The 62,925-nt window shown below is 31.8% G+C and overlaps 4 protein-coding genes across 7 annotated transcripts; 2 read left to right on the forward strand and 2 right to left on the reverse strand.

Annotated features, from left to right (window-relative positions):
• Window positions 1-1,636: 1,636 nt before the first annotated feature.
• On the forward strand, window positions 1,637-5,456 carry LOC106769498 (3-hydroxy-3-methylglutaryl-coenzyme A reductase 1). Its single transcript, XM_014655138.2, has 4 exons — window positions 1,637-2,864; window positions 3,332-3,513; window positions 3,612-3,958; window positions 4,758-5,456. The coding sequence occupies exons 1-4, from the start codon at window positions 1,840-1,842 to the stop codon at window positions 4,998-5,000; spliced, it is 1,797 nt and encodes a 598-aa protein (XP_014510624.1). The 5' UTR covers window positions 1,637-1,839; the 3' UTR covers window positions 5,001-5,456.
• Window positions 5,457-9,412: 3,956 nt separating this feature from the next.
• LOC106767038 (thioredoxin reductase 2) lies at window positions 9,413-12,104 on the reverse strand. The gene is made up of 2 exons (XM_014651853.2): window positions 10,652-12,104; window positions 9,413-9,674 (listed from the first exon to the last, which is right to left on the reverse strand). The coding sequence occupies exons 1-2, from the start codon at window positions 11,805-11,807 to the stop codon at window positions 9,604-9,606; spliced, it is 1,227 nt and encodes a 408-aa protein (XP_014507339.1). The 5' UTR covers window positions 11,808-12,104; the 3' UTR covers window positions 9,413-9,603.
• Window positions 12,105-41,577: 29,473 nt separating this feature from the next.
• On the forward strand, window positions 41,578-47,573 carry LOC106765521 (serine/threonine-protein phosphatase 7). 2 transcript variants are annotated; one of them, XR_002668411.1, is made up of 5 exons: window positions 41,578-42,169; window positions 43,061-43,555; window positions 46,341-46,487; window positions 46,592-46,662; window positions 46,978-47,085. XR_002668411.1 is itself a non-coding variant. In XM_014650176.2 (5 exons), the coding sequence occupies exons 1-5, from the start codon at window positions 41,612-41,614 to the stop codon at window positions 47,323-47,325; spliced, it is 1,386 nt and encodes a 461-aa protein (XP_014505662.1). In that variant the 5' UTR covers window positions 41,579-41,611; the 3' UTR covers window positions 47,326-47,573. The 2 variants fall into 2 exon arrangements, 1 of the variants encoding a protein (XP_014505662.1); XM_014650176.2 differs by lacking the exon at window positions 46,592-46,662 and adding an exon at window positions 47,248-47,573 and having other exon boundaries at window positions 41,579-42,169.
• A 2,197-nt stretch (window positions 47,574-49,770) lies between these two features.
• LOC106769248 (AT-rich interactive domain-containing protein 6) lies at window positions 49,771-56,316 on the reverse strand (the record flags this gene model as incomplete). Of its 3 annotated transcripts, none has more annotated exon segments than XR_001376315.2 (10): window positions 49,771-50,166; window positions 50,452-50,544; window positions 52,094-52,140; window positions 52,223-52,289; window positions 52,473-52,551; window positions 52,639-52,690; window positions 52,779-52,898; window positions 54,323-54,415; window positions 55,775-55,820; window positions 56,282-56,316. XR_001376315.2 is itself a non-coding variant. In XM_014654783.2 (10 exon segments), coding segments are annotated over 10 exon segments (738 nt in total), but the record flags the coding sequence as incomplete, so codon positions are not given.
• Between the last annotated feature and the right edge of the window lie 6,609 nt (window positions 56,317-62,925).

Genomic DNA, 62,925 nt, shown 5'->3' on the forward strand with positions numbered 1-62,925 from the left:
TATATATATATATATATATATATATATATATATATATATATATATATATATATATATATATATATATATATATATATACATGGAGAGAAAATGGAGCATTAATGCATTATAGTAGAAACTAAAGTGACTATGTGCAAAAAGACGAAACCAAATTCAAAACTAACAAGACAAGAGAACTAGTTAAAACAAAATAAGTGAAAAAGTTTAGCAAGGAAGAGTATCCATAATAAGTTTAATAAATGTTTTCAGCCTTTATGCCTCATACACCTTGACTCAAGTGTGAGGGATTGTATACCGTCTTGGTCATCCAAGGTTCAACCATATTCAAAGATGGATAGAACATACAAAAGTCAATCCAAAATCTATAGATCTAGGAATTGGATCTAAGTCTTACAAAAAGTTTTAATTTATCTTACAAATCTTGTAATCTAGAAAATATTTTAGCAAAAAATAAATAAAATTATATTTTATTATTATCTAGAAATATTATCTTATTATTAACTTTAAATCAAATTATTCACTTTTTATATTTATTTATGTTTACAATTAGTTTTGTTCTAGAACATGTATGTATATTCAAAGTAATTTTTTAGATTTATTAGAGAAATTTAGCAAAAATATGTATAAAAGAAGCTATTTTTTAACACAAATCAATTCACTCCTTTTGGTTTTGTTTACGCTCTAATTATTCTGTTGCATGTTTTCTATAATAAATTCCAATTCACTTGGAAGCGGGTCATTACTTGACTAAAAAGAAGATAAATTTCAGTTTGGTTAGGAGTGGATAATTGCATGAATCAGTTTGGTTAGGAGCAGTAAAATAAATCAGGTCATAAATTATTATGCAGCTAGAAACAAATGCCGAATTTAGCAAGGGAGAAAGTTATTTAAAGATGAAGTGAGAGAAAGTAAAACATTATAGTAGAAACTAAAGTGACTATATGCAAAAGGACGATACCAAATTTAAAACAAACAAGATAAGAGAATTAATTAAAACAAAATAAGTGAAAAAATTTAGTAAAAAAGTATCCATAATGAATTTAATAAATGTTTTGAGCTTTTATGTCTCATACACTTTGAATCAAGTGTGAGAGACTCTATACCATCTTGATATTCAAAGATGGATAGAATGTTTAAAAGTTAATCCAAAATGTATAGATCTAGGAATTGGACCTAAGTCTTACAAAATGTTTTAATTTATCTTATATTTTAGCAAAAAATAAAAAAATTTACATTTTATTAATATATTTGTATTTTGTAATAGAAATAGTATCTTTTTATTATCTTATTATTAACTATAAATCAAATTATACACTTTTTATATTTATTTATTTTTCAATGAGTTTTGTACTAGAACGTGTATGTATATTAAACACTTCTAGCATACTTTTTTTTTTTTTATCAGCAAAACACGGCTATCACACAATAACATCTAACTCTATTTTGGAACATGCTAGCCATTTACCGTAAGATTTGGGACAGCCAAAAAAAGGTATAATTTAGATAATGAATATTGCATGAGGAAGAAGAGTATATTGTGAAAGATTTATTGGTAATTTTAAAATTGAGGGAAATTGGAACATGTGAAGATTGGAGAATAGATAAAAAAGAGAAAAAGTAGGAGAAGGAAGGGATGCACGCTGTCCGCGTGGGCAACGGTGGAGCGCGGCAAGCTCAGAGTTTCTATAAAAAACCTTCTAAAGTCTCGCTCTTCCTTTCAACTACAATTCCATTTCTAGCACTTTCGCTCTTACTCCTCCTCCTCCATCCATCCATTCAGCTTCTGGGTTTCACATTTCCCTCTGCATCTGCATTCCCTCCGTCACTTCCACTCGGGAAATGGACGTTCGTCGTCGATCGCTTCCCGCCTCCGGTGACAGCGTCAAAACCCAGAAGCTCAATAAAAACGATACCCTCACCGCCACACCCACTCACTCCCACGCCCCATCGCAAACGCTACTCCCTCTCTACCTTACCAACGCCCTTTTCTTCGCTTTATTCTTTTCCGTCGCATACTTCCTCCTCCACCGCTGGCGCGACAAGATCCGCACCTCCACTCCCCTCCATGCAGTCACTCCCTCCGAAACAGCCGCCATAGTCTCCCTCGTCGCCTCTGCTGTCTACCTCCTCGGCTTCTTCGGCTTCGCCTCCCGTGCCTCCCTCGACGAGCTCTCTGATGAGGAGACTATCCTCCGCGAAGACTCTCGCACCCCTGGCCCCTGCCCCGCCGCGCTCCTTGACTCCCCTGCCTCCAAGAAAAAACACAATCAAATCCCTCTCCCACGCTCCAAATCTGTCGACAAATCGGTGGAGTTATCAAATCCTCCACCTCTAAAACCTTCTAACGAGGCAGCACGAGCACCATCACCGATTTCGTTGTCTCCCGAGGACGACGAGGTCGTTGAGGCCGTGGTTTCGGGGTCGGTTCCGTCCTACGCCTTGGAGTCGCGTCTTGGGGATTGCGGTCGGGCAGCTACGATCCGGCGTGCGGCGGTGCAGAGGCTGACGGGTCGGTCGCTGGAGGGTTTACCCGTGCAGGGGTTCGACTACGATTCGATATTGGGGCAGTGCTGCGAGATGCCGATAGGGTTCGTGCAGATTCCCGTTGGAGTGGCGGGGCCGTTGTTGTTGGATGGGAAGGAATACACTGTGCCTATGGCCACCACTGAAGGATGTCTGGTTGCCAGCACCAACAGAGGGTGCAAAGCTATTTACGTCTCTGGTGGTGCTTCTTCCGTGCTTCTCAGGGATGGCATGACCAGAGCACCCGTTGTGAGGTTGCCCTCTGCTCAGCGCGCTGCGCAGTTGAAGTTCTTCTTGGAGGATCCTCTCAACTACGATTCCCTTGCTGTCGTTTTCAACAAGTATTCTCTTTTTCTATCTCTTTCTCCTTCGCTTTTTTCTTTCTTTTCCAAGTTTCTTTCCCCACATTTTTATGTTCCGATTGCGATGCTTTACGTTGCTATTTCCGAAACCACGGCGTAATGTCTCTTTCACGAATGCGTATGACCATATATGATTGCCGTCCGTGTGCTTCAGCATTTCTCTTAAACGTCATGCGATGTTAGTGTTTATAAATCTTATGCCTTTATATTTCATTTTTTTATAAATCTTATGCGACTGAAATCAAGCCGTGGAATTGGTAATTTTGGCTGGAGTATGTTACGGTTATCTTTTTATTTCTTTTTTTTATGTTGATCGATCAAAGTCTTAGGAATACCTATGTGGATCTGTCATCATCGCTTTTTGTCTTCTAGAACTATTGCAAGCCATAATTACTGCGGGTTTCTTCTAACGAATGATGAGTAATATGTAATTGATATATGCGCAGGTCGAGCAGATTTGCCAGGCTGCAGAGTATTCAGTGTGCTATTGCGGGCAAGAATCTGTACATGAGATTCCGATGCAGCACTGGTGATGCCATGGGAATGAACATGGTGTCTAAAGGTGTTCAAAATGTCCTTGATTTTCTTCAGACAGACTTCCCTGACATGGATGTTATTGGAATCTCTGGTAAACACGATCTTTTTTATGTGTTTTTACTGCACTTTCCTTTGCCATGTTTGAAGGCAGTAGCTGAAATTGTGGCATACCCTATTGCTTTGCTCCAGGAAATTTCTGTTCGGACAAGAAAGCAGCAGCTGTGAACTGGATTGAAGGACGTGGGAAGTCGGTGGTGTGTGAGGCTATAATTAAGGAGGAGGTGGTGAATAAGGTGTTGAAGACCAGCGTAGAGGCCCTAGTGGAGCTTAACATGCTAAAAAACCTTACCGGTTCAGCCATGGCTGGTGCTCTTGGTGGGTTCAATGCCCATGCCAGCAATATCGTGTCTGCTATCTACATTGCCACTGGTCAGGATCCTGCCCAGAATGTGGAGAGTTCCCACTGCATCACCATGATGGAAGCTGTCAATGGTGGCAAGGACCTTCACGTGTCTGTGACCATGCCCTCGATTGAGGTACAACGCTTCTCTCATCTTCTACTGCTTTTCTGTTCTTTTAGAGTCCCTTTGATTCTAAACATGGAAAAACGATAATTTAATTATGTAGAAAGAAATGAGTAAAAAATATAGTAAACGAAACCAACTAATCACAAAAAACAAGAAAAAAAAATTGCTTTAAAATTTTCGCATCTATAAGACAATTTCAAATGAAAGTTATATATATATATATATATATATATATATATATATATATATATATATCAATGGTTTTTATTCATATTAAATGTTTTAAGGTAAATAATTAAATTTAAGTCAAATTTGAATATTTTAAAGTAATTTATTTTAATATATTATTATTAACTTTTATTTAATTTTATAATAATGTTAATTTTCAAAAAATATTTTAACTTTAATTTACTTTTAAAAATATCATTGTTACATCAAAACATTAGGGGTGTCATTTTCGCTAAGTTAACGCAGGTGGACTCCGTGACCACCTCTAAGGTTTGTATATTTTACGAAAGAATACAGTCTGGTGTAGCTGGATATTAGTCTGTATTATAATATATGCATGTGGTGGTCCCATTACACATATTAGCATGCGATGCACGTTTTTTTATCCGTGCCTTGCTCTTTGACTCTAAAAAGAAGATATCATGAAAATCTAAGATTGAGTGCCCTTGTTTTACATTTTTCACTGCCATTGTTTTATGTTTGCCTTTTGTTTTAATCTCCTTGGACATGGTGTAATACTCATCCACCATGCGTAGATAGATATTTCTTTGTTTAATTCCTTTTTTGTTGTGGTTGTCAGGTTGGTACTGTAGGAGGAGGCACACAACTCGCATCTCAGTCTGCATGTCTTAATTTACTTGGTGTGAAGGGTGCAAGTACAGAATCTCCCGGTGCAAATTCTAGGCTACTGGCCACCATTGTAGCCGGTTCAGTGTTGGCGGGGGAGCTATCACTGATGTCAGCAATTGCAGCTGGACAACTTGTTAAGAGCCATATGAAATACAACAGATCTAACAGGGATATGTCTAAAATTGTCCCATAAGCTGTTCACATTACAATTCACTTGTCTTAAGAGACTAATAAGCAAACCATCACATAAAGACAAAAGTGATGGTTGGCATCTTCCACCAGTGAATCCAGCTCCCCAAAAGCGTCTATGGTTGGCATTCATTGAATATTTGGTTGGTGCGACTCTTACGGAGATTGTACAGAGGGAGTTGGATTAGAGGTTGGAGGAAAACAAGAGCATACTTTTGGGATTAGAGTTGTATTTGTTTTACAGAAAGAAATCATCTGTGTCGTGTGCTGTTATTCTCTTGTTTAAAGCTATCACTGCTTTAGATGATGATGATCATACTTTAGTCTGCAGTTTTTCTATGTCTTGTAAGATCCATATGGTTAATTTGTAATTTTAGCAAGAGCACAGATGATCTCCAAATGGGATGTAGAGATGTTTATAGTAATAGTCACTGGTTGTTCAAGGTTTATTATTGGTTCTCTTGTGTGAATCTTGTTCCCTTCCTCCCATTTTATAACCTATTTTCCTTCTGAAAACAATTACTTGATATTAAGTTTCAGATCCCTTAATTAGATGGGATATTTAATAATCAGAGTGTAATTTTTTATATTTAAGAATATAGTATTTTAAACATGACAATTAATTTCATTGAGATTTAATTCACTTAATCTTTATAACAAAATAATAGGTGCATCCTGCAACATGTTTTTGAGTTTTTGATTAAATAATAGACTCGCGATCCAACAATTCATAAATTTAAATATTTTCAATTAAATTTCTATTCATTGATTTTTATCTATTAAATATTTAAAAATTTTATGTTACTAAAATTGAATCCTAATTATTTAATTTTTCTCATTAAGTGACAGTAACAATCCTTTGATTGTTATAGGTAATCACTTTAATGCAGAGCCGCCGGAGCCGTCAAAATGGGTTATAACCCGTGAGTCAACTCGGCTCATCACGAATTCGGGTCAGGTTGAGTTTAAAAAAATTGAATTTTTTTATACGGATCAGATTTCAACTTGACTCATTTAAATCCGGTTCATGCGGGTTGAACCCGTGGTGGGTCGGGTTGGCCCACCAACCCACTTACCTAATTTTATTTTTTTAATTTATTATTTTATTTATGAAACCCTAAAAAATAAAATACTCTCTTCACTCACTATATATCAAAAAAGTAACCTCTGCTCTCATGGAACTTGCTCTCATTTACGGTGCTCTCATTCTCACTTATTCATTAAAATTCTTCAAGGAGCATATTTTTTTGCATGTTTTTTGTGTTTGTTTTTTTATGACATTTGGATTATATTGTACTTTTTATTATTATTTTGAATTATCTTCACTTTAACATCATTTTTTGGGAGTGAAATTTGTTTAAATTTGAATATAGAAAGTTTGTAATTTTTTTTATTTTAAAAAATTGTAATTAAATGGGCTAGTGAGCCAACCCGTTTACCCACCAACCCGTGGTGGGTCGAGTCGGGTTTAGATTTTTTTGGCTCGCTAGTAAATGAACCGGGTTAGATTGACTCACTAAGTGACCAACCCGTGGTGGACCGGACCAGATTACCCGTTTTGATAGCTCTACTTTAAAGTTATCAAGGAACACACCCTTTGGTTGTTATAGGTAACATGAAAGTTATCACACAGATTGTGATCACCTTAGTTAATCAATTTTCAATTAAAACAATAAAAATCAATTATCATTTTATATTATCCATAATATATTTTATATCAAAATTATCCATAATATATTTTATATTAATCATATGTTCTTTACCATATAGACTCATCAATCTAGGTCATTCGATCGGTCAGCTATATAGAAAGCCAACTATGAGAATCTCAAAACAATATTAGTCGAACGATTACCAATCAACTTGGTAATCATTCGGTACCATGCACATCAAAGATTTCACAATTCAATTAATAAGGTAAAAACATGCTTACATGACCTTGGGTCAACCGTAATCAAAAGCCTATGACATTTAAGATTTAACTATGATAACCTATCGATAACCAAAAACTAACTTGAGCGTCGGAATGTCTTTGAAACTCGGGCTTGGACTTTATAGGAGAAGATTTGACAAAATAGTGAAAGAAAAAAGATAAACTGAGATAAGTGACTGATTAAGAGTGTGAAGGTATAGTTCTCGAACCTACATAGTAAAACATATTTTCAAGGAAATTAACATCAAATATTCTATAAAAAAAATATGAAAATTTAAAGATTCAATAATTCAAAAATATTAGAATAAATCACATGGAAATAACAAAATTTATGAGAGACTTGAAATTTAATTAAGTCTCATATTTTTCTTCTAATTTTTATGTATTATTGTTAAATTTTAGTTTTTTTTTATCATTTTAAAAAAATAGTTTTGTTAAATTTTATTTTCATTTTCTCCTCTTAAAAAATATATTGTGAAATGATAGTATCAATAAATTTCTTAATTGTAAAAGTGTTTAAGTTGAAAAGAGTAAAAGTGAGTGATTATTACAAATGCAACTCACTTAAACACGAAGCACACTCATTTTTTATTTCAAAATTTAATCAGGTTATTTGAGATTTAAAGAATAAATTAGCCGTTTTAAAATGAGTTTTAAGCTTTTTGCATAGAGTTGGATTAGAAAACAAGAGTATAAAACTGTATTTTAGTTTCTTTGTTAAGATTAATTGCTTTTTTCATCCCGCTGTTAGAATGGGTTGAAAATGAACTCTAAACGGGTTTTATGCATATAAACTTTCTTTTCTCCATTTTTTATTTATGCAATTTTGAAGTTTATGAATATCCATAGTGGTTTTTATTAATATAAGACCAAAAATAAAATTGTTCATAAATTTAGATACTAAAAACATTTTGTTTTATGGATGGAAATAAGAAACAAAGAAAGATGATCTTTTTCAGTTAATGAAAATAGAATAAAAAGTATTTCTCAAAAGAATTTTAAACAAATTAAAAATACGGATGAACCAAAATATCACTTCTAGTCTATTCTTCATGCCAATTCAAGGCAAAATATATACAATTTTTTAGTAAATCCCACAATTTTTTTTTTCATTTTTCTATTCTACAAATAAATGATACAAAATTGCTATTTCAATCCCGTTTTCCTTATTTTTATACATATTTATTCGGTAATAATTTCTCTTATATTCCATGGAAATTTAACGAAAAAGTGCAATAAAATTTATTTCTCTTCTCAAGAAAAAAAAATAAAGAAATTTGATATTCCAATTCATTCTTTGTTAAAAAAACAAACCGTAACACCAAAAAATTCTAAAAAGAAAGAATTTTAATAGAGTTTTAAACTTGTTGCAAAACAGTGTTTAATTTTATTTTTGGGAATTAGACTTTCTTTGCTTAGACAATCTGTATCAATAATTAAACATTTAAGTTTATAAAACAATTTTTATAAAAAACTTTTGAAAAACAAAAACAACAAAAAGATACTAGTTTTTACATTAATTTTTTTTAAATATTTTTAAAAAATTTCACTAATTACAAATAATTACGAATTTAACCATTCTTAATTTATAACTAACCTACTAGTTAGAATAAGTGTGATCACTCCTAATATCAATTGGTCTAATTAACTAGACAATATAATTCTACTTAATTAACCTTACAAATGTTTTACTTCAAATCTGAAGAAGAAAACAATCAAGTGTTTTACAAAAATTACGAAAACATAATTTATAACTCTCTTGGGATTTGAAATTAATACGATATGATTATGAAAACTTGTAAAGAACATTTCTTTTCAAAAAACAAGTCTAAGAAACAAAACCTTAAAGAAAGAGCTAACATGAGCGTATTCAATAAAAGTAAATCTTTTTTTTTTCTTCATATAATCCTCTTTAAATACACTTCTTCAGAAAAGATTCATTACTTAGAACATTGACTATCTTCTAGGTGTGTAGCTTTTATGATACTGAGTTATAAATTATGTTGCGTCTTAAACATAACAATGGTTGTGTATATGGAAAGGAGGGACAAAAGGTATAAAAGAAACATTTCTTAAATATTATTCTCTTTTAAGTTATTCTGTTCCTGTGTAGCATTTTAGTAAAAGTAGAAGTCCACACAGAAAAAGAAAACACAATACAATCAACAAAGAAAAACTAGAACATACATTCTTTAAAGGATTAGACGATTTTAAGTGTTTATGCATATTTCGTGTACTATTGTTTAGACATACATCATTTAAAGTATATAACATTTAACAATTATCTAGACGGTTTAACCTTGTGTTAGATGCTCTTTAGATTAAAGAGCTATGTTAGAGTTCATTATAACATTTAGGATAGTTAAGTTGTAGCGTTTAACGCTTTTTATCCTAGACATTTCAAAACGTTTAGATACTATTTTGTTTAGGCATTCTGTTAAACTTCAAATCAGTATTTATTTAGATCATCTTGTTTTAACAAATAGAAGATAAAGCTTGCATTACATGCTTAAATTTTATTATACTTGTCATGAAGTCACAACAGAGACACAATAGCTTAGAAAATCATGTTAATCTGCTTGTCTCTGCAATCAATTGAATCATACGTACAGATAAAGATGTTAACTTATCTGGAGAAAGAAAAGCCTTCACTTTCTGAACTCCAGCTACAACGTTAAACTCTCTTACCATCCTGCAAACCTATCTCTTGCAAGTAATGTTCTGCATCCAACGCTGCCATACACCCTGCATCAATAATAACATTTCCATTATCCTTTTGCATAGTATAACTTTTGCTGCGTTATATCGGATTCTGATTGTGTTATGCGCATACTGTAATTGTGACACTTTTTACGTTCTATGACCAACAAACACAGTCAAAACCATAAACAGTGCAATCACTTTTAGGACACTTCTAATTCAAAAAAATCAAATATAAAGGTGAAATCATTAGCTGATTCCAAATTCTTACAATACGTCCCCTTCAGTTTTTTTCTATCAGAATAGATCAATGACTAATCCCAAATTGAGTTCAGAACCAAATATAAGTAAACGACTACTCAAATTTAAGCTTCAGTCCCTTTCTCCAAATAGTAAGCGTACTCTTTCTGTAACTTATTTAAACTCTGTATTTTGTCTTACATCAAGTACTAACTCCCAATTCAGAAATGGAAGAAAATAAAACAGAAGAATTCACTTACAATCACTATGACTTCTAAGCTCTAGCAGAACATTGTTGATAGAAATACTACTATTATCATATAGTCTACATAACTGAAGTGAAGGTGAGCATACTAAAGAATATAACGTACACCTAAACTCTCAGGCCTCTCTATTGGATCTCTCTAATAAATTACAAAAGGTGGGGAAACGAGGATTACAAGAAGGTGGGAACACTTAATAATCAGAAAGTATGTTGAAAAATTTTCAAAATGTGGTGATTCTACCAAACGCCATTTCCAAATAAAATTAGAAAATGTTGAGAACATGGAGAAAAGGTGAAATCCAAGACAGTTTCAAAACTAAGGAAAACATAAGCCTAATAATAACATAACCTGTTCATACTCTAATTTGCTTCAAAAAGATGTTTAATGGAACTGATAGAGAACACGGCCACCAAATCAAAAAAAGCCAGTTTCAAAACTAGGAATATGACAACACATTAATCCATATCTATCACAGAACAAAACAATCTAATATATTTGAAAATAAACAAGAATTACCTGTTCCAGCTGCAGTAATAGCTTGCCTATACTTCTTATCCTGCACATCACCAGCAGCAAAAACCCCATCAACACTGGTCTTTGTGGTGCCAGGTTTGGTCACAATGTACCCATCAGAGTCTAATTCAAGTTGACCATCCAAGAATTTCGTGGCAGGCTCATGCCCAATTGCAAAGAACAAACCAGAAACTTTCAAATCAGACACAACCCCAGTCACCACGTTCTTCACCTTAATCCCACCAAGAACCCTACCCTTATTATCCCCATAAGCCCCAACCACTATTGAATTCCATAACACCTCAACTTTGGGATTGTTCATCAGCTTCCCCTGCATGATCTTAGAAGCCTTAAACTTGTCCCTTCTATGAATTACATACACCTTGGAACCAAACTTGGTGAGGAAGCTAGCTTCCTCCATAGCAGAATCTCCGCCACCAATAACCGCCAGAGGTCTGGCACGGAATATCGGCGCGGCACCGTCACACACGGCGCACGCCGATATCCCACGGTTCCAGAACCCGTCGGGTCCGTCACCCGCGCCGTCGAAATTCAGCCGCTTAGCAACAGCGCCTGTGGCGACAATGACGGATTCAGCTTCCACGGTGGTGGAGTCGGTGAAAACCCTAAGCGGTCGTTCGGAGAAGTCCACTGTCGTCACGGTCTCCGTGACGATCTCGGTGCCGAAACGCTGCGACTGCTCGCGACAGCGGTCCATGAGCTCGGCGCCGAGGATGCCAGCCGGAAATCCCGGAAAGTTCTCAACGTCAGTGGTGGTGGTTAGCTGGCCGCCAGGAGCGACGCCGTTCGCCATCCATCCTTCGAAGAGAACCGGCTTCAGCTCCGCTCGAGCAGCGTAAATGGCGGCTGTGTGCGCCGCCGGCCCGCTTCCGATGATGCAAAGCTTCGTTTTCAGTATTTTCCGGGGGATGATTTCGCCATCGGAGGAAGAAGTATCGCCGGCATCGGACGAAGAGGTGGAAGAGGCGGTGGATGAAGGAGAAGAAGAAGAAGATGAAGTAAATGAAGAAGAGGACGAAGAAGAAGAAGACACGTTGGAATTGGAGGCCGCGATTGTGGCTGCGGCAGCGGTGGAAGCGAGCCCAAAGCCTATGATGTTGCGGGCTTTGGTTAAGAACGTGTTTGGGAAAATTCCCATTACTGTCCTTGATTGATTTTCGCGAATCGCGTTTTTCTCTTTTCCTCAGTGTAGAGAGGTCATTCCTGTATACTGATACGTTTCGAAATTTGAACAATGTGGCAACTCAAACAAAAGTAAGAGCCCGGAAAGGGTAACAAGTTACGTTGCTTTAGAAAATCTGTAACGATAACGAAAAGAATGTGTGTTGGTTTGGTTGTGCTTTGTTTGGCATTTCACGTATGTAGCCTTATTTGTTCTTTCTTTCTAGTTGGTTGGTTAAGCTATTCCGTTATTCCAAATGTCCACGATCCACAAAAGTTAAGCATAGGACAGCTTTCAACTTTGTTCAAAAGAAGCACTGCTTCCATGGTTTTCATTCTACACAAGCTGAATTGGGCCACAAAATATTTTGTTCTCAGTTGCTATTACTCATTGTATCCATTACAAATTCTATTTGCACCACCTTGTTTTATTACGACCCAAATCAGCACTCCCTCTTCCGTAGCTCATCCAATAAAGGTTAAAACTCTCTTTTGGTCTTCGTATTTGTTGGTGAATCTCAAGTGGGTTTTCGTTTTTCTGGGTCTCAATCGGGTCCATAAACTTATAAAATTGAGTCAATTAAGCCCTCACCATTAAGTTTTCATTGACGCCGTCTAATTGTGATGACGTGGTGCATTCTTAAAATGCTAATGTAATAGTATTATATTACGTGGAATTTTTTTAGGTAATAACATGACATGAAATTTAATTAAAAATGTTAGGGATTCAGAGTCTTCATCATTCTCTGCTCACAGGCTCGTCAACGGCTGTCGATGCCTCTTCCTCCACCTCACATCACACCTCAAATCAACTTCTTCTTTTGTCTCACCACTTTCTCTCTCTCATCTCTTCCAATGCTCAAAAGCTGCAATCTTTCTTTGTTTTTTCCTCTTCTACTTCATCTTCTAACTTTTCCCGCCCTTCTCCATTGTTTTCCATTCTACAATCACATCACACTGCAATAAAAACCATTATGATATCAAAACAACAAAAACCATTTTGATATCAAAACAACAAAAACCATTTTGATATCAAAACAACAAAACCCAATTAAAACCCAAAATTCACAAGACATAAAAAACATTGTTATCTTTGAAGGAACAACAAATCCAGTGGATACATCAAGTGAACGCAGCTCCTCCGCAGTGTGAGCGAAACCAAGCAAACCCTAAACGTCCAAATCGAACTCGTCGTTGTTGCGCAACCAGCAAAAACGTAAAAGGCCTCCCCTTCAACAGAGTCCTTGCCGCCTCGCCGCCTCGCCGCCTTGACCTCGCCGCCTCGACCCTGACGCCTCAACCTCACCCTGCCTTATCTTGGTTGCAGTGGTGGGAAATGTGCAATCCAAGCCAATGTAGGGTTGTTTTCATGAACGCAATCAGTTTCTGTGGGAGAGCCTTTTGAATCGTTGTTGGCTCTGAACCAGGAGAACTCCATGAGTGAAGATACAACTTTGATTCCTGAAAATGTCCAATCAAAAGGTAAGAAGATACAACTTTGATTCCTAAAAATCCCAACACAGTTTACGAAAATAGTAATAGAGACTAAGCTAAATCAGATGCAAGACAGTGAATCACTAATGTTGAGATTGTTGATAAGGGAAGCACTAGTCTAGCTAAACCTTAATCTCACATGCTCTGGTTTTTTATGATGACAACACATTATTAATAACACATGTATTGTTATGTGTTACATGTTTTATTCATTACTTTGATTGATATATAAATGAACATGTTTGTGTTGTTTCTGATATATGAATGCATATTCATTGATCTTATGGATGATACATCACTTATGATTGTATTACATATGTTTATGAAAAGAAAACCACATGCACTTTGATGAACTTATATTGTGTGGCATAACTGGAAGTTGTAAGTCGACTTCATTATGAAGTAAGTCGATTAAAACTCGCGACTATGCACAAATTTTCAAAAGTAGTGCTGCGTGTGATTTAGCATTGAAAAAATTTTCAAACCGAAATGAAGTGTCTAAGTCGACTACATGCGTAATGAATCCAACTTAGTTAGTTATTTTGTTTGAAATTCTGTTAACGCTTGTGTATTGTAACGACTATATTTTAATTTTCTATTAAAGCATTAAATGATAGTCAAGTGTATTAAATGCAAAATCAATTTGGTTGTTATGACTGCTGCTAATTTGCTTAACTATTATAAACTGTTTGATGACAATCGACTTCATTAGTAGCATAGTCGACTACAGGAATGTATGATTTATAGAAAACTATAAATAGACAAAACTTTGCTGATTACAGAAAGAAGAAAGACTTTGGTTGGACTGACATTTTAAATTTGTTGTTTCAGATTGAGATCCTGTGATTAAACGCTCCAAGAACTCATCAAGAAGACCGTTGAGATCTTTCTTTGAGGAGGTTTTGAAGGAGAAGATTTGTGTGTTTACTGGTTGATCATATTCTGCACATTGTGGTGTTCACCTGTTGATCAAGATTTCTATCAATCTTTGGAAAGATTGTTGTTGTCCTGTTGGGATTACAGGAGGTGAACTTGTGGAGTTCTGACACTTTGAGGATATTTCAATGTGGGTTGAAGATTGCAGAAGAGGGGATATCTTGCTGCAGATCTTTGTGTTGCTGCCTATATTTTGGTTAGAGGGTTAGAGAGGTGTTTTATATTTTGGACGTGGAGATCTCTATAAAAGCCTTGTTGTAAAAACCTTGTCCATTATAGTGCATTTGCTTTCGGATTGTGAAAGGACACTGAATGTAGGCATTAAGGTCGAACCAGTATAAAAACTCTATGTTTGATTTCTCTATCCTTACACTTTTACATTAAGTTGACTTAACTGTTTACGTAGTCAACTTTACATTTTCGCTGGACTTAAACTTTTCATTCCTTGCGATTTAAGAAACTTTGTAAAGGTTTATACTTTGCGAAAAAGATTTTGAAAAGACTTTGATTTTTAAACCTCACCAATTCAACCCCCCCTCCCCCCTTTTGGTGTTGAAACTGAGTCATCATGTTTCCAACAACTGATTCATTCATAATTGATTGTCTTCATCCAGAATTGTATGGTGATTTTAGAGTATGTCATTGTTTCTGCACTTGGTTGTTGGCTTTTAAGAAAATAGTTCTTCATCATGATGTTTTACTGGAATATGTGATAGAATTCAATTGAAAATATTGGATTGCATTTTTTACTTCTTAGATTTCTGGATTACCTGAATGCCTTTTCATTTTTTCAATTTTTTCTCTTGCAAACGAGCTTAAGCTCACATAAATTTTTTGTCTATTGTCACGAATTAATTAATACGTTATTTTTCAAAAGGAACATATGTAAAATGCAATATATTATTCAATCTTAGTATAGTCTGGACATGATATTGATATTTGTAGTAAAACGTGGTGAGGATGAGACAAGGTGTTGCGATGAAGGAGATGATGCACGAAGATGGTAGTGGTTTGCTTTATAGGAGGTCACATCAAAAGCTCTTAATTTAAAAAAAAATCACGTAATCAAATATTTTTACATCAGTGTACACCATGTCATCACAGGTAGACGACGTCAATGATAACTTAACGGAAATGGTTTAATTGACTCGTTTTTATAAATTTATGAACTGGATTGAGACAGAAAAAAAAAATAAAAACCTACTTAAAATTGACTAACAAACATGAATATCAAAAGAGGATTTTAACTTACAATAAACAATTAAATTTTATTTCAATGAATAGTTACTACAACAAAGAGATAAACTTTAATGTAGTTTAAGTTATAATTGAGAGAATTAATGATATTAAAACTGATATTAAAAGAGATAGGGATTGCATATCAAAATCAGACTTTATTAATTTTTGTCCATGTTATGCAATCACACAGGTTTAAAACCATTGTTTTGAAGCAGACACATGATGTTGGTACTATAAATAGGTCAAGCCTGACACGTGTTCCCTCCTCACAGACCACTTGGCCACCCTTGTTTTCTGGTGGAGGAACTAACATCAAATGACCCACCTGCCTCGTCGCAACCCATTGCTGTTCTCACCCACGCCTAAGTTAAATCTACAAAATTAATGGATTTTCTTTTAAGTTTAATAATATGTGTGAGAAATTTCGTATTCATTAAAAATTATATTAAGTTGTGACAAAAAATAACAACAAATTTTCCTTTATTAATCTAGTTTGAAAATTAATTAATTTTTTATAAATTTAATAATAAGAGATTTCACATTAACTAAAAATTATACTAAATAAAAGTAAATTTTACCTTATTAACCTAGTTTACTAGAATTGAACTAAACTTAAATTTTTTTATTTTAATATGATATTAGAATATATTATAATTGACTAGTTAAAACACATACGTAATTCATGTGCATGTGATTATAATTTTTATGATAATAAAAAATAATTTTTATAGGTTTATTATATATATGAATAATTTTTATAAATTTATTGTAAATATTTTTTATTTATTTTGTATGTAGTTTTATAATTAAAAAATGGTTAAATTTAAAAAAAATAGTAAAATTGAAAAAAAAGGGTTAAATTAAAAAAATAAAAGTTACTTAAAGGATAAAATTGATAAAGTGATTATTTTAGTTTAAATCTTTTAAAGGATAAAATTGCAAAACAAGATAAAAAAAATCTCTTTATAAAGAAATCCCTTTATAAAGAAATCCCTTTATATAAAGGTAGAAATATTTCAACCTAGGTTTAAGTATTTATTTGATATTTGATTATTGTGTTTGTCCCCAAACTATTTGTTGCTATAAATACTTAAAAATCCTTTATATAAAGGTATAAATATTTCAATTTATGTTTAATTTACTAAAAGTTTTACCATAGATTTTTAAAATTAATTAATTATTTAAAACTTGATAGTGTTTAGGATCTTGGTTGAGTTTAGAACCGGTGTTAAAAATCAATTTTTTTTTTTTGCAATTTAGTGTTTTGAATTCTTTTAACCAAAACAAAATGTGAATCTTTTTGTTTATGTGAAGTAAAAAATCCTCACTTTTTATCTTTTCTTAATACATATCAGTTTAGAAATTATTGTCAATTATTGAAAATAATTATTGTCTTATCTCTTTATTACACTACTGAATTAGCCTTTTAGTTTTTTAATTTGTGAAAAATGATGTAATTTGGTTATTTTCATTAGTACTATACAAAACAATGTTATTTTTTTTATAATTGTTGTCCTTTTCAAAAATTATTTCATAGTTTGACTTTGTTATAAATTTTAAAGTTAGTTAAAGGTATTTCATAAATATTTAATAAAAAATTAATTTTAGAAAAATATCATCATAAGATTTATAAAAAGAAAATAAGTTTTGTTACAACTTGATAAGAGACAATATTGTTAAATTCTAGCAAAAATTAGAATTAAATTAAATAAAAAACAAATATAGACAATAAATAGATATTTTGTCACATCACATTATTATTTTAAGTAACACTGATAATGTCACATGACATAACTTTGAAGTGTGAAAAAAAAAATTCAAAAAATTACAAATTGACATGTGATACTTACTTCAACACTTTGTACAATACTAAAAAAAATCAAATTGTATCACTTTTTTCTAAATAAAGACCAAATTGACAGAAAAAAATTGAAAAACTAATTTAACATTTTAGCTACATATAAGGCTAAATAAATAATTAGACCTTAAACTTATTAAATCATACACTATAGAAATTTCCATAATTAGATATCTTAAGAAGTGTGTTAAAAATTTCAAATCCACTAAAAATAAAATAAAATTATACTATATAAATTGCCGACCTGTCTTTCGAAGTGAAACTACCTCACTAATACAACTTATCTCCCATTTGATTATTAAAAATGCAAGATAATTACATTTGTAGTCTTCCATTATGAGACAAATATGATAGTCATTTCAATTTTATAGGATACAAGGTGAATTAAACTTTTAAAAAACAAATAAAATAAAAAAAATAAACACGTAACATAATTTTTTTTTTACAGTAAGAAATTTAAAAGTTTAATTGTAAATAAAAAACCTTCAAAAAAGTAAATAAGACAATCTTTATTATGCTTATAAAATCCACCTTTTAGTCCGAACTGTAAGTTCTCTTACTGCAATTAATCGTATTTGGATCTGAGATAAGAAGTTAAGAACATTAAAATCTCCTTATTCAAGGTTAATATTCAAGTTTCGTAAGATTTAGATGATTTTTTAAAGAATAAACCAACTTATATCTAATGCTAACTCAGTATTAGGGATCCATTTTATTTTTCGTGTGTCCTGATATACTGTGACGTCATGTCCACAGCGCCAACACAGCATAGAGAGATTTATTTTGATTAAGTTTTGTTATTCAATTTTAAAAAATTATGATATTTTAATAATATTTTTTGTGTCATTATTTTATTCATTTATTTAAATTTGTTTTTAAAAAAATATTTGAAACAAATCAATCATAAATTATTATATTGTCAAAAAATTGTTAAAAAAAATTATTAAAGAAATTTTTCCCTGTTAAAATATGAAAACTACTGGTGTGAAAGAAACAAAACTAGACGGTATAATTTATTTCCAATATTTATTTATATCGTAAAATATATGTTTTTTTTTTTCACAAAAACTGTAAAATATGTTAAAATTAAAATGTTTAATTGATAGTTCAGTTATTATTAAATTATATTGGATTTGCATCATAAACTATTAAATGAGAATTTTAGATTAAAGAACTAATTAATTTTTTGTATGGTTGAAACCATATACAATATTCATGAAAAATGTTTCTTTTTTCTACACGGCCGAGTGAGATTCGTATGTGGAGGATGTCTCATCAGTTTAGTATAATTAAAAAAGAAATTCATGCATAGAATAATAACAAGTGTTAAATATATTTTTAGTTTCTATATTTTGGGACGATTTTGATTTTAGTCCCTCTTTCAAATTAAGGTATAATTTAGTCCTTCAACTTTAGAAAACTCTGATTTAGTCTTTTTTACCAACTTTTTTTAACTTTATTTGCTGTTTCAAACACGTTTTTCTGTTAATATTGAAGCAAAAATGTGTCAAACAGTGTAAACAATCTAAATGCTATAATGAAACATGCTTGAAACAGCAAATAAAGTTAAAAAAATTTGGTAAAAAAGACTAAAACCAAAGTTTTCTAAAGTTGAAAGACTAAATTATACCTTAATTTGAAAGAGAGGCTAAAATCAAAATCACCACAAAATATAGAGACTAAAAACATATTTAACCCTTAATAACAATCAAACAAATTATAAATTCAAAGATATGATTATTCCCCTCTCCGATGTCAACAATACTTTCCCTTTAATTACTTTATGCTTAATTAGTCAAAAAATTAATGTCGTGTTAGGTAGTAATCCAAACGCAGGAATCTTCCCTGCAATTTGCCACCACAAAGAAGGAAATTCAACACGCTTGCATTCAACAAGGTTTCCAAATTAAACTACACATTAAACTTTCTGACATTAATTTCTCAAACATTTGTACAGAGAACGATCCATTTCCGATGCAAAACTAGAGATGAAATATTCACAGGGAGTGCAATGGCTCTATTTTTCATGATGCAAAAAAAAAAAAAAAAACAAACAAAGGAATGCATAAAAATCTCAATAAACACCAACAAATCAGGAAGCATAGCTGATAATTCTGCAGATGTGTACCAAAAAAGCAGTGATGAGTTTCTACTTTCTATCTTGAACATGGTTGTTCACAGGGTCTTGACTTTGGTCCATTGATGAAATAGATGTTCGTTTGATGAACTCCAAGCAATCTGCAATGGCTTCTGCATAGAAAGAATTGGATCCCATCCTACAGTCATTGAGTTTTTCCTCCCTGTTGTTTCTTTTGAAGCAACCTTTTCTGCAAGCCACTTTCTTCAGCAGCTGAATAACCTCACCATAAGACAGTTTGCAACTATCAAAGAGCCTGAGAAAGAAGTTGAACCTTTTGCGTAGTCTGAGAACGTAAAGCTTTCTGGGGTTGAATCGAAATCCTCGGCACCTGGATACCTTTCTGCCACTGCTAACTCTGTTGTAGCTCATGTGACCCATGTTTTTATTGTTGAAAAGCAGCTACAACAGATAAATACGATACATACAAGTATATAAGGTCGAAGGGTGCCTTTATGGAAATGGTGAAGTAATGATGGGTGTGGTGTGAAGACAAGAAGCAAATGGGATACCTAGGAATTTGAGGGTTTGGACTGTTATGGAACTTTGGAGGGTGTTGTGTGTTGCAAAGACAAAGTTTTTTTGGGGTGGCATGCATATATGACCGTGACTAAACTAGAGATAATTTGTAGGTATTCAGATATAGAAGGGGACGATGAAGATGACAGTGTTGAATCATTGATTGGTGTGGTAGGACCACAGGGGACAAGGGGAGCAAGAAAGGAGAAAATGTCACCGATTCTTTTTCAAAGTTGGTGACTAAAGAGCATAGTAGTGTTAAAATCCAAAACTGAGTTACTGTGAACTTGTATTTATAATTGTGACAGTTTTAGCTTTGTCAGTGTAGCAAAGTTTGACTTGTTAGGGTGGCTACTAGGTAGCTTTTTCGCACTAGGGATTCGTGAACTTCCAAGGCTTTCTCTCTGTATTCCATGGAAAACTTACTTAATAACGAACTTCACTCAGATGTTTGATAGCTTTAATATGTCCTGACAAAAGATGCACTAATCATTCTGAAGGGATAGCAGTGTCCCACACTTCTCATTCAAAATTTATCTCTTCAATTATCTCCCTCCTACCAACCTCAATAACTTTAGATTTAATGATATTTTAACATTTTTTTAATAATTTTTTTATAAAAGAACTTGTGTTACTGATTTATTATTATGTTTGAATTTATATATTGTTGAAAAGTTGTCAATAAAAAATTGTTAAAGATACTTTTTGCGGTTTAATAATATGGATAATGATACTTAGACAACATTTTTTTATGATAATATTTGAATATCATCTACGTGTTATTCTGTGATTGGTCTAAAATCACTCCAGAATGGTGTTTATGATTATTGTTATTGATTGTTGAGTGATTTTGGACCAATAACAGAATGACATGTAGATGATGTTCAAAACGTTGTCAAAAAATTATCCTAATAATATCTACCACAGCGTACTCATGACTGGAATTGTCTGCTCCAATCACATCTATTTGATTTTTTTTTTCTGATCATAACATTTTAGTTCTTAAAAGTAACAAAATTACTGAAAAGTTTCTTAGGGTAAAAAAAGTTACTTTGTTTTTGTTTTTTCTATTAAAAGATGTGTGTGTTTCTATGGTATATAGCTTCTCGGTGTCTATTTGGTAGCTGGAGTTGTAACATGTGACATTCTTAAGAAAAAGTTTATTTTCTTAAAAGAAACCATGACATTATAATACGTTATCGCAGTGTTATTTTCAATTTGGTTTATAAACTTTTGTATTTAGTGTCACTTTGATCCCTGGAAGTATTTTCAAATTTTCAATTAAATTCTTGCATGGTATGTAAATTATATATTAGTAATGAATATAACTATATTATTATTTCTCATATTTTTTGTTTTCCTTTCACATAATAATTATGATCTATCTTAATATTATTTCATCCATTTTTATATAAATTTATCTTTTAAAATTTAACCCTTACAACTTTAAAGTGTGTTAAGTCTTTTCTCAATTCTTAATATTGAATTAGAATTACTTTAGTACATGGTTTTTGTTTAAATTATTTAACCAGATATTGTTGAGCAAACTTATCTCGTTTGAGTGACTTTGTTCCCTTTAATAGATAAATTAAGAAACTTTATATCGTTTGAGCAAAACTAGCTTAAGAGAAGAGAAATTAATATATTCTCTCTCACACATACTCTTTTTCTTTACTAAGCAATCATCTTGTCTTGTGGTTTTATAGTGTCAAATAAACTCTTAAACAAGACGACTTGTTGTATAATCCAACGGGTTCTAAAAATATCATATATCATGATAATTTTTATTAGTATTGTTTTTATTATATTTATTTTTATCTTTTATCTTTTATTATTATTATTTCTTAAATAATTAAGGGTTTATTAATTTTTTTTTGAAAAAATAAGTATTAGAATTTTATTTGTGAAATATTGTGTAGATAAGTGAAAATTTAATAAGATTGAATAATACATCAAGGAATATTAGTTATAATGTATTTAAATACAAATTTTCAAGTCAAGTCAGTTCGAACCAATTCACTCAACAAGAAGGGTCAAGTCGCCAATGACTCCAACTTGCTCAACAACCTATGTATTACAAAAGTCATTAAATAGAACATGTCACAAATTAGAAAAAAAATCTTTTGGAGAATAGGAACTAACCCTAAGAAAAAGACGATAGATGCACATTCTAGAGACTAGAGTCATTCACCATCACCATTATTTTCATCATCTATCCCTTTTTTAGTGCTTAAAATGTCTAAGAATAAGTAATTTTCTTATTCATTGGGATTGGACGTAATATATCTTCACCTTTTTTTTTTACCATTCAATATACTTTTTTCCATTACTTTTTTGTTATGCTCTTGTTTTTAATTGCATAGTTATTGAAGGCTTATTTGTTGGTTTTTTATTATTGGAAAATTATTTAGAACCTTTATTGAGATAGAATATCTAATAGATTTTACTTTTATTGGCACATCAACTATATTAAGTTTAGAGAATATATAGAAAAAAAGTTGTATATATTTTTACAACTTGATTCTTTTTATTCATTAAAATAATTGATTCAAACTTCCAATTTCATTTAACATTAAAGAAGTGAATATGAGATTCATATTATTAAGTTCAATCGTTTCAACTATCTTCTAAATACACACTAACACAAAAAAAATAATTAACATGTGATATTTTAGGTTCTTTACTTTTGTTGTTGTAGGTCAGACGTAATTATGGAAGACATAAATTTACGTTTGTTGCATTTATAATAGACATAAATTTATGTATGTTACAAAAGCAACAAATGTAAATTCTTTTCATTTTATTTTGTCTGATTTGCACCAACTTTCTTATTCCTTCTTTTTTTTTATTCTTCTTCCTCCTTTTTCTCTTTCTTCTTTTTATTCTCATTCTTCTTTTTCTTCTTCTTCTCATAAATCTAAAATTACTTAAACATAAAACATCTAATATAAACCAAAATTTATGAGAAAAATGCATAACGGAAGTGCAAAAACCAAGCTTTTTGTAGCGAAATGGAGAAACACCATCTCACTTCGCCTCAATCTTACAGTTGGGTAAAAACACCATCATGGTTCACGTTGCCTTCACTACTGTTTGGTGGAAGTACCACCATGGTTAGTGTCACCACTATAATTGGGAGGAAACACCTTCGTCGTCGTTGCTCTTAGTTATCGCTGATCTTCGTCATCGTTGTAGGGTGTGGGTTTTGTTAAAAATAGCTCATGCCTTTATAAAACTCAATATTTATATATGTTGCCTTAGTGACAAACATTGATATCAAAGTTTACGTTATGAGGAGTGAAGCACTTTTTCTAAGGTTTTAGAAAACTCAATATTTATATATGTTGTCTTAGTGAGAAACATTAATAGCAAAATTTATGTTTGTTATTAGGACAACAGATGTAAATATTGAACAATTAATTACAAGTATGACACTGGTCACTTTTTATGTTTGTTTCTTATGGCTCAAACATAAATAAACAAACATGATAGATCAATTTTTTTGTTAGTGACATTTTTTATCCTTATCATAAAGTTTACCCAAATAAAGATGAAATTAAAAAAAAAATACATAAAAAATTCAAATAAAAGAATATTTATCATACATATTGAAGACTCATATATCAATATCTTATATAGTATTTAATTTCTTTTTCTATTAATTAAGATTAATAAATATCCTTTAATGTTTATTATAAATATAAATATAAATAATTCACTACGTTAGAAAGGACTTATAGTGACAATTAAAACATACTTTTATCGATGATTATACAATTGATGTCAATTCAATCGTTGTTGTAAGTTAGAATAATCAATAACTGTCATCATATGTTAAACAAATAAATGATCGTTATGGTTGAGAACTGTCATTATATGTTGAAAAACACAATGATAGTTATAAATACAAAGACGATTATGGCCTTAACCATTGTTAAAACTGATGTTCTTTTAAGAAAAAATAAATGTTCTCAATTTGTACATAATCCACAATATCGCACAAATTTTCAAATGATGGATACATTTTGCAACTTTAAACAGTTCAATAAATATAAAACAAAATGCTAATGGTCTAAACAAAGTATAACACTTATATGAATTGTCTCACTTTCACTCTTCTATATTTCTGATTTTTGTTCATTAGACTAAAAGGCTGACGTTTTATACTTGTTTTCAGCAACCTAATGGTTTAGATGGTTCTAATCAAAGAGGAACCAAACTCTATAATTTTCATTCCTTGTCTCTGCAACTACTTTCAATTTTTGTGTATGTTTTGTTTCATTTCCTTGCAGCATATAAGTTTTGTTGTATGAAGCCAAATTATCACATACACTAGGGTGGAAAGGAAAAGGAGAAGATTATGTGTTGGGAAATAGAGAAAATTAGACGTCGTGAATGATGAGAATGAGAAAGCTACAACATTCACAACCACAAAATCTGAATTATTGATATTTACGTGACAATGACATCTTTCCTAATCCAATGCTATTAATCCAATAATAATCATAATAGAGGTTTTTAATTCTCATGATCGTATATGCACCAAGCTTAATTCACTAATTAAATTTTTTTAATTAAAAGGATTAAAATACTAAATATTTTAAAAGAAAACACGTCCAAGACAATTACAACCTTTATTAGTTGTAATTAATTTCTTAAAATTTGCTAATGAAATTTTTATTAAACTTACTGTCCACTATCATTGTAAAAGTTACCATTATTCAATAACTAAAGATATAGCTTCTACCAAGAAAATTCCAAAATTTCGTACGCATGGCTTTTTATTTATTATTAAAATATATATTTATAATAAACTTTAATTTAAACTTTAAATTAGTAACTACGATGCAATTATCAAGCCCAAGCAGACCTTGGTCTCTCTCCCGCTCTGTTAGTTGGACCTCGTATGTTTAGCCTTGTCAGGCTCTAATGGCTTGGCTCTCGTTCGAGCCTCAACTAGGCACATCAATCCTTATTTAGCGTATCCCGAGCAGTGTCTATCCATATTGTCACGGTCAACCTCCTCATCTCTTTTATAAGTCACAAGGCATTAATCATTAATTTGACTGTGACACATCCTAATATGGATTTCTCATTTTTGGCCTTCAAACTTCAACCGAAGACCGAACAGTCTCACTTGCTTGACCATTCGGCCTTATAACCTAAGCTAGCTTGATATTAACTATCTAACCTCGTAAATGAATTGGCTTGATTGACTACACTTATTTTTACCGTTCAAATTGGAATTGCTCCATTTTTTCGATGCAAGTGACAAGACCTTGCATACAAACCACTCCGCTAATTTCGAGCACTTCACAGGTAATCAGGGAACGTTTTTCAACTCCTGAATTACCTTCAACTGACCTGCAGAGAACCTTTTTCAAACTCCTATCGAGCCCTTCATAAGTGGTCAGGAACGTTTTTCAACTCCTGACTTACCTTCAACCACTCAGTATGTAGGGAATGTTTTTCAACTCCTGTTAAGCCATCCACAGGCAGTCAGATAACGCTTTTTAACTATGATCTTACTTACAACGAGTAGTTGATAAAACTAAAGTCTTAGTCAATGTATAATAATACACAAAGACAAGTGTCAAAGGTAAAACTAATCAGTAGCAAAAGTATTTGTATTGGTATAAAAATATGATACTTGTGAGAAATCTATAAGAAAAACTTTATTTAAGGAAAATGTCTTAAACCTATAATATACTTCCTTTGTTTCACATTAATAATTGTTTAGTGTGACATCACAATAATATACGGCATGCATATATAGTCTAGACACCATCAATTGTAATAAAGGAAAGCAGTAAGAGATGTAACTTAAAGTAATTAAGATTACAGTCATCCTTGGAATAGCTAAAATTTAAAACTTAAAGTGCTAGAGAGTATCCCAAAATAACTTAAGCTGAAAGTATTTCAAAATAACTTAAAAGAGCTAAGAGGGTTCTAGAGAATCTGGTAGTTGCATCTTCATTTTCCTCCAAGACATGCTCCAGTGAAACCTCATTCTCCTCTACTCACATCCAAGTGGATGATCATTGCAAAAGGAAAGCACACACAACATGGCACAACATAACAAGCAAGCAAGGGTGAGCTAATTATATAAAAAGCATGCATCATGTCAAGCATAGAATATACAAGAGTTAATATCAAATCAAACAGATTAAGGCATATATCCTAACATGTTAAACACTAGACTTGACTCGTCCAGACTTTAGAATGAGAGTCGAGCTGTGGCGGGTCATGCACCTGTGGTGGCTTATGAAACTTGGGTTCCTCACCTTGCCACACTCACGAGCTTAGCCTGTTCCGCACCTTGGAGCATACTGGAAGCCTCCAAGACTAAGGCCTCCTGCTACTCCTAACCACATGATCCAATCCTCTCTACGTGAGAAGAAAGGCCATTTGAGTGTCAGGAAGACCCCCAAGACTGAGCTCCTACTTTCATTCTAAAACACTAAAAATCTCGCCGAGAGATTCTACACATTTGGTACTTGGTTTACAACTTGAATCATACTTGTATCACTTCATGCTCATGTACATTTCGCCACAAACCATACACCTCTGTTACCACAATAACCATTCATAACATTGTAAAGCATACTCCCAAACATGTTTCACAAACCAAACAAGTTCAACTTAAACAACCAAAGCAACCCCAAAAGAAGCACATCAGGAACAACTTTTTCGCAAAGCGCACAACGAATCCAGGCTGATTCGCATGGTGCACACACACATCTCGCCTTGCGAATTAACCTGACAGAGATCCCAGACCTATGTCTCTTGCATAGCGCACCAGTTCGCATAGTGAGAGACCCCAAACAGAGAGCACTCTTCTGGAGCGACTCGCTATGCGAGACAATCCACATAGTGAGTCTGCATGATCTGTAGAATGCCAATTATGCAGAATCATGCAACTCATGCCCCTCTAACCATTTTTAACCATCCAACCTAACTTCTAACACCTTAAACACATGATATAGACCTATTTAAACTTGCCTAACTGGTTTTACACATTCTTATAGTGATCTTAAAGTGATTTAGGCTTGCATCTAACTCTAATTTACCAATTTCCATGACTTAGGGACTCTATTTCAAATCTACCAATTCTAGCAGGTTTTGGTTCAGTTTTATATGCTTAACAAGTCTATATAGACTTACCTAAACTGCCTAAACAGACCAAGTGCACCCAATACCCCAATTGCACAAAATCCCCTACTCACTTCCTTTCAAACCACTCAAAATGCTTCCTTAATTGTTAGAATACCTTCTAAATTACTTAACGCCACATGATGCTTGTTCCCAACCTCACCTCATTACCCAATTGGTCATCGGAGAGGGTTCAGATGTCTGAACGCATTAGACTCACCTTCGGTGCTAGCACATATGACTAGTCACAATTGACTGAACCAGGCTAGGGTTGCTCTATGATCAGGGATGTGCCAACTCAGGTTTTTAAGACCCCTTTATCCTACCAACAAAATGCTCTCCACAGGTTCTAATTGATCTTTTACACTGACTCTACCCTCTAAACATACTCCTAACCACAGTTTCTTAAAACCACTACCCTACTTCCCTTAAACTAGTCTAAAACTCAGCCAAGCAATTTATATCCCCTTAAGACTTATTTTAACAGTGCCCACATGTATCACTACTCCAAACAGCGAGTCTTTCCAGCAAATCCATTCCATCATAAACAGTTCACTAACATCACAATTTGCATATATAATCACAGTATCATAACACATACCACTCAAGCACAAAATATAACATTTAGGTCAAACAACATAATATTTCAGAAATCAACGTACATACACATCAAACAATTTATTTAAAGTATATAATCAGCTCACCTTACTTGGAAAGCTTAACAGTAACTTGTCAAGAATGTCCTAGGACCTTAGCCACACTGCGTTGAACCTACAGAACCTACAAATCACCAAATTGGTGATAGAACATAGCTCTCAAAGCTTGAATGGGCAAGGAATGGAAGGAAAAACGTACAAAGCACATGAACCCAACAAAGTTGCATGCCCTAGCTCAATAACAATGAAGAGAAAAGGGGAAATGACTCACTAGTCGAAATGGAGAAATGTTCGGTTTGAACAGAAGCTCTCTACACCAGGAGTGATTTGGCAACACCCAATCAAGATTTGAACGGTTCAAAGTTCTGAAATTTTAGAGAGAAGTCAGAGAAAATATTAGGGCAATGATTTTAGAGAGAGAAAGGAAATTAGCAGAAAATAGGAATCTGACCTCTGGAAGAGAAAGGCCTCCCTCTAAGGCTAAGACACTCTAAACTGATGGGCTTGACTACCCCAATTCATAAGGCCCAATGGCCCTAAACTTATTTTTTTTAAATCCTAACATTTAGCACAAAATATATATATATATATATATATATAATCTTTCAATGTGTTATTTTATATAAATTATATATATACCGATTTTATAACTTATTTATCTTACTTAATATATTTTATTTTTCTGTAAAAAAAAAATTAAACTTCATTTCTCAAGTAGAAACTAAAAGCATCTCAATGTTGAAGTTGCTATTAGTTTTGTCTAAGGGGTGATAAACTTAATGTGTACTTTACATTACTAACATTATTGTATTTATGAAATGCTGGGGATGGATTTTATCATTAGCTTCTTTTTATACTATTCGAGACTAAAGTGAGTTTTGTGTACCTTGATGAACTGAAATGGTTTTATGAAATTGTTTAGGCTAAGGCAATTGCTTCTTGCACCCTATATTTTTTTTCCTGCATTCTATCTTTTTTATTTAATTTTGTTTTTGCTTCTGAGTGTTTTATTTGAAGCGTTTGGGAAGATGCAGTGATGCGGTACAGATAAGAAAGAAAATGACGGGTGCAAGAAGCAACACCTAATGCTTCAACTAGCGAGTAACCACTGGATCGGGGCTAAGGCAATTCGTTTTAGATGATTGGGTCATGAGATCAGGCCCAAAAGAATAGATCCGAAAGAGACTTTTACCATTATTTTAGGTAATTGTTTAATGCAATCCACAATTACTAAATGCATCCCCACAATACTTGGAAAGACTCAAATACTCCTAATCAAGTTATCATAGTACACACCACACCATCACCGCCCTACCACACGAGAAGAAAAATAGAGGGAAATTGTTACATAGGAAGAAGAGAGAAAATGCAAAAAAAAAAAAGTTTTATTCCAAAATATTTTTTCTAAAATGTATTTTATGTGATTTAGAAAAAAAAATTATAACATATTTTATGTATGGGTTTAGAAAAATGCAGTTGAAATCATTGTATAACTTCTGTGCCAAAATATTATTCCAAAATACATTTCAAATGTTCTAAAAATTTGTTTCAAAAACTACATTTTGAAAATATTGTTTTGAAAATTATAAAACTTATTTCAAAAGGTTTTCAAAATATGTATTTTGAACTATTTTTAATTGAGCAAAGGGTTATTTTCAAAAGGTTTAATACCTATTTTGGTCCCTCCTTTGGGAGGGTTTGTTCAAAGTGGTCCCTCCTTTTTTCAAAAGTTCACTTAAGTTCTAGCTTTTGCAAAAACTGTTCAAAGTGGTCATTTTTGGTAACGGCGTTAAGTTCACTAACGGCAGAGCTGCCAGGTGTATAACATGTGCTGATTTGGCATTGTTAAATGTTTAAAAAAAAAAAATTATTGTGATGTGTAAATGTATGTTGTTAGGGTTAAATTAAAAAGTCAATTAGGGTTATATTAGATAATGAATTAGGGATTTGCGTTGCGGATTGGGAAAATCCGCAGCGCGTTGATGGTAGAAGAACCCAAAATCCGGTGGGTTGGTTGACTATGATTATGATGAGGATGATGAAGACTACCGCCCACCACCAAGGAATAATCCAGAAGCATATGAAGAGTATGAAGGAACAATGGAGTCTCTCAGGCTGAAAAGAAAATTGACAAAGGTCGAGATTTTACAGATGCCGAAGTTGTCTAAAACTTCAAAATCTAAAGATCATGTTTTTGTTTCCTTATGTTCAACTTTGAGCCAGGCTGTGCTACCTCGTAAGAAACCTTTAGTCAACTTTATTACTGTTCCTTGTATAGAGGACAATCAAGAAAAGGAGCAACATGTTTCTGGAAGCTGCTGTGAGAATAGTAGTGTATCGGCTGAGCTAAACCATTTAGAGAAAGAAACTGCTGCGTCTTGAAATTCTTCTGATAGGTTGTACGACACATCTAACAATGGACAGTTGGATGGTGAGGAACACACTATGGTTTCACCAAAATCCCCGCCAGAGATGGTTGTTACTGGATCTTAAGATTTTCATACCAGAGTCGGGCATATTGTTTGTGGCCAATGGATTTGCTGGTGTAAAGTGGTTGATGTGCTAATGTGAGGATTGCATTCTACCGAAATGGTAAGCTCTGATTATTCATTCTAGGGATGAATTGTGGAAATGTTGTACAGTGCAAGATATTATACAGCAACTTCGATCTGCTCCTATGTAGAAGAACCCAAAATCTGTAGCGCGCTGATGGACGAAGAGAATGGATTGAAGGTATCAACCCTAAGTTCCCCAGATTTTCCCAATTCGCAACGTAAATTTTACCCCAGAGATTTTTCTGATAAAATTTTTTCTTACCCAATTTTACCCCAAATTTTCCCAATCCGCAACACAAATCCCTAATTCATTATCTAATATAACCCTAATTGACTTTTTAATTTAACCCTAACAACATACATTTACACGTCACAATAATTTTTTTTTAAAACATTTAACAATGCCAAATCAGCACATGTTAGACACCTGGCAGCTCTGTCGTTAGTGAACTTAACGTCGTTACCAAAAAGGACCACTTTGAACAGTTTTTGCAAAAGCTAGGACTTAAGTGAACTTTTGAAAAAAGGAGGGACCACTTGGAACAAATCCTCCCAAAGGAGGGACCAAAATAGGTATTAAACCTTTTCAAAAAATGTGGCGTGCAAATAAATTGTGGAAGCGCAGGAAATGAAAGTTTTGTTTTTATTATCTTCAGTTTTTTCATGTTTTTAAGAAGGAAAATGTTTTGTAATAACTTTTTTTTACAATTGATCTGTTTTAAATATACGGATCAATAAAGTAGTGATACATAGTTTATTATCAAAAAATTGTTAAAAATAATTGTTAACATATCATAATCCTTATAAAAATTTGGTTTAATAGGTTCGGAGGTCTCTATTTCTGCGGGTTCATTATAATTGGGTCTTCCTATTTTGGAACTGATCAATTGGGTTCCTAATTTGATAAATTTGATTCAACAATAGCCTTTCCGTTAAATGCAGTTGACGACGTTAACTTTTTAAACAGGTGACATGCTGAGACATCCAGGTGGCATAGTTTGAGCTGTATAGGTGGATTTTTAACATTTTAAATTGTTAAATAAATTAAAAGCGGAATTAATAAATGAATTTCTGAAATATAATTAGAAATTATTAAACCTATTAAACCAATGTTTCCTATTTTGGGATCGGATAGTTCATGTCTGCGAAATTGGGGAAATTAGAGAAATTAGGATTTGTTGCTGGGTTCGTCCTTGTATGTGAAGGTCAAAATCCCTAAATTAAAAGGGTGTGTTAGGAGGTCGAGCTTGTAGTTCTGCGACGTGGGTGGGTGTAGTGCTATTGGAGCTTGTGGTTGTTGTTGTTCGAAGACAATATCGAAGGAGCACTCTTGTTATTCATCGAGTTGCAATGCTAGGTGGAAGGAAAATGGTACGTCTTTATTGATCTGCTACTGTGGTCAGAGTTGTATGGTGAGAATTGCCAAAACTACAAAGAATCGGGGCAAACAATTTTGGGGATGGTCCAAGTATAAGGTATGTTAGATTCAACCTAATTAAGTTGTGGTACTATTTGTGAGAAGAAGGTGGTACTCCCTAATTAAGTTGAATGTTGTCTTTACATAATGGTGATGAAGACCGTAGTTGAAACTTCTTCAAATGGTGCAATGATATTGGTGGTGACGAAAGGGGTAGCTTCTTCAACAGTGAAGGAAACAAAGAAACTCTGGTGAACAGTGAAGACATGGATAGTACTAGAAAAATGATAGTGAATTTACAAAAATTAGTGTTCATTGTTCAAAAGTGGTTAAAGGTGCTGATGTTGTTGGTGTCTGTTTTATGTGTAATACAGATAGTTTTAGTTTCAATGTTGATGAGGAAGGGTTGATTTCTTGTAACTTTGTTGTAGGTTTGCTCTCTTGTAATGAAATTAATGAAATGAATGAAACAGAAGAGTTGTTTCGTAATTAATGGAGTTGTTCTTATAGAATCTGATATATGTTCATCTGTAAGCATGGGATGATTGTAATTTGATTATAATATAAAGACAAATACTCCATTGATAATGTTGACATCATTCATGAAAAAAATGGGAAGATATTTTACCTCCCAAGGTATTCTGGCAAATGCCTATGACTCATCCATTGCTCAACATTACCGCGTGTAAGTTGCAAATCTAGCCTCCTATAAAATAGAAGCATGGTACAACACCAAACACATTGGCACTTGACCATCAAAGTTTTCTCAAAACTTGAAGTATTTGGACCTTGACAGATGACTTGATATTGAGTTAGTAAATCATTTTTATACATTTATGATTTCTACATTGAGTTATTGAGTTGGTGTAGAGCATCAAATTTTTCATCAGTATCATTTGATCTAGTCCATATACTGTGGACAAAATTACTGCTAAGAGTTACAACATTGTTATAAATCCCATAAGAAAAAGAACCGCTGGAAGAGGAACTCTAACATGCAAAGATAACATTCCATAACTGGTATGAATCATTCCATAAAAGCAAAGATAACATTCCATAAAAGAAAATATACATTAAACAGAATTGGATACAACACTGAGATAAACATTAAACTTGGTTAAAAAAAGATATGCTGAATATGTTCAACATTATAATTGTTTACATCATTACAAGGTACAAAAAAGATGTACTGAAATTGTGACATCAGATCTGGTTCAACATGAGAATTGTTTACATCATTAAAAGGTAAAAAAAAGGTGTGATGCAATTGTGTCGGTAAACATCAGAATTGGTTACAGCTTGGTTGCTTAAGGCTCATTTGATGATGATATGTTTTGTTCATTTGCTGGGTTGCTTTGTTGTGTTTGGTCAGGGTTCACATCACCATCTTGGGTTAATTTTTGGCAAGAAGTGCTGTTGTGAGCCAGCTCCCTACAAATGCCACATCTTTTATGTATATCACCATTCCTCTTTCTTGTTTCGTCCCTGACTAACTCCCATTCCTGCAACCTTCTTTTCTTCTTCAGCCTTCCTGGCAATATTCTCCTTTTTGGAGGGAGCACATCATTATATGGGGTAATCTGCCACATATTCTCACCATTAATTGGATACACAATGGAAGAGTACATTTCTTCATATGTTGACTTCCTAAAACAAACATGGATGAAGTCCTCTGCATCTAAATTCAGAAACTTCGTAGCAATCAACGCATGACAACATGGAATGCCCCGAGATAGCCCATTTCCTGCATGTGCTTTCATATTTGTCTATATCAACTACAAACTTGTCCCCAGCTTGGGACACATGATGAACTTCAAACAGCTTCAGTGTTGACCAGCTGGAAAAACAAAATTAAAATTCAGAAACCTCACATTTGATAAAGTGGTGAAGACATGATAAATGTTAATATATTAAGGTTACCTAGTAATCCAAAATTTGGTTAGCTGGGACTCCTTATTAAGTCTACTCTTGATTTTAGGACAAATCAACCCAGACAATGATTCACTTTTTGTTCGATTTGTTGCCCTTCTGTTCATCAAGTAAAGGCGGATCTCCTCCAACATGGTTATGATTGGCTTTGACCTTGTATGCACCAATACACTGTTGAATGCCTCTGACATGTTGTTTACCAAAGTATCACAAAGTATCACACTTAGCAGTGGTGGTAAACCTTGATCATGACCAGTATCTACATTTCAAGAGATTAGGAAATATGACTATCACATTCTGCCACTTCCACAACTATGAATTGAATCACATTTTAAGAGATTAGGAAATATGACCATACTTGGGAGGAATTTTTATAAGGTATTTGAAGGCCTCAAGGTTCACTTCCTTTAATTTTGTCATTTCCGTTTCCCAGGCTTGTGGATGAGTTGTTGTAGCTGCCTTCCACATCATCCGCTTTAGCTGCTTTATAGGGAATTTCTTCCTGAAATTTGCGCAAAAGTGCCTAACACAAAAGCGTTGATCAACTCTAGGGAGCACTTCTTCAAAAGCTTGCATTAAGCCCTGTAATTTGAAATTGGCAGTGTTGTCAAAGGTCTCATATCAATAATAATGAAAATGAACATACGTTTTTAGGAAAAAAGAGCATGTGAATAACCTTTTGTTCATCTGATATGAATGTCAATGATGCATGTACTGCCTCCCCACCAATGTCTTCAACCAAAAGTTCCAGAAACCATTTTCATGTTTCCTTATTCTCTACTTCCACAATGGCATATGCTAGAGGTAGCATCTGGTCATTTGCGTTTCTTGCAATAGTAGTTAGCAATTCACCACCATATTTAACTTTTAAAAAAGCACCATCCAGCCCTATAATTGGCCTGCAAGACACAAAACTTTCCTTGCAGACCTTAAGACAAACATAGAACCTCTTGAAAATATGGCCACCAACATTCTCTTCCACTTCCACCTTCACAGTGGATCCAGGATTACGAGCTAGGAGCTCATTCGCATAATCATAGACCCTTTTTATGTTGTTCTTTGAAACACCCATCTACATGGTCTGAAGCAAAGGACTTTGCTCTATAAGCCATGGATCTAGATACACCTACATTGCACTTTCTACTTATCTTGTCACGAATTTCCATTACCTTGACTTTGGGATTTTCTCTCACAGTTTTCTCCAACCTCTTACTTAGCCAATTTGAATTAAGTAATTTGACTTTGTGCTCTCTAATACAACTGTGGTTGTCAACAATAGTCCTTAAATGCCACGTTCGTACTGCATTCATATAACCACAGTATGTCATCCAGGGGCAGTTTCCTTTAGCACCCATACACTTCACTCTAATTCTCTTCTTATCATTTTTAACATATGTTAGATTTCTCACATTTTCTACTGCATATGTTTTTATGACATCCAAAATATCTTGCTTGTTAGCAAAATAAGTGCCCAAATCCAACTTGTAATCCACCATTGTTTTAGGCATACTAAATGTTACAAAATTTCCATAACTCTCTTCCTCATCATCTTCTCCATCACTTTCTCCTCCACTAAGCAATTCTTCTGATTCCCAATTATCATCAGACAAACCTCTATCATTGTCAGTATTTATACCATCATCAACATCACTATCGGAAATGCGAGTCCATGATGGTCCATCATCTTGCACATCAACTTCAATTTCAGCAAACCAATTCTCAACTCCATGTCCTACCTCTTCTTGGATGTCACAGTCAACTAGGTCATGCATACTAGGAACATCCACATTGCAATCAACATTGACATCCTCACCACTAGAACTCCAACTACGAACATCAGCATCATCTCCTTCAGACTCACCCACATCACATTCAACTTCCATTTCACCTTCTACAACATCATCTTCTTCAGACTCACTCACATGACATTCAGCTTCAATTTGACCTTCTACAACATCGTCTCTTTCAGACTTACCCACATCACATTCAGCTTCAATTTGACCTTCTACAACATCATCTCCTTTAGTTTTTTCTTCTAAAACAGGAACTTCACACTACCATCACATACCTCCTGACACTCACCATGACCTTGTTCACACTCACCATCATCACTATCATGCATCACAGGTTGAACTTCTTCTTCACCTATATTATGTGGAACATTTTCTAACAAGTGTACAATCTCAGGTTCAAACACTGTGTGAACAATAAATAAATTAACTTGACCATTTAGCCTAGCTAAGTTCATCGTGTGCATGGCTCCTCTATCATCAGACAAAGACTCTAACCTATTATCTAACACAGAACCCCCTACACAATACCACAACTCCTTAAACCCATCATACCCAAGTCCTTTTACTACACTGACTATAATGAAGTAACTCCACACGTCTGGGTCAAAAGACAGAGTTGTACTTTCCTCCTCATACTTAAGTGGCCCATCATTTATGAACTGACCTTCATGGTGGAAAACAACTTCAAAATGATCCTCCATGTACTACACTATAACAATATATATCTTATAAAATAATAAGAGGGCAACAACAACAAAAATTATATAAAATTAGAACCAAGACAAGGAAACACGAGGACCAACTACAACATAACTTAAACAAAAGAAAAAACACAAGAAACAAACATGGGGGACCATATTGCAACACTAATATAAAGCACAACAACAATTAGGATCTACTACGACACTTTAAACATGGGGAACCACTTTGCAACAACAATTTGAAGAACAACATAAATAACACACTACCATACCACTTCGAACATGGGGGACCACGAATGACCATGCATCATTGTCAAAAATATACAAAGAAGTAAACACTTACTAACTTGGACAAGTGCTACACCTCCAACGACCTTCGCGAAACTCTTCCACGTGATTCACCACCAATAGTAAGCTGCTTCCACTCAAAACCACCGATAGATTACTACAATTTTATACAACGAAGGGTATGTATAACTAATTTCTCATGCAAAAGCAATGTTCCCCAAATGCCAGCACAAGGACGAGCCCACCCACGAACCCTAAGTTCCTTAATTTCCCCAAATTCGCACACACTCCCTATCTGACCCCAAAATAGGAACATTGGTTTGGTTTAATGAATTATAATTATATTTCGACAATTCATTTATTCATTCTACTTTTATTTTATTTTCCAATAATTTAAAAATGTTAAAAATCCACCTATACAGCTCAAATTGTGCTACCTGGATGCCTCAGCATGCCACCTGTTTAAAAAGTTAACGTCGTCATCTGCATTTAACGGAAAAGCTACTATTGAATCAAATTTTGTCAAATTAAGGACCCAATTGATCAGTTTCCAAATAGGAGGACCTAATTGGAAAGAACCCGCAGAAATAGGGACCTCCAAACCTATTATACCTAAAAATTTTATATAATAGTGTACCTTTATGTCTATATAAATGTGTAGATGATAATATTAACATAGTAACATATAATTATGTATAACAGAGAGTCTACAATTATTTATTTCACATAATAAAATTATTTTACTTTAGTAAAGAAAAATAGTCTTACTACTATAAACACCGACCAAAATTAGTTTTAAAAGACACAAGTTTTATTAAGAAAATCAATTCATCATTTTCTTAGTTTTGTGAACATTTTATCGTATAATTTTAACATAATTACGTTACACATTAGTCTTTAATATTTGTTTAAGTGTTAAGTTACGAGTGACTAAACACCATATTATTAGATGTTAATGCAATTGTCTAATTCAAATACTTTTTTAACAAGATTGATTAATCTAGTTTATTGTTTTTTTTTATATTCTTAATGTATGTTGGAACTCATCAACTGAATTACAATTTCTTAGTTATAAACGTGACAGGGAAATCCTATTTTAAATTAGGATCTAGGTGAAAACACTAGTATTTCTTATTCTTAAGGATGGAAGTTAGACATGTTAATCAATTTTTAAGTTTTTAGCTGGTTGATTGACATATTATACTAAAATAATTTAGTATCTTTCTTTAAGTAATCTCATATTTATCCATTAAGGAATTAAAGTTAAATTAAGTTTATAAATCATTGAACTGAATGAATTGAGTAATTGAAATTGTTGGATGAAGATGGAAATATTAGTGAGTTATGTAAGAAAAGTTAGTGAATAACTCCAACATCTCTACATATCTGAATTATTATATATCTCTTTATTAATATTTTTATTTAAGTTTATTGAATTATTGTCTTTATCTTTATTCTCTAATTCTAAAAAATTATAATTTATTTTCTGGTTGATTATCTAAGGTTTAATATATTATTTGGTCCCTCCTTTTGGGTGTTTAGTTCAAAATGATCCTATTTTTTAAAAAAGTTCAGTAAGGTTCCATATTTTGTTAAAAAATGTTGAATCCGGTCCTTTTTGTTAACTTTGTTAGAAACTTAACAGTGCAAATGCCACATTGACTAAAACTGAGTAAGCTTGATGAATACGTGGCACATTTAAAGGTTTCACTGTATAAATATTTTGAAAAAATTAAAATGACTCCCCAGACCCAAGCTTATCTCACTGCCATGGCGTCGCCACTACACCACCACCTCTCCTCCACCGACAGGCTCTCTACCAAATGGCATGCCACCTGCTCGCGACACATCCTAACCTCATGCCCTTTATCGCTGCCACGCTTTCCAAGCTGTCGAAGGTCGTGCATTCTTCCTCCATAGATTTCCACTGCATATTTACAAAAAACAAAAGCGCATAACTTAATTGAAAAAAATTTCCTTCCCTGGCATATAATCAAAGACACAAATAAAAAAATAAAGAAGGCAAAAGGAAATATATAAACAAAAACACACCTTGATTTCTGGGGTGGTAACAGGCATAACAATCACCACACTGCAATTCAATCTTTAGGCAGAAAATGCAACTCCTTGAGCATGATTCCCAACAGACGAACAGATAACTCCCTTTTCCAACAACTCGCAATAAGCTCCATGAATCTTGAATGAGAAAACTTACACCCCAATGTCAAATACTTATTCAATAACACGAACAAATCTGGCTTAACTTACCTAAAAAAATACTAACAACTAACATTTGTCCATTAAAAAAAAGAACAGGCTTGTATATTGTCCACTCATCTTTCACTAAACCATATAGCATATCTTAATGTTCTATTTGTTTCAAAATCCAAGAAATGCCTTAAGCCCTTCATTACTAAAACTTAAAACCAAGAACTTAGGTAAAAAAAAAAATTATAATTGAACCCAGTTCCTTCCATCTCAAGCAAAAATTATAGCCAATTACATCACTGAGATATTTTATTAATAATAATACTTTTTTCCTTAAAACTGCCAACACATGTTGGCATGTATAGTAAGGTATTGTAACGATATTTTCAAAATAGTGAACTTAGAAATTATATCTTCACTTTTAATAAAAGATAGATGATATCCAGTGAGTTCGGAAGTTAAAACTGTAACTTTTTTTAACAATATTAGGCAGGTAATGAAGCATTTAAACACCCATTGCACATTAAATTCAAAAATTGATATCAACTAGATGAAATAAAGGTGGTGGGAACTTATAGGTTGCAAATGCTCTCTCTTGGGCCAAACCTTAACCCCAAATTTTCCAAGAAGCTTTGGCGCCAATTGCAAAGGGGACTCAACTGCTACGTCGTAGACTTTCGATGTGAAAATATTCGTCAAATAACTCAACAAATTCATCATGCCCTCGCCACCACCGTCGTACCGTGACTAGTGGGGAATCGCACCAGTATATCCCAGTGGATACTAGAGGAAATTTGGCGAGACCCAGGGGTGCGGGGGAGCCACTAGCTAGGTATCCTCAACGACGACGACAACGGGGGAGGAAGAACGCACAGTGCCATGGCAGTAAGGTAGGCTTTGGTCTACGAAGTCATTTTAATTTTTTTAAAACATTTACACAATGCAACTTTCAAACATGACACGTATTCACCTAACTGTACAGCTCATTCAGATTTGGCCATGGTGGCATTTCCACTGTTAAGTTTTTAATAGTGTTAACAAAAAGGACCAGATTAAATATTTTTTAACGAAATATGGGGTCTTAGTGAACTTTTTTAAAAGATAGGATCATTTTGAATCATACGCCCAAAAGTAGGGACCAAATGATGTATTAAACCATTATCTAATTATATAATAAGTATATGTAAATACAAATACTTAGATTTCTATTCATCAACTACTTTACTTATGACAATTTGGTAGTATCCTTTTTAAACATATATCATTATGTTATTTTCATGAATGGATGGCATTGGATTAAAAGATTACTATTAGAGAAAAAAAGAATTCGTTTTGAAGAATTATTCAAAGATGTTAAGTGTCATTTTAGTTCATCTCTCAACAACATCATATTTAAATTTAAAAATCTTCCCTTATGAATCTTTATTAAAAATATGTCCCAGATCAATTACATATTTCAGGACTTAACTATTATCATACATTAAATTTTTTATTTATAGGATAAAATTTGTTTCATCTAGATTTTAACTAAGTTATTATTTTCTTTGTGAGCACATGATGTTAACATATTCCAATATTAAATAAATAATCATAAATTATAATAATTATATATTGCAATCCAACCATTATCAAATTGCTATTATTTCTTGTAACATTAAAAATGGTACCTGGGATTTCCTCTTAAACATAACTTATTGGATATTATCAAGTTTCATTAATGATTTAATTGAGAAAATAAGAAGTTTAAGATTTTTTTTTTAATGTACACCCTTTATTTCAAGAATAAAAATCTGTTCTAAGGCGTGTTAAAGTGTAACGACAAAATAAATATTTTTTCTTTTACCGATTTAAATATTTTTGCATGGACAAGAATGAAAAATATAAAAACAAAAATGAAATTGATTAACTTATGTATATAACTTGTCGAAGTTAATTAATTTATAATTTATTTGCATTTTTATTTTTGATTTATATAAAAATACTTTTAATTCATGAAAAAAATGATCTTTTTTTTATATATTTTTTCTATCCTAAATTGTATATAGAAGTTAGTCTTAACATAACATATAATTTGTGATGGAGTCATTTCTCTAGTTTTTATAATGTACAACACCCTTGAAACATTAATGATATATATTTTTTTTCAATGTTTGAATTCCTTTTAGTATGATCTTTTGCTGAACTTATTTGTGTAAATATGTTGGAAAACTTAGTTTTTGAAACTACAAAGATCTGAATTTAAGATCTAATGCATGAAAATATTTTTAGGATTCAATAGTTTTTATTTTATTTATTTTTTTACTGATCTTTATATTTTAAAAAAATTCAATATTTTAAAGACTTTTAAAGATAATAATAAGTTGACATTTATGCATTACCCACTCTTATTATAAGTTTATTGTTGAATCCTAGAAGTAAAATAAAATAAATAACATTAATATTGATTTAATACAAAAGATAAAGTTGAACCTTTTTAAAAAGTATAAAGACTACATTACAAAAGTATTGTTACTACAAATACAAATGCTAACAATGTTATTTAACTAAAGGAATTATTACAATAATAAACTTATTTTCTAACACTCTTGAATACTTTCTTCGATAATAATTGACAAAGAATGTTATATTTCCTTTCATTTTCTTTCAAGAGAAAGTAACTCTACAAAAGTCATTCTCATAAGCTTACATATAAAAGACAATTTATTATATATTTTATACTTATTTTGATATTTATAAATAAAGAATGAAACAATTTAGATTAATAAATAGTCTAGGTAACAAGTAATAAAAATTGATAGATTTTAAAAAATCTATAAAATAATTTTTTTTTAGTACAAAAATAAGGTGTATATATAACCCAAGCCGTGGTTTAAAATCTCTGCAACTCCGTTCATCTACCATGACCCTGCAAGCTGATTCAGCAGGAGCAGCACCATCACCTGATTCCGCAAACGGCATCGTCCCCAACTTAGAAGAAACCCCACAGTCCCAGCCACAGCCACAGTCTCCGCCTAGTCCGCAACCGTCCCTTTCCAGGCCACCGCCAGAACTGTGTATACCAATATGGTGGCCGGAAGATGGAAATCTCAGCATGGATTGGGTGGAGAACCTGATGCTGTGCTTCGATTGGTCTTCGCGGAATCTTCCTCCGTCGGAGTTACCTTCCGTTCTCCCCGTCAAAGTCTTCGACTCTCTCATCCTCATCGCCTCCAAGATGCTTCACAAGGAACCCAATTGCGTCACTATAGACCCCTTTCGCCCTAGCCCCAACGATAACTCTCCATCCGCCGCCTCTGTCGTTGTCGTGGGCGATGTTCATGGACAACTCCATGATCTTCTTTTCCTTCTCAAAGATGCTGGTTTCCCCTCCCGAGATCGAATCTTTGTCTTTAACGGGGATTACGTGGATCGAGGAGCATGGGGCCTCGAAACCTTCTTGATGTTGTTGGCTTGGAAGGTAAATCTGTTTGGCAAGAAAGTTTTTGTTCTCACCTGATTTATGTAGTTTAAAAACACTTCGTGCATGGTGGAGTTTATGCTGCTAATATACTGTATCAATTCGGATTATCAAATGTATGTAGTTAGTTTTCCAGTTTGTAGATATAGAAGATGTTTCTTAATACTTTAAAAGATTAGTCTTTGCTCTTGGGCTGAGAATATTTTCACCAAAAATACTTTGATACTCTTAATCTTATTTTGCTGAAGCAGAAGATTTATTTATTTTTATTGAATTTGATTTAAATGCACTAATAGTGTGAAGGTTTTGTAAGCTATCATTTAATTACACATAGGTATCTGAAGTAAGTTTGTTAACTTTTATAATAATGAGACCTCAAGGATGATTTCACATTGGTTGACTCTTTCCACAAAATGGGTGGAAGTATCAATGTCATTCTCTATGAATGAATGGATTGGAAGTTTTCAAACTTTTAAATAATATTCTCAAATTTGAAGTTTCACTTTTGGATGTTGTGCTTTCTGTTTTTACCCCTTTCCATGAATAGTCTGGCATGACTCGGTTGAAAAGCTTTTTATGTATCTGTATTTTGTGGGATCAACATAGCAGTTAAAATGATTAATGTGCAGTGTTTAAGTTGATGTAAATTATGCTCTACATTTTATTTTACAGTTTAGACAAATAGATGCTAATATTTTTTGTGTTGATGGTCTTAATTGTTTACTGTAATTTGTTGAACTGATATATCTAACTTCATTTAATGGGATGAGTCTCTTGCTGTTGAAAGATTTAACTATGTGAAATAGGGTTATTTCGTTATGATCATTGAGGAATGGGGTAATTTCTGTCTATACTTTTGTGATATTTATGGCACTATAACTATTGTGTCAGGTATTCATGCCACATAACATATATCTGCTACGAGGGAATCATGAATCAAAATACTGTACCTCGGTTTATGGTTTTGAGAAAGAAGTAATGGTAAAGTATGGTGATAAAGGTAAGCATGTGTACCGGAAATGTTTGGGGTGCTTTGAAGGTCTTCCTTTGGCTTCTATTATAGCAGGGTGTGTATACACTGCTCATGGAGGACTTTTCCGCAGTGTAACTGTGATGCCGTCAAAGAGGTTTAAAGGAAAGAAGAACCGTAAGATTAATGTCAATCATGACAGCAAAACTCTGTCTCTTGGTTCCTTGGAAGAATTGTCTAAGGCTCGACGATCAGTTCTTGATCCTCCTTGGGAAGGTCCAAATTTGATTCCTGGTGATGTTTTGTGGTCTGATCCATCAAAAAATCCAGGTCTTGCTCCAAATAAAGAAAGAGGCATTGGCTTGTTGTGGGGTCCTGATTGTACTGAAGAATTTTTGAAGAAGTACCAACTAAAGGTAACAGATTAAGTTACTTTTTTATTGTTAAGATGATGTGTTTGATTGTCTTTGTGGATTATATCAAATCATTATATTAATTCCTTAAGAAGTTATTTCTAGTAAATTTTATCAGATCATATTTTCTGAGGAAATAATTATTTGTTGGACATTGATATTTTGAGCACGCATCATCATTTACCAACTTCAGAGTTTTGTTTGATTTATAACATGATTGTATTGTTTATCTAGGGAAAAAGGTAAGAAAATTCAATTCGTTAGACATTGATTGCTATTGTTTCAGAAAACTTTCGACAAGTGGGGAGATAAAAGGAGCAAAACCCAAAAATTAAAAGCAAGTTGTTAGATCAGGATTTGGGACCTTGGTTGGCTAGTCAATTTGCTTTAATTTGCGGTACTAGCCAACTGTGATACTATTACTGATCGAAACCTATGTTTAACATATGGTATTTGATGCGGTCCAGGAATTTAATTTGGTTTAGATTACATGGAAAGTTAGAAATTATGAAAAAAGCTAGGTAGGTAGAAGTTCATAGTTAAAATTGTGTTCTGACTCATAAAATTGCACGAGCTTATGCATTTAGCTGTTCAATTGCAATCAAACTTGTTTCTGAGCTAAGGTAAATTTGAGTAGGCGAGGGTGGAAAAATTTAGTCCAAGACAATGCAGTGTAGGGTCATTTTGAGTCTCATTCTTTTACAGAACAGAGTTTTAGGGACTGTGGCCTTGTCTGATATTAGGGATAGTCTCATTCTTTTAGTCTCATTCTGGTCATTAATATCAGATATGACCAGAACGAATTATAATCTTAATGTGTGCAAAAAAGGAAATCTATTCATTGGGGGAAGAACAACAAAAGATATTCTTTCAACATATTAGTTCTCTCTACTGATATTTTCATTCTGTTCAAGTAACATAGAAATTTTTTATCTATACATAAAATATGTAACTAAAACAGGCTGGATCATTAAATGGCTTAGAACTTGTTGGATGAGTTTTCAATAACTTCTACACGAGTTAAAATTAGCTTTTTGGTGAAGCTAAACATTATCCAATTTATCCACAAAGTTGATTTGAACTTATGCAACTTATTTCATTTTTCCTTCATATTTGCTTTTTCTATCAGTGTTTATGAAGAAGTTTATCGAAACAGGGTCTTAGTTAATAACTTCTCTAATTGATTCTGAACTTTCTATAACTGTTTGCCTATCCCACTATTTGCAAGATTGCACTTTCCTAGGCTAAGGTGACTTATAACATCTATAGAATAATTAGTCAAGTAGCTAAATGTCTAGCACTCAACCGATACAAATTTAAGACTCATCTACATCAATAATGCACCTTTATTCTCCATCGGTTTTACTTGAAATGATGTAAACAATTGGACACATAAGTATGTTATGGTTACCAAGCGTTTATGTGTTTTGTTATTGACTTGTTACTAAAGCCAAGTAGACCATGGTGGAAAAGTGCTTTGAAGCACTACACTGAAGAAAGCAAATTATGTTTATCTTACATGTATTGCTTTCACTGGTATTGAAACTAACTTTGAACAGAAATTTTCAGATTAAATTACTAGATAGTTTGCATCAATTGTACACTTTATAAGCATAATGTTAGGACTTAAGCACAGGAGGAGGGTCCACCACAAAAGACTAGTCCATTAGGTGAGAGACTTTAAGCCTCAGGTGCCACATCAAGTAGTTCATCCTTATAAATATGGAACTCCTAACATTTTTACGCCCTTTAAGGGTCAACGTTCATGACATCTAGAGGTGGCAAAACAATCGACCTGGTCTGGTAGGACAAATCACCTAATAAATTTGGGCCGACCCTTGTATAATTGGATTGCATTTTTTAGGTTTAGCTCGGTCCTAGCCAGTAGACCATTTTGGCCGCTTTAGAAAAAAAGTTAAAAATAAGTATTATTGTAAAATTTAAGTCATATCAATGAAATTAATTTTAATTTTAGATATTATGATTTGATATATAAATTGTAATACATGTATATGTTTCAATGAAATATTTTTTTAATATTTTCATAGTAACAGTTCTTTTTTTTTAAATATAGCTACTACTTTATAAAATTGGTGAGTCGAAGCCTATAGTCTCGCCCAATCGGCTGCAGGCTAAACGTTCCAGCCCAAAGACAACCGATCAAATTTAAGCCACAATTGTATTGTTCGGATTTGTTTTTCGGACTTTCATAGCTAGTCCATTCGGCAAACTCATTTTGACAGCTCTGACATTAGCTTTCACTCTATCAACATTGATCCAGTGGTTGCTCTTCTCTCTTTGAAACGGTTTTCACGTTTTGCACTTTAAATCCAGCTTATAGGTAGTCCTTTCTGTCGGTTCAGTGGAAGAACCTCAAGGCTTAAGTATCACACGATGTATCTCATCCTACGCAGTATGGGACCCTAACACACCAATATATATTTGTGTTTGCGTATATGTCGATTATTTTATACTTCTATACATAACTTATTTTATTAATATATAATTATTTGCCCATATTTATTTAGATTTTTATCGTGTTCCATGTCTACATATTTGCTTCAAATTTAAGCTTTATTCAATGCCTCGCTAAATAATGATTTAGGCTGCTTGTTTATATGAGCAATCAGGTGTATGTTACTCTGAACCTTAATGTTTAATAAACTTTAAAATAACTAAATGCTGACTGCTTCGCCTACTGTTTTATCGTGGTTCTGTACTGCTTTTTGTTTTATTGTTTATAATTATTGCTGATATATGGATGGTCGCTCATATTATTAATTTTCAGTTGATCATCAGATCACATGAAGGCCCTGATGCTAGGGAGAAAAGGGATGGTCTAGATGGAATGGATGAAGGTTACACCATTGACCATACTGTAGATTCGGGAAAGCTGGTCACTGTGTTTAGTGCACCAGATTACCCACAGTTTCAGGTTGGTTATGAATTATCTTGGCTCAGGAATACTCCAAAATGTTTTCCTTAAATAGCAGAGCATTTTAAATTGTACACTGAAAATCTTTGTTTTGGGCATGGGAGTGTGTATGTGTCAAAGGATAGCATCATTCGTGTATCAAGTGGATGAGCATATAAAGTAACATACGTCACTGGTCAGTTTCCGTTCTGCTTTTTGAATGCTGACTGTGTTTGTAAGATATAGATAAGTAGGGAAAACAACTTGTCTAGAATTCAATTGATAGTTGTGAGTGGGCCTTGATACAATAGTGAGTGTTCACTAGTTTTGGAAAAAACCTTCTTGTCTGTGGGATAAGGCTGCATTCAATTAAGGATCTCTATCTGTCATGAGCTATGATAATCTCTTGTACTTTCCTGTTTTAATTCTGTCAAGCAATAAGTAATAACTAAATTAAATTTCTTTGTTAAATTTTGGAGTTTCTTTATCGTGAGAATTATCTTTCCTTCAGGCAACAGAGAAGAGGTATAACAACAAAGGTTCCTATGTTGTCCTTGAACCACCGAATTTTGACAATCCTATATTTCATGGATTTTCAGCAGTTACTCCCAGGCCGAAGGTAAAGAAATCTTAAATCCTCACAATATCATTGAATATATGATCATCCTGATGCCTAGTGATCTTAATTCTTGGATTAATGAGTTAAAATTGCATTATAACTCCAGATTGTAATATAAAATTTGTGCAAAGTTAATAATCGTATCCTTGATCTGTGGGGCAGGTAAATGCCTATTACGATTACGAAGAGGTGATAGACTCGGATGAAGAATTGGACTTGGCATCCATGGTAACTTCCTGAGGATTTTTTCTGCTATGAATGTCAAAAAGTTTTCAATTTGTAAAATTTGTATGGTTATTTTTTGAGATTATCAGGCTTTATCATTAACTTATATAATTGTTTATTATATATCCAATTTTATTATGTTTTGTGAAATCAATTGCCCCCAACAGTAGTTACTGGACAGTTCAGTGTGACCACTGTAAATTGTCAAAGAAACTCTTCTGGTTCTCAATCCAATGCATGTTTTCAGTTAGTTTTCTTCTGTACCAGTTCTTGTAGAAACTTAGAAGAGTTTGCCTTCTTTGGTTGTTTATAGCCATATTGTTTTTACTAATAGTAGTTTAAGGCTATGTTTGACAGAAACTGCCTAAAAGTTGAAACACTAACTAAAACTTGATAATTGAAAATTTTTAAACTAGTTTATAATATCAGTAGTAATTGATGAATTTTATTTGCAAACCAGCTGTTATTGATTAAAATTTTAAACCTTTGTAATTTTTTATTTGCAGAGAAATGGTTATTGATTAAATTCAATTAAATATATTTTCTCTTTTCTAAAATGATTGCAATTTTAGCTTTTAAAAGAATTTCAAATGCTTACTTACTGTTTCTAATTTTCAATAAAATAACAATTTTATTCCTAATTAGTTTCTAATTTAAACTACATTAATGTTTGCAGTAACATATGAGTGTAATGTTTTTTAAAATTTTTAAAAAGGGGACAATTATTAATGTAAGAAAACCATTCTAAAAGTAATTATTTTGGTGCAAGAATAGTAATAAATCTAGTTGTACTCAACAAGAATTAAATTGCGTATATAAATTTATAATAAAATTTATGCTTATTATTTAAATTAGTTACGCTAAAATTTATTCACAAATAATAAATAAAAGCAAACAAAAGATTATAAATATAAATATTGAATTTAAAATAATTATAATATTTTATTTTATTTAATGATTGAGGAAAGAATGTAAATAAATAAAATAAGTAATATTGTTCAATAAAATTTTAAAGTGAATTGAGATTACAAAATATTACATTTAGTCATTCATTAAGAATGTGGAGAGTTTTTATTGCAATTTTAAACATTATGTCGACTTGATAGATTCTAAAAATAAAAATTCATGTTATATATCACCATGAATTTTAACATTACAGTTATAATAATATTTCAAAGTTTATTAACTATTTGTTATTATATAAAAATTTATTGAAAAGAAATAAAATAAAATAAAAGAATACAAAGAGTGAAGCACTATACTAAACTTATGATTTTCTTCACCAAAAAATGTATTGATGTCATCTTCTAAAACTTTAAAAAATTACTAGTTAATCAAAAAATCATGAAAAACTAAAAAAAATTACTCTCTAACCAAAGTTTTAAAACTTTCTTATAGATATGCTCTAAAACATAAATGTCTCTTATAAATCTAAAATAAATAAAAGTTTCATCTCTAACACATACAATTAAACTAAAACAATTCTTAGATTAACTACTAATATTCACCTAAATCAGTTGATAAATGAAATATCCATAAATAAAACTACACTACCTCCCGTTTGAATGAAATTTGACTTACATAATCTATTTACATCTCATGTTGATATAATTTTAAAGCATATTAATAAATTTAAATATTATTTTGTACGTAAATTTGTTACTGCTAATAAACATTGTTGTATATTATCAAAATTTAAAATATGTATTATGGTATATTTAACTTATATTTTTAAGCTTATTTTGAATGTAAAAGATCAATGTTTTACATTCATTTTTTAAAGTTAAAATATCATATTTCTTTAGTAATATTGTATACATTATTTAATTATTTTTATTATATCATTATTTTAATAGTTAAGGTTTGAATTACATATTTTTATATAATTTACTTTTGACATTATTACCTATCTAAAAAATATCATATATAAGTTAATTAAGTTTTTAACGACTAGTTTAAAATTCATATGACAGTGTAAAATTCTATAACAGACAATAAAAAAAAAATAAACTATTTGATAATATATTTTTTAATAATACATTTTTAGAATATTATTTTTATCTTGATAATATAATTAAAATTGGATTTATTAAAAATATTTCGTTTCATTCAATCATTTTGTTGAAATTAGAAACAACAAATGGTAGAAACAACAAAATCTTATGCTTCAAAGAGATATTTTATAATACATTTTTCTATTTTAATGACTATTAATTTTATGTAAAATTAACTAAATTCAAATATATTTGAATTAGGTTAATCTTTTTATTTCTATTTTTTAGAAGTTAATAAATGAGATATATAACCCAAAAATATATTTAATAAATTATTTCACTAAGCTATAATATTTAACAGTAACTTTTTTAAATCACAACCTAGAAAATTCTTTACGATTAATTATTTAAAGTACATTATAATTGATAAAATATACTTCTTAATGCATATTTACAGGGAAACGAGTTCGTTTTGGTAGCAAGAAGTTTCAATAATGAAGCAAATTTAGCTGAGTTTGGTTGACATCCAATGCTGCTACTGCATATTATGGTTTGATTTTTCAACAGCTAGGAAACCTTACCAAACTGATATTAACACAGTTAAAATTATAAATCTCAACTTGAGAAAATCGGTGGAAAAATATAAATAAAAAAATATTGACAAAATTCATAGTAGAACTTCACATGAATACATACATATTCAGGTCAACTATCCTATAAATCATGGTACCTTGGTTCCTTAGGAATCTATAAATCATCTTTATTCGGATTGCTCAAATGGAACTCGAACAAACAATTGTCCATGCAAAGTCACCACAGCAGAAGTCTGATGAGTATCAATTCTTGAAGGCAAACTCACAACCTGAGTTAATTAAAATATCTGGATTAGAAGAATAGAAAAGGCTGAATTAAATGTGCCAACATAGCTGTTTAAATATGGAAAGCACACAAGCTACTTATTTTCAATAAGTGCTGACAGCTTGTTATAAAAGGACAACTTCACAACTTTTGCAGGCAGAAAAAAATAGCAGAAAGTATAATCCATGGACACAAAGACACTGTTGGCAAATTAAGTTTGAAATCAAAGATTGAAAAACAATTTTTGAAAATAAATAAATCCTTCGTATCATAGCAAAAGATAATATACCTTCTTGAAAGGTTTGACCCCCCATGGATTGTCAGAATTTTCAGGCTCACCGCTTATGACCAGGCGTCCAGCTGGGTCTGATTGAACACGCACCTGATTTCATGCAGTGAACAATATTCTCCATTCAAAACAGTTCAAATGCAGTTTGGTAAATTACACTACTAAATTTATAGATTATTGCATCACAAGCTAAGAGCACAAAGGAAAAGTTTCACAACAAGCAGATCTTACAAAAATAAAGGTAATACTAGAAATAAGAAAATGTAAAATGGGTCGATGAAAACACTCTACTGTAATTTCTACAATATTTAATTTGAAAAAAGAAATTGTTAACACGCAAATGTGATTGAAATATCGTTAGAAAAAAAAAGACTTAAATTAAGTCTTTTCTCTTGACAAATGAGGATAGTTTGTGTTTAATTCTAATTTTTAGTTCATGACAATTTTTCTTTTAATCGTCTCTGCCGATAATTTGACCTTCATAGTTAATATTAATCACATTATCATAACATTGTCATGCCAATACCATTTATCAAATCAATTGAAATCATAAATGTCACATCTGTATTTATGAAGACCACAAGAAAACGTAACATCTTCATAGAAAATTAAAACAAAAAAAATTGCAGAATAATAATAAACATTAAAGTTTTCGATGAAAATAGACATTATACAACTAAAGGAAAGGAAAAAAAAAAGGTAAATTATATTAATATTTAATACGACTGATTTAACTATTTTTCAAAATGAGTTCTTGATATGTTCAGTAAATATAATGTCTGTCAAGAGGTGTCCGAGAGGTGTTAAAAACAGACAGCCTGACTAATAGTAGAAAAGTATGTCAAATTAACCATACCTATATTCCAAATAGGCTGCAACCCAGTTGACCTATTTTAAAGCTTTATTATCACTTGTTGAAAATTTATTTAAATCCCATTAGCGTAATTTACCTTCTTTTTAACCTTGTTCAAATATCACAATGTCTATTATTATTATAAAAATTCACAAGTTAACAGAGCCTACTTTTTCATCTACTTAAATATGTTTTATAACTTTTATTTATTACTTTAATCCTTCCTTCTAGACAAGTTACTTCCTACGTCTAATCCTCACTAATATATTTTATTTCTTTATTCTAATTCTTATAAATTTCATTTTTAATTTTATTCCTTCAAAACTGTATAACTTTTGTTCTTCGTCTCTAGAAATATGTCTTTTTTTTTTAATTTTGATTTCTATACATAATTATGTATTTTAATTCCTTATCACATCAGATATTGACTGACATTTTTTATGATGTCAGCATATAAACAACATTTACTTTAGCGGTCAAATGAGACAGGAGTGGTTTTCCAAAAATCGTCGAGGACTAAAGTGACAAAAAAAAAGTGTAAAGACCAAGACGAAAAGACCACTATTTTTTAAGGAAAAGACAATTAAGAGTAAAAAAATATAGCATGGCATTGTTATACAGTATTTTGTTAAAAAGGAGCATGGTCATCTTTGAATGCATTAGATTCATTATATTTATATATTTTATATATAAAAAGGAGGATGAGACTACTAGTATCCTAATAATACGCCAAGATTTCAACGTATGTGCAGAATTATTACAGAGAAAAAAAAAATAACTCTTTATTACCTCTTCCCGCAGAAGGCCAGGAACCAAAGCATAGACCTCAAAACAATCTTTCTGTACACAACTTTCTCTTGATGAGTAAATTACATAATTAAACAGATTATATGCTATCCAAACACAAGATAAACTTACAGTTTTTTGAACATTGATTTTTACCCAATCAGCAGGAGGTCCAATGTCAACCACAGATGTGTCCAGTCTTAGTCCATTATACACACCGACAGAGGCAAGTATGTCAGCAAATGAACAAGAAAGCAAGTAAACACCTCTATCAAGAATATAAATTAATAGCATACTTTATGGGTTGTCAACTATATAAATAGATTTTGATTAAGTACAGATCATTCATGATAAAAAGAGAAAGAAAGTAACGTGTCTTAACTGTGGTTTAGATGGTTTATTACTGTGAGCAACTTTGACTGCATTCACCATGTCTGACGATTTCTTGCGTTTAAGTACATCTGAGCAAATAAGTTAGGGGTGGAATCTTTAGAATCATACAGCACTTTAATAAGTTAAAAATGATAGTACTATGAAGAAGATCATACTGATGCTTCTAAGCTGCTTTTCACGCTTTTGCATAGACAAAGAGCTCCTGTCCTATGAAAAACAAGTTATTAAACAATTATTTAGCAGTAAAAATAAAATTAAGGAGAATATGAATCATACCAGCACAATTTAACCAGACCTTAATAATAGGATCACTAACTTCACCATTGCCCAGAAGACGTTGAGAATGCCAACCCTGCATAGCCCTGGCCGCAGCATCTCTACGTGCCCTACCTGATGAAGCTAATCCTTGGACACACTTAACAGGCAAGAGGGATTGTAAGACACAAATAAGTGTATTCATCACAGTAGTACTGCTTATGACATATATATTCCACTAGCAAAGCCTACTGCAAGTAAAGAGATTCAGTGCCTTGCAAAGTAGAAATTCAATTTCAAATATTAACTCAACACAAAAGACGACTCTGCTAATGATGCCTTAAACCCAATATCCATTCATTACTTTCCTATGCTTAGAAGTCACCTTTTTCTAACGTTAAGGGAGTGGGAGAAGATCTAAATTGGAAATAGACTGGTAGAACTGGGCCAGTGTATGAGAAAATCTGATTAATCTATTATGAAACACTGCACTAGTATAAATAACATATTGAACAAAGATCAAGAGCACATGTAGTGCAAAAGAGAGAAATTCAACCCTCCTTAAACCAATTATTTGAGAGACAGTTCTCTCCTTTCCAATTTCCTCCTCCCAATTCTAAGCTGCCTCTAACATCCTTCCTATCCTCTTTTTTATCACTGAACATAAGTAGCTATTTCATTATCAACATGGTTGAGGGTCCTACTCCCTTATAACACAGTTTACCTTCTTATTCTATCTGACCTACACCTGTTATTGAGGAAATATGCTAGACATAGTCATGACTAGGGGCAAAAAGAAGCATTCTTTCAAGGGGAGAGAGGACAACTCTCCGTATAATTTAACTTTGCTAAGGAAGCAACTATAAGATAGTATTACAAGGTGCATATATTGTTCTAATGGCGTAGGTCAGATGGAGTAAGTCATAATTGAATAGTGGTACTTGGACTCTTGAGTAGAAAGGGTTACGGTCTGATTATGACCTATAACATTTGGTCTTATAGTAAGTGCTCGATCCAACAATTGACATCAAATCCAAGGTCATGAGTTTGATTCCCAATGTAGTAATTGTTGAGGAGGAAAATCTTTGCAGGTTGCATCAATTGACCATTGCCGAGGAAGATATTAGTGTAGAGTGCATCAACTGTTCAGTGGCGGAGACCAAGTGGGTCAAGTACCAATTGAAAAGTGATATTTAGAATTTCATGCTTTTATATAAAAAGAGTTGTGTTCAAAGTATAAGTGATAGTTTTTGGCTTTGTGATAAACGCTCAATCCAACAAGTAATAATATTACGTCATATAATTTTCAACCGATCCTTAGAAATGACACACAATATTATTTAAGAGAATGGTCTAGCAGTGGGAATTTCAAAGAATGTGCGTGGGAATTTCATCCTATGACAATATACATACAGCAGCAGGTTAAATAATAAAAATGGAGATGCCTAATGTGGTTTTCCAACATATCCATATCTTATTTAAGAGAATGGTCTAGCAGTTCATAAAGTCAACATACAAAAGATCGACACAGTTGGCCATTACATTATAGCTCAAGAAAATGACATAAACACAAATAATTAGTACCTGATTTTCAATATTCATTGGCTCTGAATTAGAAGTAATAGGCACATTCAGCTCACCACCTTTTGTTTTATGCCTTTCATAGTCAAGAAGTGCCTGGAGTAGCATAAAAAAAGAAAAAAACAATAGTGAAATAGATTGAGTATAACAAAATTTATAGTTTTACACAATATTTGATATTGTTTTGACAGTTTCGAAATAGACAAGATGCTATTTAAATAAGCCCATATGTCATTGAACTCTAAAACAAGAATGATTAAAAACAGATATTGTAGCTAACAGAAAATGTACCTATGTACTGGTTAATTCCAAAGAGCATGTAGGGAGTAAGGGAACGTAGAAAGCATTACACAATATTTTTGGAATCTAGAGTGGTAAAGTCCATACTAGTTATCAACTTACAATAATTTGATTAGAATGCTTTTTCTTTGAGGGATTAATATGCACCAGCACCAAGGAGTAGAAAGCTTGTTATTGGCAGTAGTTAATACTAGATAACACCATCTACATTACTTCTTAAAGAATGCAATTTTAATCAGTGGTAGTTGATAAAGATTGTTCAATTTTACACATTTAAGTTACAAGATGAGCAAAAAAAAACTAACAATGCAGCATCATTCATTGGGAGAAGCAAAAGAAGCATCTAGTCAGGACATGGGATATTACATAAGTGGTCAAAATTAAAACACTAAATCGTGCACCTGTTATGTGGCCTTTTCATACTAAACATTCATATTTTGATGCAAATCATGATTTGCTTTCACATTTCAAAATATACAATAATCTCAATTGATAAAGACTACATCTTGAAAAGAAATCAAGGGTAAAATCATAGAAAGGACAGCTTTTTCTTTCCATCCTTTTTTAAAAAAAAAAAAATCAATACATAGACTTTAGAAATAAACTGTATAATTGAAACTAACGATTCATTGTTTAAATTCCATTCTTATCAAATGCCGTAAGTTTATAATCTTACTTTTTTATATGGTTTTACACAAAAGCTCGCAGAAACATCTCCAAAAGAAGAATAAAAATTTCCATCACCATGCGCATGCTACTAGTTACGCCCAAGTGTATATTATACTTTAGTCATTTGAAAATATATTATAAATGCTGGTAATAATTATAACCAAGAGAAATATGACACGTAAAGATAATGATAGGTGCAGGATCACAACATAAAGCTAAGATAATATACCGTAGAACTCAATCCATACCAATGAGGAAAAGTATGATATAAATCATAAAATATTTAACAAAGAAATCTGGGCAAATGTATGTCAGCTAGATCAACATTACACTTTTGTGACAAAGAAAACAATCTACTTCTAAGCTTTACAGGAATGTTGAGTTTGCATGGCAGCCTGGATATCTAGAAAACATATTTGCCAAATAATCTTTTAGAAGATATGAAAGAGCTGAAGACTAATGTACACCTTATTAATCTAGAATCACCTTCTCATAAAAAACCCGAAAAGTCCATGAAACTGTGGTACATGTCCTGCAAAAATTAAGAACAGAGAGCATTATTTTCACATGTCATAAATAACCGTAAGTTATCCAGATCACCCATACGTGTCGCCCCACCCCAAAAAAACACAGAACAACATGAAGTACAACTAAAAATAATGTTGAAGAAATGTGGAAATAGTAAGAGAAATTCATATAATAATAATGAAAAGTGCATCCAAATTATGATTTTCAATCAATAAAGGAACTAAACAAGCATGCATATTAAATAAAATCATCCAACCCAGTTTGTTTTCCATCAAGAACTAAAACTCAGATGGACAACTTAATTTTTCTCAACAACTTTTCCAATACAGAATGACTCACAGTCCTTGTAAAATACATAGAAAACACAAAAAATTTAACATTCAATAAAACTCAAACAAAAGCTAAGCAAAAGCTTTTCAGAGCCACCAAGAAGATCGAGACAAGAAATTGCTTGTTGTTCCTTACTTTGGAGGTTTGAAAGACTCTCCCACTTGCCGCCACAATTTACATGAGGTGACCTATTCATAAATGTAACCCCAATTAGGCATAAGTCTTGGTAAATTGGCAACAATTAAAACAACTTCTCTGAAGTTTGAACTAAACAAACTTGAAATTTAGAGTAATTGTTGTTAGTTTGCCTCAAGAAACAACCTCGAAAGCATTCCAGTTGCCCAAAAATAAAATTGACATTTAATTAAGAAATGCAAGGAAATTCAGTAGTACAGATATTTACAAGTGACAGGCAAAGTTACAACTGTTAAATGCTTCATTATTATCAACTATTTACTGACTTCCAAACCAAAGTAAATTTAATCAAACAAAATAGATTTTAGGATTGTTATGGCAACATTAAATTCATAACTGCATTTGAGGCCGTCTTTGGTTTGTGGAAAGCTGTATGTTTCACTTTTCACTACACAAAAATACTACCAAGCAGTCTGATTTCCACCGTTCACTGTACAAATATTTCAAATAAACAAATAATGTGAAAACAGGATGGCCTTTTTTGTAATTATTTGTGAAAACCAAAAATATTTTCACAAACCAATCGATCCTCCCTCCTCAAACACACTTGAATGCTAATTTTTAAAATGCTATTGTCAAGGGAATCAAGTAAGCTTTGAAATCGTTGATCTCAAGATGTTGTCTCTGATCCCCCGTATAGCATTTTTAATTAGATTTAGTTATCATACTAAACATATTGAGCATAAAGACATTGTTATTTGACAACGTGGTATATCACAAACTGGCATCAGAATAACTCGTGCTAAATGCCTAATAAAAATGAAAATCTCTCTGCCCTGCGCGTGTGGGAGAGTAAACATGTGCGTTTATGTAATTATTTACTTTATTTTACTTGCATTGGCTAAAAAGCTACCACTGTTAACAGATTTACGTCCCCAAAAGGAAGAACCATGAAAAAATCGACGCTATCAAAGAGCCAAACTAGTAGTCACCATATGGAATTATTAAGGTCCTCTAATCTAATTATTTACTTGTGATCATATACTTCTGACTTCACATAAAATTGGTTACATAAAGTTGCATTAATGCTTTAGCAGAATAATGGAAAATGAATACCTTATCATAGCCGCCCAGTCTGTTAACAGATCTCCATAGCCTTATATCCAGCCAATTAAGAATTAGGATAAAGTAATATGTCAGAGCTTGGATTATGTGTTCAATATTTAAATGTAGAAGAAAACTTAAACAAACTGGTATAACTCACTTAAGGCAATTAAGCCCCTCTTTATAAAACTTGGGTGGTTTGAATTCCATGCTCCTCTCCCTAAAGAATGTTTCAAGCTCCTTCATAAAAGCTGATTGCTCATCTTCTGTTCCCGACTCATTACCATCATATGAATACTCAGGATCCAAAAAATACAAGTTCTGTGAGATCAAGTTTCCATTATCTGCATGTGCAACAGCAGCCTGCCTTTCATTATACTTATTCTCATCGTCTAATCCACTCTTAACTTCAGCTCTTATATCAGTCTGAACAACATGAGGCGTTTTAGGTTCGTTATGAATGGGGTGTGCGGAGTTGGAGTCCCCATTATTGCAAGTTTTACTTTCAGCCGCTTCGAAAGCTTTGGGCTTCACCTCCACAGTCATCTCAGCAGGATCAGCATTGCTTTGACAAACATTAGAATCATTCGCTATGTCCTTATCACTCTGAGGAAGTTCTTCTACTTTGCTCTTCACATCTAATGCATTTTCGCCTTCAGTTTTATTTAAAACTGGAACATTTTCTATTACAGGGACCGACTCTATTGAATTTTGACTATTTAGGACATCTTGTTGCGGAATGCACTCTGAATTGGCTTCTGGTTTCACAATTCTATCCTCCACAGGTGCCTCTGCCTCTATCTTCCCATTTTCAGCATGATTTGAAGTATCTCCAACGGACAAAGGAGCAGCCAAAACGTCTGGTTGAACCTGTGCTTCAGCCAAAACTTCTTCCACAGCCAACGGAACATTCTGCCCTGCTTCTTCATTCTCTTTTGTATCAGTCATCTTCAAAACTTAAGCACACACACACGAGAACACGCAAAAACCTCCTACAACGACCCATAACAAAAATTGAAAACAAATAAGAGGTCAGAAAAAGAGAATTAGAAAACGGATTGAAGGAACCCTTCTCCTAACAAGCCCCATCGTCCATTTACTTTTGTCCAAAAATTAATAAAAAAAAATGAAGAAATGTTAAAAAGAGGAAGAAGGAAATTTACACAAGCACAAAATCCCCCAAAAAATAATCCATCATTGCAGGAGGTCAAGGTAAGTTCAGTAAGCTACCAAAAAAAATGATTTCTCGGAGTTCGAAGTAAGCGTTCAAATTGAAATTAAAAAACAAATAGATACGAAGAAAGAAAAAGTGATGCAGCATTACCTATATTGAAATTCAATCGTATTGCAGAAGAAACCCACAATGGCAGATGCAAAAGGGTTGAATTTGTTAAACCCTAATTCTGCTAAAAAAATGTAAAAAGACAAATTCTAAGGTGCTACGCCATTTTAAACTTTTATTTATTGAAATTTAAAAACGGCTTATAAAAGATATGGTTTAAATATATTTTTATTCCTCCAGAAATTTACTAAATTTGTTTAAATTTCTTTTTTAGTTATTAAATTTATTGTTTTTTTTTTCAATTTTTAAATCTCAAAATTTTAAAATAGGTGACACATAATTTTAAAAATTTCCAGAGATTAAAATTAGAGATGGCCAATTATTTGAAATATATTTATAAAGATAGTAAAGATATAATATGATAAAATAATTATTACGTGTTTTAATTAATTGTGTAAGCAACAATAAAATATAATTTTCTTATTTTGTTAGTATAGTTATTTTGTTATGTGAGACAATAAAATAGAACAGTAGATCTCTCTTTTATTCTTTCACCATCTTATATAAATAGTAATTACTATCATCATAATACATATTATATTTTTAATTATTATTTTTTATCATTATCAATGTTCGTGTTACAACAGTCACAATTTTAGTATCCCTGTCATTATTAATTTGACCATAATGGTTGAAACAGATACCACCAATTTAACAACAAACTTTTACTGTTACTGCTCTCATGTGATGTCATCTCCACTGAAAAGTATAATTACATAATAATGAAATCAGAAGAAAATCGTTGCTTCTTTCATTATTTTCATTTCCATTATTGATTTATATTTTCAACATCACCACTCTCATTACAATTATTTTATTATCACCGTTACCATTTATACATACATATATATATATATATATATATATATATGACTTTTTTCAGTTTTATATTATATTTTAGTAATGTGTACTAAATATTTTTATACAAAAATACATTGATTCTAAGTTTTAAGATTAAAACTATTTTAATAATTTTTATTTCCAACACTAAAAAAACTTTAAACTTTTATTCACTTTTTTGTTTCTTTAACTTTTTCTTTTTTATCTTTCTCACTCTAACATTTTCTCTATAATCTCTATTTTACTTTCAATTAAAAATATAGGTCAGTTCCAATTGAAAATATCAGAAATATTTGTCTAACCCTAATCTACCTTTCTCACTAAAATATTAGAAACTTTTGTCTAACCCTAATCTACCTTCCTTACTCATCCAATTTGTTTATCTTTCATCTCCATATTTTCTCTTACCCACACACAGTAACTCGAGACAACGTAATTTGTTGTGTTTGTTCATTTGTTTTCTAGTTTAATAACAAAATAATTGATGATGTTGATGTTGATTTTTTATTGGATAGTTGTGTTATATATTTTCTCTTCTGATTATTATTAAATTTGTAAAAAACTAAAGTGTACAATAATTGTTTGGTGCTACAAGTTTTTTTTTTTATAATCAACTTATAAGTTTTTCATATTTCCTTTTTTTTAAGGTTGGAGTTACTGTGAACATTAGAAATCATTAGAAATCAAGTTGGAGAAGAGGCGAAAATGCATTAAAAGTATCACAATTCTCTAATGAAAATGAGTTTTTCAAATTATTGAAATTATTGTAGACTTTAGTTTCTTACAAACTTAATAATAATAATTAAAAGAGAAAATATATAACATAACTCTTCAATCAAAAATCAATATCAACATCATCAATTATTTTGTTATTAAACTGGAAAACAAATTAACGAAGTGTCGTAGGTTGTGCGTGGGTGAGAGAAAATATAGAGTCGAGAGAAAAACAAAATCGGATAAATAAAGAAGATAGATTAGGGTTAAACGAGTGTTTTTTTTTTTTTTCAATTGAAACTAGCGTAAGGATGAACAAGGATTTGAGAATTTCTTTTTTTAAAATAGGGTTAAATATGTTTTTAGTCCCTATACTTTGGAGTTATTTTGATTTTAGTCTCTCCGATTAAGGTACAATTTAGTCCTTCAACTTTAGAAAACTCTGTTTTTAGTCATTTTTACTAATTTTTTTTAACTTTATTTGTTGTTTCAATCCAAATTCTATAATGAAATGTTCTTGAAACAGCAAATAAAGTTAAAAAAATGTGGTAAAAATGACTAAAACCAGCGTTTTCTAAAGTTGAAGGACTAAATTGTACCTTAATTTGAAAGAGAGACTAAAATCAAAATCGCCCCAAAGTATAAGAACTAAAAACATATTTAACCCTTAAAAATATATCAACCGAAATGCAAGCATTTTAGCAAACCATATATATATATATATAATTCGTTTACACTGTCTCGTATTACCATAAATAGAAGCTTTATATCTTGAAAATTTTCATGTAAATGTGACAAACTGCTTACCGCCCAAGTTGTAAAGACAAGAATTAAGAACACTTGGTTGGGAAACGGCCACAGATTTTGTGTAAAATAAATATTCAACTTAAATTTGTAAAGGAGACTGAATGGTTTACACAGAAGAGTACGAAATATTTTCCAATGAAGTATATCCTATTATATTTTGCACACAATTTTCTTATGTGATTTAAGACAAAAACAACACCGATCATTATATTTAATCAGGTTAAAATATTTAGTTATTTCGTATTTGTTTGAAAATTTGAAATAGGTTTCTATATTTTAATTATATCAATTGAGTTTTTATTTTTTTTAAATATATAACAATTAAATCTTTTTCCATATCAGATGTTTGTGTATAATTTTTTTAATTTTTATTTTTTAATTTATTTTTATTTTGTTATATTTTTTAATTATTTACTTAGTTTTAAAAAATATTTTATGACATGTCAAGTCAATGTTAAGTTAATATTTGAATCTCAATTTGATGCATATATTTTTTATTTTTATTTAATTCAATCTTAATTTTATTTTTAAATTGAACAATTTCATTTTTTTTATGGAGACCAAATTTAATTTTAATATGAATATTATAAAATATTTTATTAAAATTAATATTTTAACTAAATATTTTTAAGAATATTAAATTTATTTAAATTTATATTTCACATTGAATTTTATTTTAAGATTTTAAATGTATCTGTGTTAATATTTTATTACACCAAATTTTAATATTATTTTTTATTTAAATTTATGTTTCAAATAGTTGTATATAAGTTTATATTTTAAATATTTGTATAACATTATATGTCAATAATTTTAATACAAATGTTATAATTGATTTAATAATACAAATTTTATAAATTCAAATGTAAAACTTTAAAATAGAAATTTAAATAAAGTTTAACATAAAATATTAAATAAACTTAATATTGTTAAAAATATTTAATAAAATTATCAGTTTTAATAAAAATATCTTTATAAAATTTATATAAAAGTTAAATTTGGTTTCAATAGGTAAAATTATTTAATTTAAAAAAATTAAGACTGAATCAAAATAATAAAAGACTAAATTGATATTCAAACAATAATTTAACGTGTAATACGATACTAAAACAAATTAAAAAAATCACAATGACACATATTTAATATTATTAGTATATTACTAACTAAAATAACATAATTATCATACACTTTAAAAATAAAAATTTAATTGAAACTAATCAAAACATGAAAAAAGATACAAGAATCAAGAGAGTATTTTGAACTTTTAACCAGACAAGTGAAGAATATGCAATGAAATAAATTAATTAAAATAGAATTAAAGATTAAATATATTTTTGCTTCTAATATATATTTAACTTTAGACTCTTGTATTTCTTCAGAGATTTGACTTTGATGTCTTTAAACATGTGATATGTTTTGCGAGGAAGTTAAATTTAGAATGTATGCATCCTTCTGAAGTTTTGAACTACTATTAGTAAGAATGAAATGTAGATATAGGAGGGCTTTCTTTTCTTGAATAACTATAATTTATTTATTGGGTGTTGCTTCCTCCACCTCTTCAAGTGGGACCTGTACCTCCCCACTATTTTAATTTATTTCAAAAATATTTTACACCTCTCCACTATTTTTTTTATTCCAAAAATACCCTACATCTCCCCACTATCTTTAACAATTTTTCTCTTTCTCTCTCTACATTAATGGAGCATTTACATGGCTCATTAATGGAGCATTTACATTACTCAAATTTGAACTTCTGATATATTTTCTTAAATAAGTTTGATTCAATCTTATTTTACTTAAAAAATGGTAAAATTTTGTTCTAAATTTCTAGAAAAAT

The sequence above is a fragment of the Vigna radiata genome, chromosome 7 (genome assembly GCF_000741045.1).
Source record: "Vigna radiata var. radiata cultivar VC1973A chromosome 7, Vradiata_ver6, whole genome shotgun sequence".
In the NCBI taxonomy this organism is placed as follows: Eukaryota; Viridiplantae; Streptophyta; class Magnoliopsida; order Fabales; family Fabaceae; genus Vigna; species Vigna radiata.

What these genes read in the sequence shown, in the direction of transcription:
- LOC106769498 (XM_014655138.2), top strand. Translation starts at nt 1,840, where the DNA reads ATGGACGTTCGTCGTCGATCGCTTCCCGCCTCCGGTGACAGCGTCAAA. An exon ending in CTTGCTGTCGTTTTCAACAA is followed by an intron (nt 2,865 to 3,331) that starts GTATTCTCTTTT and finishes ATATATGCGCAG; the next exon opens with GTCGAGCAGATTTGCCAGGC. An exon ending in TGACCATGCCCTCGATTGAG is followed by an intron (nt 3,959 to 4,757) that starts GTACAACGCTTC and finishes TGTGGTTGTCAG; the next exon opens with GTTGGTACTGTAGGAGGAGG.
- LOC106767038 (XM_014651853.2), bottom strand. Translation starts at nt 11,807, where the DNA reads ATGGGAATTTTCCCAAACACGTTCTTAACCAAAGCCCGCAACATCATA. An exon ending in TATTACTGCAGCTGGAACAG is followed by an intron (nt 9,675 to 10,651) that starts GTAATTCTTGTT and finishes TTATTGATGCAG; the next exon opens with GGTGTATGGCAGCGTTGGAT.
- LOC106765521 (XM_014650176.2), top strand. Translation starts at nt 41,612, where the DNA reads ATGACCCTGCAAGCTGATTCAGCAGGAGCAGCACCATCACCTGATTCC. An exon ending in TGATGTTGTTGGCTTGGAAG is followed by an intron (nt 42,170 to 43,060) that starts GTAAATCTGTTT and finishes CTATTGTGTCAG; the next exon opens with GTATTCATGCCACATAACAT. An exon ending in CAGTTACTCCCAGGCCGAAG is followed by an intron (nt 47,086 to 47,247) that starts GTAAAGAAATCT and finishes TCTGTGGGGCAG; the next exon opens with GTAAATGCCTATTACGATTA.